General features: G+C 34.7%; 6 protein-coding genes across 9 annotated transcripts; 3 read left to right on the top strand and 3 right to left on the bottom strand.

Annotated features, from left to right (window-relative positions):
- Positions 1–20,217: 20,217 nt before the first annotated feature.
- Positions 20,218–44,097, top strand: LOC101246159 (NAD-dependent malic enzyme 62 kDa isoform, mitochondrial). Of its 2 annotated transcripts, XM_010326388.4 has the most exons (20): positions 20,218–20,459; positions 20,563–20,746; positions 23,432–23,528; positions 24,019–24,137; positions 27,433–27,600; positions 29,061–29,189; positions 29,844–29,904; positions 30,896–30,999; positions 31,084–31,167; positions 31,854–31,960; positions 34,079–34,190; positions 35,884–35,997; positions 36,809–36,874; positions 37,780–37,852; positions 37,927–38,013; positions 38,974–39,028; positions 39,136–39,207; positions 39,314–39,376; positions 40,318–40,432; positions 43,599–44,097. In XM_010326388.4, exons 2-20 carry the CDS (start codon positions 20,567–20,569, stop codon positions 43,671–43,673), a joined length of 1,881 nt encoding a protein of 626 aa, XP_010324690.1. In that variant the 5' UTR covers positions 20,218–20,459; positions 20,563–20,566; the 3' UTR covers positions 43,674–44,097. The 2 variants fall into 2 exon arrangements, with proteins under 2 accessions (XP_010324690.1, XP_010324689.1); XM_010326387.4 differs by having other exon boundaries at positions 20,320–20,746.
- A 6,522-nt stretch (positions 44,098–50,619) lies between these two features.
- LOC101245567 (pentatricopeptide repeat-containing protein) lies at positions 50,620–56,364 on the top strand. 3 transcript variants are annotated; one of them, XM_019215373.3, is made up of 4 exons: positions 50,655–50,981; positions 51,112–53,846; positions 53,985–54,174; positions 55,796–56,364. In XM_019215373.3, the coding sequence occupies exon 2, from the start codon at positions 51,167–51,169 to the stop codon at positions 53,210–53,212; it is 2,046 nt and encodes a 681-aa protein (XP_019070918.1). In that variant the 5' UTR covers positions 50,655–50,981; positions 51,112–51,166; the 3' UTR covers positions 53,213–53,846; positions 53,985–54,174; positions 55,796–56,364. The 3 variants fall into 3 exon arrangements, with proteins under 3 accessions (XP_010324688.1, XP_004244817.1, XP_019070918.1); XM_010326386.4 differs by having other exon boundaries at positions 50,620–53,846; XM_004244769.5 differs by having other exon boundaries at positions 50,620–53,846; positions 55,692–56,364.
- Positions 54,882–56,296, bottom strand: LOC101245272 (UDP-glucosyltransferase 29-like). Its single transcript, XM_004244768.5, has one exon. It carries the CDS (start codon positions 56,294–56,296, stop codon positions 54,974–54,976), a length of 1,323 nt encoding a protein of 440 aa, XP_004244816.1. The 3' UTR covers positions 54,882–54,973.
- A 2,605-nt stretch (positions 56,365–58,969) lies between the features above and the next one.
- Positions 58,970–62,188, bottom strand: LOC101245863 (haloacid dehalogenase-like hydrolase domain-containing protein Sgpp). Its single transcript, XM_004244692.5, has 5 exons — positions 61,747–62,188; positions 60,487–60,601; positions 60,235–60,389; positions 59,525–59,786; positions 58,970–59,416 (listed from the first exon to the last, which is right to left on the bottom strand). Exons 1-5 carry the CDS (start codon positions 61,884–61,886, stop codon positions 59,240–59,242), a joined length of 849 nt encoding a protein of 282 aa, XP_004244740.1. The 5' UTR covers positions 61,887–62,188; the 3' UTR covers positions 58,970–59,239.
- Positions 62,189–63,782: 1,594 nt separating this feature from the next.
- LOC101244975 (fatty alcohol:caffeoyl-CoA acyltransferase) lies at positions 63,783–65,327 on the bottom strand. The gene has a single exon (XM_004244767.5). The coding sequence runs from the start codon at positions 65,265–65,267 to the stop codon at positions 63,921–63,923; it is 1,347 nt and encodes a 448-aa protein (XP_004244815.2). The 5' UTR covers positions 65,268–65,327; the 3' UTR covers positions 63,783–63,920.
- Positions 65,328–67,867: 2,540 nt separating this feature from the next.
- On the top strand, positions 67,868–71,729 carry LOC101245566 (putative F-box/LRR-repeat protein). The gene is made up of 2 exons (NM_001346752.1): positions 67,868–68,222; positions 70,199–71,729. Exons 1-2 carry the CDS (start codon positions 67,876–67,878, stop codon positions 70,770–70,772), a joined length of 921 nt encoding a protein of 306 aa, NP_001333681.1. The 5' UTR covers positions 67,868–67,875; the 3' UTR covers positions 70,773–71,729.
- The last annotated feature ends 360 nt before the right edge of the window (positions 71,730–72,089 follow it).

Raw genomic sequence — 72,089 nt, 5'->3', positions numbered from 1 at the left:
TAGGTCCATTAAAAACAAAAAACAGCACACTTTATTATTCAAATTATGTACAAGTCCAATGTTAAATGAAACCCTTCCTAAGGTTCATTAGAAATAAAAAATAGCACACTTTATTACTAAAATTATGTACAAGTCCTTTCAAATGTTCAATAGTCAATGTGATCGATATTTCTTACCTTATCTATCTATACCTTGAAAAAACATATTATTACAAACATAAACTCACCATGAAAAACTTAAACTTTTGAATCCAACTGTGTAACCCAATCCCTTTATCTATCAACATTAGATCATACCTTGAAGATTTTTATGAATTCACGTACCTTAGCCTACATTGATCGCCCTTTCATTCATCTTATCATATCCTTCAATAAGAATTTAACCATACTCATCATCAAACTCAAAACCATAAAAAAAAATTATCATTAAACTCGAGTTGAATGTATGTACACTCCTTTCTTAAACTTTATCCAATAGTTTTTAACTAATATGATGAATATGTGACACTATTACCATAAGCAGAGCAAAATAGATGAAATCATGCTTCTCTAAACTTAGTTTTCTACTATCTGAAGGTACATTTTTTATCCTTGCACTCAAAGTAAATATTTTTGTTCTTGATCGCTTCTTTCTAAAGACCAAACTACATTACACTAATTCTTTCCATATATGACTCTAGCTCTTTTCAATTTTATTCAAGCGGTGTCTCAGCACCTCCAATAACTTTTCATGCAATCAAGCTACTCACCAAATAGTATCAAACCAAAATCTTAAATACTCGCAAGTCGTCATTACAATACAAAATTCGTTTAACTAACAATTCTTATTTATAATTGCATCTCAATCACAATCTATCACGAACTCTTATTACCATCATGCTCAGCTAGCTCTTGTCATCACCATGAAGTACACCTTTTCATAAATAAAAAGCCCCAAACCCAGCTATGTCAACCATCCTAAGGACATACTCAATTGTTTTTTGCACTTTCGTAATAAAAATTTTAGTTGGCTTCACGCAAGTATACTCGTTCAAAATTTTCTTTGCTCCATAAGTTTTTCATTCTGGATTCCATCAATTCCCTTGGACCTTAAGATGAAACTATCGGTCCTTATTTAGAACCCTCGTGATACACTTACCAAATTAACGTATTAATACCGTATCAACTATCCATCACTAAAATCTTCTTAATATACACATCTTTGCCCCAACATCGAATCTCATTATACAAGTATGTAATACAACTGATAACTCTCTAAGTAGTTAGTATTTATACTTGACGATTGACGTATCCATTTTCATATATTACTAGTATTACACCAAAAAAGAATTATTAGATGTACCACTAGAACATATCATACCTACCGAGAGGATCGTATCCAAATAGGTAACACATTTCTACCCATCAATAATTGTAAAATATTACCAAATCAGTTGCGTATCTAGCCCAAGCTATATGTATTCTTCCTTAGGTCAGGTCACATCAAAAGTAACACACTCTATAGCTCTAACCAAGTAAGTGTCGATACTATTGTAGTAGTCGTATCATGTCCTTCTTTGATTCATACATACATTCTATAAAATCATAGTAGAAATTCTAACCTTAATTGTTGCATCATTATTCTTATGATTTTCTAAGCAACCCATTCATTGTAGTTTTCAAAGTTACATGTCCATTATCTAGCCATCCCCTCAATCATTTCACTTCCGATTGTTAAACCACTCTAAATATCACATATACCACACAAGTAATATTAACTTTACTAGGTTAACTAACCTTACATAACCCCTTCAAATTATTAAACATTTTAAATCTAACCACACATCCTTTTCATAAGTATATTACTTTCACCTTAATACCAGATTTAACATTCAAATCATACACGACATCAACTACTCAGATGAGGAACCACACACGAGTCATCACTATAAGTGAGAGATAATGGAATGTAGGGATACAAATCAAGACGGACAAATGATGAACAATAGAGATTTAAGAAGTAAAGATTTTTCCTAACAGTCATTAGAGCCTCTCGAAGATAAGTACAGACGTCTCTGTACCGATCCTCGAGACTCTACTTAGACAGGGTTTGTATACACGTGAGACCTAAAAACCTGGGCTCTCATACCATTTGTCACGATCCAAAAATGGACATGATGACACTCGTCTTATCCACCAAGACAAGTCAGCCTAAAATTCAACCATTACAGTAAATGCAGACATTTTTATAATAAACTCAAAAATACCCCCAAAATCTGGTTGTCACATGTACAAGTCTCTAAAGTATTACAATTGAGTCAAAAGAAAAATATAAGTTTCAAAGGACATTGTTTCTAGAATAGAATAAAAACATAAATAAGAGTAAGAAGGTCCGTTGAAATGACAAGCAACTACCTCACAAAGTTCCACAAGAAGCCTCAAACAAGGATAAGAGAAAATATCACGAAGGTCCAAGCTACTAACCTACAAAAAATTGTAGAAGCAAGGATGAGTACCAAACCACATGATACTTAACAAGTAAACATCTAAACACAAGCTAATGAGATAAAGTACGGGTACTCCTTACCCCCCAACCGAACCTCCACAACTACAACCTGCGTTATTAGCTTAACCTACCAGTTCACAATTTTCGAGTACAAATCTCAACAACAACATTATTCTAACAATTAAGCATTCTTAACAACAAGCTCAAATTCATAAATTAAAACCTCCAAAATTACAACCTACCTAAAACCAGCCCAACCTAACAGTTCATAATTCACATAGCACACAACTAAACAACAACACTCTAACAATTACATATCCTCAACAACAAGCTCAATGTTCATCAATCAAAGTTCCACGGAAAGACACTCACAAGATAAACAAAATACAATATAAAGTTCACTAATGATAAATATATGCAATGCAGTGGAATGCAATGTCAAGTATAGTGATTCATGTTTGACCTAGTGATACACACTCGTTGTCTTTTAGTCCGGGACCCACGGGGACATATCTGTCCATGCATCAATCGTGGCGTGTGTTATGACTCTCGACATATAGTATCCATCGTGGCGCACGATACGTCCCTCGAAATATAGTATCCATCGCGGCGCGCGATATGTCCTCAAAATGGTAATTATCTTATCACATAACACTTATCACAACCATGCCTCAAAACCAATGCAATAACATGTTCACCCCAATATTGATGAGATGACCATTTTCATAACAAGGCAGAATTCAACGTCAATAAATAAGCAATAAGATTTCAAATCATTCTCAAACATCACACACCAACAATTTATCACGTTTCCTTTTTATCATCCTTTTCCATCATTATAATTATTCAACATGGATAAGTCAATCCATAACCAATTTTAATTACTCCCAAACACATATTACAAGAAAATATACGAATTTCATACACTTAACAATGGTTTAGAAAAAATCCACTTGCCCCAAATAGTCGAAAAATCATTTTGGGACTTGAGCCTTTCCTTTTCATTGGACTTCCAAATAATTACAATCTATTCAAATAAATAATCACAATAAGATTTCAATACTAATATCACCCATATTACTATGTGTTTAGTCTAGATCCAAAAAACTCACTCAAATTTATAATCAATTTCCTTATCTTGCTAACACGTCAACTCTCATTATTTTCAAAATCTCAAGTCTAAGGTTTTGTCTCAATATCTGTAAATAACATAATGTGATAATCATAAAAAAATTTCATATCCAAAATCAAGAGTATAACATGTAACTTACTATGAAATTACAAATAGAACTTAAACCCAATTACCAAACTCATTAACAATCATTGGACATTACCCAATGATGTCCATGTCATTAAGTAAAAAAAACAATAACAATATTTACCCCCTTTCTGCCGAATCACATCATGCAACAATTAGCATTTTTTTCCTCTTACGTTCATAATGTTAGGACCGTAAATAAGTAGGTGTAAACGCGGAAGCTAGCAAAGCAAACCTCGAAAGACCACGAGTAAGAAAACAACGAGAAATATACCAAAAAACACAAAGATTTAACGTGGTTCGGTCAATTGACTTACGTCCACAAAGGAGATGAGCAATCCACTATAAACATGAGAGTACAAAATACAGAGGGAAACAACCTCAACCAATTCACTCGGAATACATGAGAGGTTCACAAATTCTCCCTCTAACCAAAACCCTTAAAACTACATTGTGAATGCTAATTAAGTTAGAAGGAACATGCCTCTATTTATAGAGTCCTAAACTTTTTCCTACCAAAAAAAGAATAGTCAATTCAAAACATTTTCCTAAAAGGAAAACCTATTTATGGTAAGAAATCAGGGCAAATAAAACCCAACACATAATGCCAACATCCTAATATTACTAATAATATAACTCTAATTAATTAGAATATAGACAATCATTTGCAGCAAAACACAGTTAAGACTATTACCTGGAAAATTGTTCTCATCAGTGGTGCTTCCAGGTAATTTTTCCTTTCCTTTCTCTTCTTTTCTTAGTTAATTATGTACGAAAATTGATAAAACTTATTTAATATATTTTAATATGGGTTAAGTAGTGTAGGTATTAAACAAATAAGGGAAACTTACATAACTATACTAAAATAAAAAAATATTTATCATTTATAGCAATAATATCTTTTTTTCACTTGATCACTTTTAATTCATTTTTAATACAAGTTTAATACATATTACAAATAACAATTTATTATTCATATATAATACAAATTTTAATAATGGATAATACATTTATCGCACATTTTAATACACTTATAATACAATATGTCAAATTTTTACCAAACAAACATAATATATTTCAAAAAACAATTATAATTCATATATATTGCATACATAATTCACTTTTAATTCATATTGTAGATTTGACATAGCATTGTTATAAATGGTAATAAATAAAAAGTATTGCTAAAATCAGTAATTATTTATTAAAATGTACTAATTTATGTAATTTTTCCAACAAATAATGGCATTGCCCATTTACCTCCAACTAAATAAATAAATTACTTAATGTATACTTATCAATTAAATAACCATAGTTATAGAATAATTTAAAACTTTCAACTCAACTTCACCGACGAATCATAATTGACTCAGTACAACTATCAGGGAGATAAAACTATAATCTCTTTACGAAAATATCTAAAGATAAATTTTTGGGTCATTACATTGTGGCTCTTGACCACCATCGCGGAGGTTTCCGTTTATTGTGCATTGTGATCGCGTGGGTGGTGGTCGCAATCACGTAGCTGACAAGTTTTGATAGTCACGATCACGAGACTCTTTATCGCGATAGTCAATTATGAGTTGATCGGTTTATCCATCACAATCCCAAGGCTTAAGGTCGTGATCGAGATAAATAGTTGATGTGTTATCCACTAATATATTCATCCTTCGTAGTATGTATTTAGTCAACAATCTGCACTGCACAGCTAACCAAATTATGAATTGATGCCTTGGTTGAGAGATTTTGTTCCACATGAATTCTGCAATTCTCATACCCTTGACGATAAATTGTAGCTTGCTCCAGTTGAATATTTTCCATTTGCTGTTAGGACAAACAAGCCTTGTGCATACCACCACACCATGTCTTTTTTTATGGCATTCAACTTTGTTCCCTTTCATATGCACCTCATGTACCCATCGGACCCATAATGCATCTTTTTTACTATTAACTGCCACAACAATTTACCCACCGATGCAACGTTGCACAATTTGCTTCCGTTGATATTCATACCGTCAAACTTCTTAGGTACACATACTTTGTCCCAGGCTACTAGCGCAAACTTCTTATCCTCAGAGTTACCCCACAAGTACGCCCTACATTTTTTTTATCAACTTCTTTAATCACGCTTTAGGGAAGTATAAAGACAGATCCCCAAAAACTATGAATAGAGAACAAAACTGAGATAATCACTTGCAATCTCCCTGCATACGACAATTGCTTAGAGTATACAATTGTGATTATATTAGTAATCTTCTTAGTCAATTGGTGACAATCCATTTCTTTGAAGATAATGGTAGCCCTAGGTACCTTATGGGAAAAGAGCCCTGTGCAAACCACAACAATTGATTCCTAGTGTACTCATCCACCCCTGCCATGAATATATGTGACTTATTCATATTTGTAACTAAACTAGTAACAGTGCTGAAGTGTTGCAATGCCTCTATGATTCTATTAACTGGAGGAACATCTCTTTTACAAAATATCATCAAATCATCTGCCAATACCAAGCGTGTCAGCTTGAATTCCTTGCAGATTGGATAAAATTGGAAATCAGGCAGCTCACTCATACACTTCAACATCCTGTCCTTGTACGGCAGGGGGGTCTTAAGCCTCGTAAAAATCATTTTTGTGATACACTTGTACAACACATTACAACATGATATAGGTCTATATTAGCTAGCAAATTTTGGTATATGAACCTTAGGAATTAAGGCTATATTAGTCGCATTAACTTGTTTCAAAAGCTTACCATTACCAAAGAACTCTAGAATTGCTTCTGTAATATCCTGTCCAATTACGTCCCAAGTTGATCTGAAAAACCCACTCCCATAACCATCTGGTCCTGGGCTTTTATTGCAATCTATCTGGAACATAATTTCCCTCACATCCCTACTTGTGAAATCTTTTATTATTGCTAATTGTGTTCTATAGTGAGAAGAGGGTCATTGCTAAGGAATTCTGTGTAAACAGTCTTTTTCATAGCAAATTCCTTTCCAAGTAACTCCTTATAGAAACTCAAAAATATGGTTGCAATATCATGCTGATCATAATGTCATTCACCTTGATCATCCTTTCCTTGTGTTACTACTAGTTGGAGTCTTTTATGTTTTATCACAGCAAAGAAGTACATGGTACAATCATCTCTATATTTCAGCCACGTTACCTTGCTTTATTGTTGGAGAAACGACCCTGCCATATAAGAAGTACGTCTATACTTTTCATAGTTGACCTTTTACACCTCCCGTAATGTTGTATTCAATGGCTCAGTCTGAAGTTTCTCCAGAACAACTTTTAGTGTGTCTCTATCTTCACTTGCTTCATTAACTATGTTCCTGAAATACTGAGTGTTCAATTTCTTTAGACACGGTTTCAGTAACTTTATTTTTCTTACAACTTTCCACATCTTGCACCCCTCTACATGAGTTTTCCAAATACCTTGGACTATATCTTTGAACAGTGGGTGATGAGACCAAACATTACAATATTGAAAAACTCTCCTTGTTTTAATAATTTGATTCTGCAGATATATTTCACAGGACAATTGTCACTTATACCTTAAGGTAGATGCAGTGCTCTGAATTAATAAACATCCAGTCTATTTTTGAATATATTCAGCCTCCTTTACTTCTATCATTCCATGAATACTTCTGTCCTTGATGTGGTAGCTTCATCAACTCACTTACTTCAATGCAGTCTTGAAAATCAGCAACTTCAGGCCATGTCACAGGATTACCTCCCAATCGATCATCAAAATGTAGTACAACATTAAAATCACCAATCAATAACCATGGCTCGACACAAGTAGAGCTTTGGTTTATTATTTCTCCCCACAAGTCTCTTCTTTCATCTCTAGAATTATATGCATATACAACTGACACCCTAAATGTTAGTTGCATATGAATGTAGTGTTGGGAAAACGCGGACAAGCACAAAAGTACATAGGGTAAAAGTAATGGAAATAAAATGAGAAAATAATGACACCAAGAATTCCTTTTTAGCAATTGCTTGTAGCAATTGAATAGCTAAAGTTGACAAAAAAAATAGGATGGATTCAATCCACTTTGTAGTAATCTGGTCTCCGGACTAGCAATACTCTTCCATTATAATGTGATTCTAAATTACTTAGGTATTGCTAGCCTCCAAAAATTTTATTCACCACCTTATCAATGTTTCTGCTTTTCACCTTCGTTTCTACTAGATCTACCAGCCCTGCCTTTTCCTTATTGCAGAGGAGTAACACTTCCTTGTGCTTATTCGGGGAATTAAGCCCTCTCACATTCCAACATAACATATTAAAACATTACCTAGTGGGGACATAGTTTGGCCACCCAGTTTTTGGAGCTAATTCATTCGCCTAAATTGATTTGCTCAGAATGTAAAAACTCGAAACTTGTAATTGGTTCCTATCTTAAATGGTGTTACCCAATCAGCAAAAGATGATCCGCCTGTTGAAGTCCTTCATATAGCACTTACTTTTTCGATCAGCTTGTTTTCCCTCGTGTACTCTCTGCCTGTCATTTAGGATTTCTTGCTTCTCATTCTTCTTAGCTTCCCCTTTCTTGGCATGATTCTCCCTCCTACATTCAACATTGGAGTGTTCGTATTTATCACAGAAACTTGTTTTCCAGTCGACCTCCTCCAGAATTCTAGAAAAATTAAGGCCTTGTTTCTTCTCCGTATTCTGATCCGCCATCAAAGGTTCCCCCCACCAAACTCCCAATCTTGCTTAATCCTAATGGACTCTAGTACTTAAGTCCAATCTAGGTAGCTTAATCCAAATAGGAACTGAATTCAATTCCTCTTACCATCTCCGCAGACCAAGATTTGACGATAAATAACTTATTATCAAAATGGAAAATGCCTTCCTTCAACACCTTTTCATTTCTTTTAACAAAATCAAACCGAACAATTATGACTTCATTTTTTAGCATCGCTACCTTGTTCAAATCATACTTCGCCCAAATTCTCTGAATATACTAATTATTTACCATGAATGAAGGGTGTGAGCCCAATACATAACATACCACAACTAAGTTCCAGTGGTTGATTTCTGATTCAATCCCTATTATTAAAGTCTCACCATGTTTCTCTGGAGCAGCGTAGTCCAACTTAAACCCAACATTAGATAGCTTGGATTTAAACCTCATTTTTAAATGAACTTTTGGGGGGTCATTTTGGCCTCATTTTCTAAAATTTTTGGTATGAGTTTTGGAAGTTTTGAATTTTTATTGTGAATACGTTGTGTTGAATTAGAAATCCAATGGAGATAGAATAGTCAAGTAGCGGATGACTGAACCTTTGAGGCAAGTGAACTTTTTTATCTTTGTTAAGCATGTACGATCTCACATTTCCTTGTGTTTATGTTGATGAGAAATGAGATCGAAGATGTGTCTGACTTGTTCATATTTAATGATTCAAATGATGGAAACGTGTAATGAAAATGCAGCTTGATGATGCTTTGTTATGTGATGTATTGAGAATAAATTGAGTGATTGTGTTGATTCATTGTTGATGAGGTATTATGATCGTGTTGTATAGATTTTGTTATCGATATGAAAATTATCATCTTCTCATTATTTGTTATTTTTGTCTATTTGCACTGGTTCTAGAGGCACTATAATGAAATCTATTGTGATGATTATGCAAGGGAAAATAATTTTCATGATGTCGAGGAAAATAGTTATGGTGAATGATAACTATGTTAAAGGGAAATGATTCCGGCAATTGAGTTTATACTGAGGGGAATTGGTTCTGGTGGATACATGGACTATGTGCGTCTCTCATGAGTTTCAACTTGATATTCGATGGATGTTTATCGTTAGGATAAACATGCATCACTATATTTAACATTTTATTTTATTGCATTGCACATTCATTACCATATGTGATCTTGTGAGTTCCTGTTGTGGAACTTGTAATAGGTAAAGATGATACTTGTGTTGATGACTCGTAACCAGTGAAGTGTTATTATTGTGCTATGTGTTATATAAAAGGTGAACTATCAGATTGAGTTGATTTTATGTAGGTTGTAGTTGTGGAGGTTCGATTGGAGTGTTAAAAATACCGTATCCTATATTCTTTTAGTTTGAGTTTAGCAGTTTGCTTACTCAGTAGTGTGTTGTTTGATACTCTCTATTGCTTCTACACTTGTGTAAAAAATTAAGTCTATATGTTACTACTCCAAACTTTTCTAATATCTCAAATTGAGCCAATATAAATTTGGACTCAACTTTTCTTTCTCTTTGAAATGAGTCACACCCCTCATGAAAAAAACTTTTAAGAGAATTTAGTCGTGTTTAACTAACTCCGTGTCATAAACTCTATTATCTATAAAATATAGTTATCTACGTTGAATATTTTAAGCACGTCTTGCATCAACTTGATATTTTCCAAGGCATGTTAGACCTAACCCAGACCTAATAACATTGGGTTGCTTATTTTAAATTATCCATTTGGTAAATGCATCTACGATATAAAGCATCAGAAGATATCATTCGTAGATTGTTAACAATGTAGGAAAACTCTATCAAATATAATAACTCATTTCAATTATCTTTTGTTACGATTTGATTTCGAAAACTAAAGGTTTTGAAGCCGATCTCACAACTTTGACAATTTTGTTAAGTTTTTTGGAAAAATAATAATTTTGGGAGTTGCCACTTAACTTTTTAGGAAAAAATTAAGAAAAACATTAAAAAAAGGAAATATTTTAAAAGAAAACATTTAAATAAACCAGAGTCTGATAAGAGTTAAATTAATTCTCTAAGGAAGGGTTTAGACATCTTCGAGAATCCGCTAACACACGGTTGACCAATGGATTTTAAAAAATCGGCTAATTTTTAGAGAGAACTTAAATTACTTTTAAAAAACTTGTTGAAAACTTGAATGAAACTCACCAACATGGATCAAGGGATCTTGTTTAACAACTATAAAAGGATATAGAAAATCTTCAAGTCATTCATACAAAGTCTTAAGTTATTTTTAAAAGACAACTTATTTATTTTAAGAAACTTGACAATTTTATCCTATTTAAAAATTTGAACAAAATAGTTAGTTAAAACTTATAAATTGGATTCAAAGCTTTTCAATAACTATGAAAGAAATGAAAGGTTCTCAAGTTATTCTAATAAGCTTAAATTGTCTAAACTTAAAAATAAGTTGCGAACTTAAAGTAAACAAATGACAAAATAGAAGAACCATTCGAAAACCTCCAAAGGATTCATCTAAGTTAATTAAAAGAAAAATCAACAAGCACAAAAATAACAAGTAAATAAACATAAGTAATAAATAAGATAACTAAGAAACTTTCAGCCTATAAATAGTCACTTCAGGCCTGAACTTAATGTCTTTTGCCGCTTTGATTTTAGACCTTTTGACCCAAAATGTTTTATGTTCATGCTGTGCTATTCTCAGGCTTTGCAAGTCTAAGAAACACTACTCTTCTAGCCCTTTGAGGTTGCTGCAAATCTGCTGCACTTAGTGAACTTTTGATAGTCCAAAATCATCAATTTTCAACCTTTACAAGGCTACTGCAGCTGCTTTTAGTTACGAGTTTTAACCCAAATATTTGTTTCTCATTCCAGCTCTTTTGAGCCCCTGTTGCTGCTTCCTTCTTGGGATTTCAACCCAGTAATATGACTTCCCTTTCATGACTCCAAAAGAGGTTGACTCAAGAAGAGGGGAGTCCAATTGGACTCAAACGAGAGAGTTCATGTCAAGAAAAGAAAAGAAAAAAGATTAACAACAACATTAGGATGATATCAACTTAAGCTTAAGACTCTAAATGACATGCTTATCACTGCTGAAATTCTGTTAAACAATCAAATGTAATTATTTATTACTGTTTGGGGGAGCAAACTGGCATTAGTATGAATTAAATTCAAAACATTAGAGGCTGCCATATTTAAACATGTTGAAGAAACCTATCAACCATTAACTCGAGGAGAGAATGTAAACAAAATTAAAATTTGGAGGTGTCTGACTGAGAGTTCAATAAAAACAATCTAAAGAAGCTGTAAAGCAACGTTTAAAGGTTTAAGATCTCTTGAAACCAAACTAACGACGCCAGTTCACGATTCACTCATCAAAATTAAATACAACAACTACTTAAACAGAATAGTCAAACTCAGATACAAAGCAAGCTCAGCTTCATTGAAAGCGATTAAAAATTTATATCAGTCCTACTATGAATTAGTAAGAGGATTTGAATCATATAAAAGCCAATAAAGAGGCAAGAACAGGCTAACAACCTTCATGCTTATTAATCAAACTAATTTAAAGTTAAAAATATTGTCGCACCGTGATCTATACAAGTGAGAATCAACAGCTAATCCCAACACATAAACAGACTCAAGCTTATTTAACATTCATCATTTGGACAGAGGCATCTTAAGTTCATACCACCAACAAGATTTCACCTTGAAACAACAAATCATCAGCTACCTAAATTAGATGAGAAGAAAATCAAACTTAAATGCGTAATAAGAAACTGAAGCTTAAATGGATATTAAAAAAAAAAAAAGAACTTAAGCAGCCCACAAGTTCAAGAGATTCAAGCTTACAAATGCAATAATTCAAGAACAAGATTACTTTTAAGCTAAATAAATACACATTTTTTTAAAAACAAAAAACTAAAAAAAAAAAAAAGACTCATTGAGGAAAATGACAATTACTGGAACGTACTCAAAATCATACCAAAACATGTTATTAGCAAATCTAAGATTGACAAAATATCAACAACTATGAAGAAACATGAGCAGAACTACAGTATCATGCCAAAGAAGAAAATATTAGAAAACAAATGAATATGTTGGAAGCAGTTGTTATTAACAGAGAAATTAAAACTAATACACTTGATATCTTAGATGCATAAACACGAAATTGGATGCTTGTCACTAAAGGTGAACATTAACCTTCATGACCAATTTAGACGAGTAACACAAATAGAAACCAAAGAAGCTAGGAAGATTTATGACTATAACAATAAAACAGTAAGAACGTAAGAAACATTATTGGGTATTAAAATATCAAATCGAAGTCTAAACAAAGCACAGAACACATAAATGGAAAACAAGCTGGGAATTAAACACAAGCAAAGCTAAGAAAAAAATTACCTGATTCTGGGGAGCGAATGGAACAACGAATTTTAACAAAGACCATTTCACCTCTTCAACTCGAAAAGCCATTAAAACGTTTTAAAAAATTTAAACTATGAAACCAAGAATTCTTAAAAAACTTTATGGCTACTATGGGGTCATTTATTGCGTGTTGTATGCTCTTGTGATAAATGAACTTAGGTTGGGCTAATTGAAGTATTGGGCCGCAGGAAGAGTTGAAATGGATTGGAGGTTGAATTGGATTTGGTTCGAAAATTGTTGGAATGGGAGGAATTGAGTTGGAGATGCTGATAGCTGCCAAATAATGGCCAAATTTTTTTTTGTCCCATTGATTTGGCCAATGGGTTAAGGTTATAGAAGATTGAATATAAGAATATAATCAAAATTGAGCTTAATTAGTTAAATTCGGTCAAATCTTAACTAAGACGAATTTAAACAAAATAATTTAAATCTTTTTGAGAGGATTTTTGAAATATTTATAAAATATGCTAATTATATACAAAATTATATATATAATACATATATATTACTTCAAATTATAAATATGTTAAAAACTATTTAAAATATGTTTAAAATATTTTGAATTTTATGAAGTTAATTATTTCAAGTCGTTTGGAATTTAAGAAACTCGAAATATAATTTCAATCACGGGGGATCAAAATTGGGTGTCAACACCTTCAAAGTTACACTCTCTTAATAGGTCCTTAATGATAAAAAAAAAGAGTTAGTTTCAAATATATTCAAGAAAATAATTAGTTTAGAAAAATATTACTATATAAAAAATTCTCAAAAGTCATAAAAAGCATATTGTGATGTCCCGCCACAATTTCAGCCTGATTCCGCGTCCGGATAGGGGCAGAACGTTCTAGAGTTGTGCGAAAAACTCTAGAACCTTTTGGAAGACTCAAGAAGGCTAGGAAAGGTCTTAAAGTAGTGTAGAATTCTCTAGAAAGGGGACCAAAGTATAAATATTTTAGGAACTTGTAAAGTAAATATTAATTGCACTTTAGTCCCTAGAAAGTAGTATAAATAGAGGTGCCCCTCATTTGAAAAGGCATCAAGCAATTTGTACCAATCTTCCAAAGCAATACAAAAGCCTTCTTCAAAGCTCTCTTTCATGTTCTTTCTAAGTCTTTCAAAGAATTCTCTTAGCGTTCCGAGTCTTAAAGGCTTTCTTCAACTTACAAGATCTTGAAAGATTAGTGAGTAAGTCGTCGAGGGCCGCAGAGTAAGTCGTCGAGGGCCGCACAGAGTCTTAAAAAATACTTTAAGTCCGTGACAATGTGGTATCAGAGTGAGGTTTGATACTAAGGGAATGACTACCGAATGAGATGTAAACGACACTAGCACCACCAACGTCAGTATGGATAGTGGAAAGAAGAACCAAAAGGAGAAAAACATTAAAAGGGTAAAGAAAAGGTGTTGCCCGATCCCACACCAAGTGAGGCACTAACATCTCATCCACCATCGACTCCGCAACAAGTGACGAAGAAATAGGCGAAGATACCATAGATGTCACCGCTGGAGAAGAATCAGTCGCAAGGGTGGAAGTGGCAAGGCAGGCTGTAGAGATATTAGGCCAGCGCATGAACGTGGCACACGACAAGTTCAAGACCCTTGAGGACTTCACCCTTGATGAGACTGAGAACATCCATAAGGAGTTGGAGGGTCGCCAGCGGGCTGAGTTCAATATGAAGAAGGCCATCACTTCTTTGGAATATCGGCTTATGGATGCGTTTAGCACGATTGAGACGCTGAAGGGCGAAGTGAAAACACTCAAGGAAGGCGTGGAAGTTGGAGGTTCTGCATGAGGCTAGGGTCGAGGCTCCCAAGCCACGTATATTCAAGGGCGTCCGTGACGCTCAAGAGGTGGAAAACTTTCTATGGCACTTGGAGGATAACTTCAAGTGTAGTCGGGTGAGAAGCAACGAGAATAAGATCAACACTGCCGTGTTGTACTTGTCCGAGATGGCTATGCTATGGTGGAGGCGCAAAGAGGCCAAGATCGGGAAGGGGACGTGCACCATCAACACGTGGGAGCAATTTCACGAAGAATTCAAGAAAACCTTCTTCCCTAATAACGTTGTGTATGAGGTTAAGCGTAAGTTCCAAGAATTAAAGCAAACAGGATGCATTTGGGCATATGTGAAGGAGTTCACAACTCTAACGCTTCAAATTCCAAACCTTACCGATGAGGAAATGTTGTTCCACTTCATGGACGGACTGCAAAATTGGGCCAAGATGGAGTTGGAGCAGCGTCAGGTCAAGACCATAGATGAATCCATCACACAAGCCGAGTCCTTGACGGACTTCAAGCATGAACGACATGACAAGGTGAACGGCAAGTATTCAAGAAGTAGTCATGCCAAAGGTGGAGGAGCTCGTGGTCAAGGCAAGGAGCAGCAGGCACACCCCAAGCAACACGACCCCCACAAGCCGAACAACAAGCGATTCGGGCGCCAAAATTACACGGAGAAGCGAGTGCAGACCAACAAAGGAGATGGATGCTACATATGCGGTGGACCGCACGGCTATGCCAGGTGCCCCAAGATGAAAAACCTTGGTGCCATCCTACATGAACGGAAGGAGAAGGACGCACAAGATCAAGGGAAGGACACGGGCAGGACGCAGTTAGGCATGGTTAAATTATGCGGTGCGATAGCCAAGAAAACCGAGAAGCCAGGAGACTTCAGCACGCAGTATGTAGACATCTCCATAAATGGACGAGCAGCTCGTGTCACGATAGACTTTGGCGCTGAAGAAAACATCATGGGCTGAACTATGTGCCAAGAAATACCCCCTCAAGACTGCCAACGCCCCACCGATTCCCCTGTGCGGGGTCACCTAAGGAGTAAGCATCACGTTGGGGAAGTGGCAAGGAAAGATGAACTTTACCATTGCTCTTCTAGATATATTTGATATCATCATTGGGCAAGAGTTCTTCCAATGCTGCCACATGATGATCGACCCCTACCTCTAACGACTCATGGTCATAGAGCGGGAAGGGTCATGCATAGTACCTCTAGTCAAGTTGCCAAAGAAGGAAGGACATGCCCACTTATCGGCCATGCAGATTATGAAAGGCCTAAAGAAAGGAGAATTGACGTTCCTAGCCACCATTGCAAGTTCGAGAGAAGACAATGGTACTATGGAGTCCTTGCCACTGATCATAGAGAAAGTCCTTGAAGAAAACAAGGACGTGATACCGGATGAGCTACCGAAGATTGTACCTCTGAGGCGCGAGGTAGATTACAAGATAGAGTTGGAGGTCGGAGCCTAGCCACCTGCACATGCACCTTACCATATGGCTCCACCCGAGTTAGAGGAGCTAAGGAAGCAGCTAAAGGAGCTCCTGGAAGCCGATCACATCCGTCCATCCAAGGCACCTTATGGCGCGCCAATGCTATTCCAGAAGAAGAAAGACGGGTTGTTGCGCTTATGCATCGATTATCAAGCGCTAAATAAGGTCACGATTAAGAACAAATATCCTATCCCGCTAATTGCAGACTTGTTTGATCAACTTGGGTAGGCCAAGTACTTTATCAAGATGGATCTTTGAAAAGGCTACTACTAAGTGTGCATCCCGGAGGGGGATGAGCCAAAGACAGCGTGCATGAATAGATATGGAACATACGAATGATTGGTAATGCCTTTGGCTTAACCAATGCACCTGTCACCTTTTGCACGCTGATGAACAAGATATTTCATCCCTACTTGGATCAGTTCATGGTAGTGTATTTGGATGACATAGTCATCTATAGCAGCACATTGGAGAAGCACATGAAACATTTGAGAAAAGTCTTCCAAGTCTTACGGAAGAACCAACTCTATGTCAAGCGGGAGCAGTGTAAGTTCGCCCAGCACGAGGTGAACTTCTTAGGCCATGTTATCAATCAGGGCGAACTACGGATGGACCAGGCAAAGATTTGGGCGATCCAGGAGCGGGAGGCGTCCACGAAGGTGACTGAGCTGCGATCCTTCCTTGGACTTGCGAACTACTACCGCAGGTTCATCGGTGGCTACTCTGCTAAAGCCGCTCCGCTGACCGAGTTGTTAGAGAAGAATAAACGTGGGTTTGGAGCGAGGAGTGCCAAAGAGCTTTCGAAGGTCTCAAGGCCGCAGTGACGAAAGAGTCGGTCTTGACGTTGCCCGACTTGTACAAGACCTTCAAAATACATATGGATGCCTCAGACTTTGCCATTGGGGGAGTCTTAATGCAAGATAGACACCCAATAGCATTCGAGAGCCACAAACTAAACGAGGCAGAACAACGGGACACGGTGCAAGAGAAAGAGAAGACCGCCATTGTGCATTGTCTACGAACTTGGAGACACTTCTTACTAGGATCCAAATTCCTAGTCAAGACCGACAACGTGGCCACTAGCTACTTCCAATCACAAAAGAAGATTACCCCGAAGCAAGCTAGATGTCAAGATTTTCTGGCTGAGTTTGACTACGTATTGGAGTACAAGCCAAGAAGAGGCAATGTCGTGGCCGATGCACTAAGCAAGAAGGCTGAGCTTGCTACCATTACTACAACTCGCTGTGACATTTAAAAGGCAATCAAGGATTGTATACACCACGATCCAGAGGCCAAGAAGCTGATGGAATTAGCGTCCAAGGCAAAGCAAATGCTTTTGGGTAGAAGATGGCCTTTTACTTATCATCGGTCGAAGGGTCTATGTACTGGGTCTATCAGGCGGAGTATAATTAAGAAAAGCCACAATACACTGTGGACGGGGAATCTAGGGCAGCGACGTACGAGGGCACTGATCGAGGCTATTAATTTCTGGCCATGCCATGCAGGATGATACCGAATGTTATGTGCAGACTTATCTTGTGTGCCAACAGCACTACCTGTAGTAGAACGCCCATGGGTTAGCGTGACTATAGACTTCATCACTTCCTTGCGGAAGTCCGGCGGGTTTGGTACAATCATGGTCATGGTGGACAGGTTTTAAAAGTATGCTACCTTCATGCCCGCCACAGCCGGTTGCACCGCAAAGGAAGCTGCTCTATTATTCTTTAAGAACGTGGTGAAATACTAGGGGCTGCCGAGACATATCATCAACAACTGAGACCCTCGATTTATCGGGATATTTTGGAGAGAATTGTTCAAGATACTTGGCACGGAGCTTCACATCTCCACAAGTTTCCACCCGTAGATCGATGGCCAGACTGAACGCGTCAACCTTCTATTGGAGTGCTATCTAAGGCACTATGTAAGTGCGCATAAAAAGATGAAAAATTTTGCCAACCGAAAGCGTCATCCCCCGGATTACAAAGAAGGCGACATGGTCTTGATAAAATTCAATCCGAGACAATTCAAGGCACTAAGGGGCGTCCATCAAAACTTAGTGCGCAAATATGAGGGTCCGTTCAAGATCGTTGCCAAGGTGGGCAAGATTTAGTACAAGTTGGAGTTACCTCTAGAATTTAAGATCCATCCGGTGTTTCATGCGAGCATCCTCAAGTCATACCATGAGGACAAGGAGGATCCTAGCGAGAACCGATCGTCCATCAAAACTTGGTGCGCAAATATAAGGGTCCATTCAAGATCATCGCCAAAGTGGCCAAGATTTCATACTAGTTGGAGTTACCTCCACACTTTAAGATCCATCCGGTGTTTCATGCGAGCGTCCTTAAGCTGTACCATGAGGACAAGGAGGATCCTAGTCGGAACCAATCACAACGGGCACCTATTACTGTCACCGCCTCGCATGACCGAGAGATTGAGGCTTTCATAAATTATCAAGCCAAACGGAAGCGAGGACAACAAGCCAGCGCCATGTTCCTTGTGCATTGGAGAGGGACAAACTCCAGAAGAGGCCACATGGGAGAAATATGAAGACTTGTGGCAATTCAAAGACAAAGTCCAGAAGTTTCTGCAGCAATGCGCCGCGGTTGTTGCATCATCAGGTGGGGGATCATGTGACGTCCCGCCACAATTCCAGCCTGATTCCGCATTTGGATAGGGGCAGAACATTCTAGAGTTGTGCAGAGAACTCTAGAAACTTTTGGAAGACTCAAGAAGGCTAGGGAAAGTCCTAAAGTAGTGTAGAATTCTCTAGAAAGGGGACCAAAGTGTAAATATTTTAAGGATTTGTAAAGTAAATATTAATTGCACCCTAGTCCCTAGGAAGTAGTATAAATAGAGGTGCCCCTCATTTGCAAAGACATCGAGCAAGTTGTAAAGCAATCTTCCAAAGCAATACAAAAGCCTTCTTCAAAGCTCTCTTTCTTGTTCTTTCTAAGTTTTTCAAAGCATTCTCTTAGCGTTTCGAGTCTTAACCTTGAACTTACAAGATCTTGAAAGATTAGTGAGTAAGTCGTCAAGGGTCGCAAGGAGTCTTAGCAAATACTCTAAGTCCGTGACAATACACTTGCAATACAATCTAGTTTACTCAAAGTCATAGATGTAACTAGTAAGTATACACTGACTAAAAAATGTAGCTTACCTATACAAAAACTATAAACAGCGATACACTCAAAAAGCTAAAAATAACTTATATGAAGTATTCACTGATTATATTTGAAGTATGCACTGACTATACAATTACGATCAATTTAAAATCACCTCTAAATAGTCATGAATTTTAAATATGATTTCCTATCCTTGTTTAGAGTCTTTTGATATTAATTTGCTTAAAACAATTCACATTTGCAGTATATATATTTTTTTTTAAAAAAATAAAGAAGGAGAATAAAAAGAAGATAAGGAGGCAAAAACAGAATAAAAATTAAGAAAAAGAATGAGAAGGTGGAGCACAAAGCATAAGAACGACAACGACAACTATCTATATTTTTTGTAATTAAATTGAACGAAAGTCCTTCTTGTGTAATTATATTTTTATATAATAATTCATTTGGACGGTCCATCCATCTATGGATTAAGAGATGTGATAAGCTCAACTTGATATCTATAATCTATTGCACGAATTACCAAAATTATCTATGAATTGTGTTTTTCGATTTAACTAATAGAAATAGTCACCATGCCATGAATGGATATTTAACTAAATGCAAAATGATAACTCCGCTCCTTTTGTAGGTCAAAGCAAGCTCTATATTTGTCATAACTGTCTCGAGATAGAAAAGGTCATCTTAGACTTACAAATCAAAAAAGAAAATGTAGGAATTCAAATAAAAAAAAAGAAGATAATAGACTAGGAGAAGTTCAAATAGTATCAAAAATTTATTTGCCTTCAACATTTCGCTCAACTAAAATCCTTCCTAGTAAGAATGATATTTGAAAGGTTCAAAATTTTCTAAACTCCCCTCTCCAACTCGAGCGTTGAACAGAAAATCCCAAAAATAATTAATGTAAATAAATATATTAATACATAATAAAAAGGCATATACAATCTCTTTTGAAATTTATTATCATAATTTTATGTTTCGACAAGAATCATAACACGAGACATCTAATTAAGACTTTACGACGGTGAACATATAATTGTGTCATAAATGAGCCGGGTCTAAACACGCTCGATTTTTACATTCTTTTGTCAATGGAATTCAGCCGACAAAATTAGTCACAAAAATGCAAGGAATTAACCAATTACCACTCGTTTAAGCTTTTCCGGCCACTGAACACTGTGAAAACTCTACATCGAATATCGTGATTATTTATTTATTGGGTTTATTAACAAGTTTCACTTTCGCTTGATCTTCATTCTTCACTGTTTCTCTTCGATCCAGAAAAATGGCGAATTTTTCCAATCAAATGCGACTTTCCTCAACTATTCTGAGGCGTTTACATCAAAGAGTTGCTGCTGCTGTGAATTCATCTTCTTCAAGAAATTTTACTACAACGGAAGGTCATCGTCCTACTATTGTTCATAAGCGTAGTCTTGATATTCTTCACGATCCATGGTTTAACAAGGTAATTCAATTTTCATGTTTTTTTTTGAAGGTGAATTCACCAAATCGTTGTGTACTTAATTGATATTCTCAGTATTTGGTTGTGTAAAAATGAATTGTGGATAGATCAGTAAAATATGTTCTTTTGCTTTGTCAGTTTTTTTTTTTTTGTTACTGGGTAATTTTAGTAGCTCTCAGTTGGTTGGCTATGTGAGGTCCCATTTCACCTCCGAACCCCTCAATTTAGAAAAGAAAGATTTTTTTTGTTATTGGAAATTTGTGATCTCTTTTGTTAAGCAAATTTATTTGATATTGGAGTTCTATGATCCGCAGAATTGCTATTATTCATTCTCGTTTTATGAGGGAGCAGTTTATGTGCAGCTAAACTGATCTATGGGCAACTTGCTTTAACATAGAAACACATGTACTGAGCAATTTTGCTCAACAAGGTTGGATTAGATGAGCACACACGGAATGTTGTAGTTGGGACTCAAATTGGGACTTCCTGTGCTATGCCTCGATCACTCAGTTATTCCGTTGGACTCGTGCTAATTGTTAATTATAGTTGTGCACTACAGAGTGGAATTCCTCTATGCACTAGTGAATGAAAATTTAGGAACGTGAGGTCTACTTTGGGTTAATTATAAGAATAATTAAATCCTGAAATCAATATGAAAGTGATGAAACAGGAACCAATAGTAAGATAATTCGTGCTGCCCTGGTGTTTGTTTATGCAATCTATTCGAACCCTCAATAAATATATAATAGATTAAAGGAGGCCGGTGAATTCACGTCAGGGCAGGGGGCAGTTGTTGTAGCTTACTGACTTTCGACTATTGAACTAAAAGTACACTATTCCAGCAAGGTATAAACTTTAGCTATCTGTATTTGTTGAGAGTGATATCCAATCCTCAGGGAGTAGTCCATATTGTGAAATTTTCCGCCAACAAAATCCATTCCTGGTTTCGTAGTTTTTGATTAATGTATGTGAAAAAATGGACCTTGTGTTTAACTCAATCCCGAAAGCTAGCTCTTGAGGGTGGATTGTTTAAGATGCTTTAAGGAGACAACTGTCCATTGCCCTAACCATGTGAGACTTAATTTCCCATCCTCCCCCTTCCCCTGCACGCCCAAGGACCGGACAACTGAAGCGTGGATAACGTAAACACGGGAATCCAACATTGAATTGCACAACAGCATGAATCAATGAGTCTTGTCTCTAATACCATATGTATTGTTTGGGTAGCCATAATTAATGTCCTGAAGTTCTTTATAATGTTATTAAGTTTGCTCAACTCACTGGGCAGTTGCCATGCTCCTCGCCATGAGTAAGCTTGGTAGATGGCATGAGATCAATTAAACAAGTCTTAAAGACTGCATCGACCCAAAACTATTTAGGAACCTTTGTTTGGAGTGGAAGTGCCAGTTGTCTCATGCAAAGGCTATTTCAGGTTCAACATTTCCGATTTGAGAGGGTGTATCAACACGAGATGATTGGTGGAGTATCACGTGTTGTCTCATGTCGAACTTAAATGATTCTGACATATACTCTCACTCTTTAGTATGTGCACAATAGTATTAAATTGGGATTTAACTTCAACACAAAAAGCACAAAAATTGGGAATATACTTGAGATAATTTTTTCATAAAGTAACCCCAAGTCATTTGATAAAAAATCACCCACAAAGGTTAGAAAATACTTGAACCAATTTTGGAGTTTAGACACAACATGACATGGTCATATCAAAATGAGCTAAGCCAAAACACTCTCTTCGTTTATTAACTCTAGGACCTATCGAGCTATGGTGATATTTTGCACTGACACAACTCACATTCCAATGAAGAGATACTATGAAACAATAGGTCGAAGCTTCTTAAAAGTAGACAGATGGATGTTCCAACCGACCTTTATCAAAAAAGGATGTTCCAACCAACTATCTGCTTAAAATGGAGACATGACTTTAGAACATGCAACATATCGAGACCACCAATCTTCAAGGATGTAGAGACCATTAGATAATGTCTTGTACTAATAATTTGCTTCGTCATACCACTAAAACATACTCAGTATAATCCCACAAGTATAATTCCACAAGTGGGGTCTGGGGTATTTGTTTCGTCATAAGGTCCTAAAATAGACAATGATACGAAAAGAATGAGATATAAAAGTTTACATCTTAAGTTACAGTCTACTCACAAAGATTAAACTAAAGGCGAGTTTTGGTTCACTACCTCAAAAAGGTATGGAGTTTAGCTGTCTGTAATTGATGAGCTTGATATCCAATCCTCAACGAATAGTCCATATTATGAAAACATCTTGTTTTTGTCTTCAGTACCACCAAAATGCGTTCCTAGTTTCGTATTTTTTGATTGAATTATGTGAAGAAATAGGCCTTGTGCCTAACTATATCTGGAAAGCTAGCTCTTGAGAGGTTGATTGTTGAAGAAGATATAAGGAGACTGTAGCATTACGCCCTTCATCAGTATGTTTCATTTTAAACAATTCATCTTCTGTCTTTATGTGCTTGAATTGGAGTATTAACTGGCAAAATTGTGTATAGAAATGTGGATAATGCAACCTATCCTGATCACTCGTGCTGGTAAGCATTGTGCGATACGCATTTTCTTGCATTAAACTATTTCATATTGTGAACATGTGAACACTGGAAAATACTGAAGTCAAGATTCATATATGTATAAATTTTAGGGAACAGCATTCTCATTTACAGAACGTGATCGTCTTCACATTCGTGGCCTACTGCCTCCAAACGTGATGTCTTTTGAACAACAAATTGCACGGTTCAGTAAGTCCCTATCCACAATTTAATTGCTATCAAATTTGGGCTATCTTCAAAGTCAAAATCTATGACACTTTAGAATCTGAGTGTTGTAATGAATAGAAACTTTCTCGCAACCTTTTAGTATTCATTTTTTTGAGTTTGAGATGAAATTTGTAGTTTTCTTCACAATTGGAGATTTTTAGGATTATGTGGATTTTAACAGTGGATATTTCTGTCTTTTTGTTTCTTCTAATATGCCTCGATAGTTTCTCACTTTTATTAGCGGAATATACTTTCTCCCCTTCTCAATTCCAAGTAATGGATCCATTTACAGTTTTTTTTTTTTAATTTTCAAAAATTGAATTGTTAAAGCTCAACAATTCTTTCCTGAAATTTGAATCCTTATAGCAACAAACTCAGAGTAGGCAACCCCCCCCCCACCCCCCAATAAGTGCGTTTTTGTAAGTTCATTTACTTACATTGCCAATTTTAAACCTTTTTCTGCATGTAACAGTGGCTGACTTGAAGCGGCTTGAAGTACAAGCTAGAGATGGTCCATCTGACCCATATGTTTTGGCCAAGTGGCGCATACTTAATCGCTTGCACGATAGAAATGAGACTTTGTACTACAAGGTGAGTGATTGAACATGTCTTTCAACAGCACTACGTTGTCTTGTGGCGCTCTATGATAACATTTAGGGGTCTTTTGTTGGAGGGATTAGGAAAAATAATTCCAATATAAATTTCTGTATAAAATTTACAATGCTTGGTTGGAGAAATTTCGAAAGTAATCCACACATATTTAATGCAGTCTTTGGTTGGTCATAGTAAAAATCATTCCCTCATAACTAATGCGACACTTAATTGGCGGTATTTCATGATAAGAACATTGAATTACGCGGGAATCTATGTATTATTTTATGTGCCAATATGAAATAAAAGTACATTTATTAGCATTGTGGAGATAAAAGTATTTTAAGACAGAAGTACCCTTAAAATAAGTAATCCCTTTATCACTGTTCATGTATTATTATCATTATTATTATTATTATTATTATTTTTAATAACCGTGGTGTTTGGTCCACTCGCGTGCACCTCAACTAATTTCATGGGATACTTACTTTTCATCACATAACAACCTCTGTCTTATTATTCACCTTATAATAATTCCTTCATTATTATTTCCTGCATACACAATCCCTACGTAAGACCCGCATATCTAGTATGTGAACTAAACGACCCTTAAAGTGCCTAGGTTTGCAAATCTCAGTCGGACATGTCTCTTGCACTGTGACAATACCCACCTTCTTTTTAGTAACTACCATTCCAGTGCATAGCAAACCTCGCCCCCTAAAGAAAAAGAAAGCAACAAGCTACAAGCTACGTGTGGCATTCTTTCCCTCACCCTGGAATTGACAGTTGCCGAAGAAATACAAAATACTTGCTCTTAAGAATTTCTTGTCTTTCAGCTCCCATGTGTCCTTTTTAAGATCTGTTTATGATTTTTTAAAATCCCGAAGCATCGGATCCAAGCAGGACCATTTCCAATTACATAAGCCATCAAAGATCTTCGGTTTTGTTCAGATATGGCCTCTAATGGGTTATGTAGGATATGTCTCTGTCTCTTTTGTATAGAAGCCTTTATTTTTTTTCTCTATCTCTCTTTATATATATATATAGCAATGCACCCATTTTTCATTTACCTAAAATACCCTAACCATCTCATTTAAAATGGGACTTCTCTGTCCTTTCATTAGAAAAATTAAAATCAAACACACCTCCTCTCTCTCCTCCTTTTTTTGCCTCTTTCTCTTGCGTTGCGAGTTCCACTGCTACTCCAAGACTGGCGAGCTCTGGTGTTTGGATTTCAATAATTTTTTAATGCTCATATAAGAGCTCATAGAAAATAGAAACTAAAAGCAACATTAAAGTTCTTTGTATAGAAAAAAAGTTAAGAAAATAATAGGATGGGGAGGAAATGATGGGTAAATGAGTTTGATTTTGATCGGGAAAGAATTTCTTAGGAATTGGAAATAATGGAAGATGGTTAATTTTATTTCTCTCCCCCACTAAATCTAATTAGTCATGTTATCTCTAATTCTTTTTCAGGTTAGGCACATCATCAAACATTTTGTCACTATATCAATATCGATGAGGGAAAACAATTTTAGCAAACTATTAAAAATCATACATCAAGATGTCTATTTTCAACATGCATGAGTAAAAATCAAATAAAATCTCTGACATGTAACAGAAATGAAATAAACAATTTGCCAAAAAAAGGGAAAAGCTTATTAATCACCAAAAAGAACATCACATTTAACAAAATTGTGATCACCAACAAAAAAGGTGCATCGAATTAAAAAGGAACCCCCTACTGTGCTTTGGTGGCAATTTCTTAGAAAGGGTTAGCATAAAGATTGTTGTGCTCTCTAAGTCCTTGTGCCTCGCCAGGGCCATTTTAGAAGAAGAATAATAATTTAGTAAGAGAATATAAGTGATAGAGAGGGAAAATACCCATTTTCCAATATTCATCAGAAATAATTAGCATAAAGAACCTGTAACAAAATCAGACCAAAACCAATTTTTATTTCCCCAAAAGGAAGGAACTTGTGATATCAAGAAAAAGAAGAAAATAACATGAAATCGAAAAGAAGAGTACCTTAGGAATTACGATAAGGCACGTTGTAAACCCAAAGAATGAGAGAGAAGAAGGAGGGTGTCAAAGTGAGAGCAGGGTTAGTGATTTATAGGTAGGTTAAAGGCAATATTGGTGGGTTGCATACATGTGTAATGTACGCACATCACAAACAGACGAAAAATAACTTTCATCCTACCTCAACCTCATACTTATTTGGACACATGTGTTGCATGTTGTCCCATGCGGCAAGTAGTACATATGATATAAGTCATATGAGAATTGTTGTGAAAGAATATGGAAAACATAATTAAGTAAGAAGTAATCAAAGTACATATTTGGTGTTCTAAAAAAGTGTAATAGAAGTTGTCATAAAAAAAAAGTGTAATAGAACTTTTGGCATGACATTGAAGTTCCCAGAACCAACAACAACAACCTCCCAGTATAGTCCCAATTCCCAAAAAGGGGGTTTAGAGAGGGTAGAGTGGACTCAAACCTTACGACTAGGCTGTTCATGGAAGACGCTTTGTAAGAGTAACGAACACCAAAGCAGCTAATAGAAAAATATAGAAGTAATGTGGACATAAAAACTAACAAGGAAAACATAACTTAACATACCAAAGAGGGGCATAACAAAATCGAGGAGTAACAAAAGTTGTGAGATAGGCCAACTATGAGACAAATGCTTATTACTTCTGGTAAAAAAATAAATATCGGGAAAAAGATAGAGTGCACCTCTATATCCTGCTAGGAAATGACTTTCTACCCTAATCCGTGACCCCGTGACCTCCATTACTCCATAACTTCCAATCTAAGGTCATGTCCTCGGAAAGCCGGTGTTTGCGCCATGTCCTGTCTAATCACTTCTCGCCAATACGACATTGAAGCTTTCAGAACCAAAAAACTTATTTTGTTCACGGTGCAGACGTTTCTTTGCCGACAATTTTTAAAAATCGAAGTTGTGAACATGCTTTAATATGAAAGACAAAAAGGAGGAAGGCACAAGGGAAAACTTAACTTGTCATACCTAGTAAGTTTGCATATATTTATAAAAAAAGAAGTTTTGCAACTATGCTCCGTTGTGTTTTCAAAAGGTGCGGGTTAGGCATATTCTTAATGTCCATTATAAAAGATGATTAGTTAATGAGCAAAATTTGATATATCACGTTAGATAATTCATCGTTAATTCAATTTATTAGGTGAAGCAACATTAAGTTAACTTATATTGGTTTGTTATCAAAAAGTTGTGTATGAGGAACTATGGATGAGAGTTTTTCCTTACTGTGGCAGGTTCTAATGGAAAATATTGAGGAATATGCACCCATAGTGTATACTCCTACAGTTGGTCTTGTTTGCCAGAAGTACAGTGGATTGTTCAGACGTCCGAGGGGCATGTACTTCAGTGCCGAAGATCGTGGGGAAATGATGTCAATGGTTTACAACTGGCCAGCTGATCAGGTTTGTGTATATGTGAACCAATCTATATATCAAGCTTCACTTGTTATACTGGGAAGACATTTGAATATTGTGGTCTTTCCTACTAAATTGATGTGAACTTCTCTTAGTTACCTTGTACAGATCATTTGTACTTCAATATCTTCCTCGATACACACAGATGCATATTGTTTTGAAGTTCCGCTTATAAAAGGGCTGAAGAAAACAGTGAAGTAATCGTGCTGGTGCTCTGCAATTACTCAACAGTTGATTTTTAGATGAACAGAACATGTCAAATTGAGTAGATCATAACACTATGCAGCACATCGATTTGCTTTTGCATAATATTAGGTACACATTATATGTCAAATAGAAGTTTTTCATCGAAACAGCCTACCGCCAACACAAATGGAGAAAAATGAAGATCTTGTGGCTCTTATCAAGAAAAATGAACATATATACAGTTTCATTGCAATACTATCAATTGACTTATCCTTTACAGCCCCACCCATCCCTCAAAAAGGGAAAAAAGGATAAGGAGGATAAATTCACTTAGGGCCCATTTTGCCATAGATTTCCCAAATATTATTTGGAAAAAAATTTGGCAGATAGTGTTTGTCCATACAACTTGCTATTATTTGGCAAATATTTTTCGCAAATATCCCAAATTTTCGAATACTAGTTTTTTCTAATATTTGGGCCAAATCTCATTATTGGGAATCTTTTGGAAATTGAAATTTTACCCCAAAGTTTTATCTTTTATAAAAACACTCTCATAACATATTTTTTACGTGAACACTAAAATAGTGATGAAATATTCAGTGAATATTAAATGATGATGTGGTTGTCGATGAAGGTGATGAACAATCGGCTCAGGGCAACAAAGTCATGTGTTTTATCTACTTCACGATGTATGAAATAATGCTTGTTTCGCTCACTCCAAACTACCACATTGCTCTAGCATCATGGACACTATTTATTATTGTTGCAACGAAGATCTAATTGACTTGTAATACAAACTTATGATTAGTTTTGATAGTTTTTAAAACTTGTGGGTATAAATCATATTTTTCTAAAAAGGTGAAATATATTTCCCAAATACTATGGCCAAACACATGGTGAAATTTCATCCAAATAATATTTGCCAAGAATATTTGGAAATTTATGGCCAAACACTAGCTTAGAGTTGTAATTGGTCTTGTGAGATAGTTAACTCTTCCTTTTGACTTTCATCTTGTTCACTAGCATGGATGATTCTACTGCTTCTCCATTATGTTGGATCGTAACTGCTTTTATTTTTCTTCTGATAGTTATTTTATAGTAACTATCTTTTGACTTTGATCTTGTTCACTAGCATGGATAATTCTACTACTACTCCATTATGTTAGTACGTAACTGCCTTTCTTCTTTTTCTTCTGATAAGTTATTTTATATATCAACACTCAACAATGAAAGTGCATTTCATAGCTGGAGTTGCAATGTAGGTTGACATGATTGTTGTAACTGATGGAAGTAGAATATTGGGTCTTGGAGATCTCGGAGTTCAGGGAATTGGTATTGCAATTGGGAAGCTGGATTTGTATGTGGCTGCTGCTGGGATCAACCCTCAAAGAGTATAATCTTGCTTCATGTTGCCATTTCATATTGCTTGATGAATAAGCTTGCTTTCATGTAGTAAGCACTAAAACAAATCAATTTTGGTCCATGTTGCCTCTTCATATTGCTAGATGAATAAAGTTGCTTTCATGTAGTTAGCACTAAAACAAATAAAAGGACACGGGAAAAAGGGAAAAAAATTACTTATGGGAAGTGATGGAAAGAGGAAATAGATAAAGTATTGGTATGTCAAGAGATTTTATTTCTCTTTATTTGAGAAGTTTTGTTTGTTAAAAAGGGTTGATGCAATTGTCAGTGACTCTTGAAGCATTTATATCTTTGCTTGCTTTAGGAAATGAATGAAAATGAAGTTACTATGTCAAGCACTTTATAACTTTCTATTATGGTTCTTGTATTCTTTTAAAATTGAAGTATTGTGTTATATCTAGTGAATATTAGCAGTCTTTAATAGTTCTCTTATTGTAGAAGCTACTTTTTAGTGGATCCACTTATTTCTGAGATTGCTGATGTGAGGCATCAGATGTCTGTAATTCCTTCTGATATAGTTTCTCTTGCCATTTTTAGTTTCTCATACAAACATGTTTTTGTACTAAACTCTCGTCTTTAGCATTCTTTTTAAATTTAATGATTCCTTTTTCTGTTTTCAATAGGTATTGCCTGTAATGATTGATGTTGGAACTGACAACGAGAATCTCTTGAAAGACCCTTTATGTGAGTACTTATTCTTTGTCACGATTTACGGTTCATGTTAACTCACATATAGTTCTCCAATGATCAAATCAATACAAACTAACTACTACATTATGTTCTTTTTAGTTTCTGGAATATATCCCTGTTTATCCGTCTTTGTTTACCTGAATGAATTGGTGTATATTAACACAGTTGCTTTTAATATTTTAAAGGAAGGCTTGATCATACTACTCATTGAAGTGTGCGGTTAAATGGGATTTTATGTTGTGTACCTGGCATTTGGAGTTACACTAACTCATGTATTATGAAAGGAACTTCCAAAATACAAGCGCATATGAACTTTGCCTGGCAGATGCTTAGCATTTCTTCTGAAAGGAGCTAAAAATTTTGGTCATCGCGTATAGATGTACTTGCTTCTGATATATCCTCCTTAGTCCCGTTTCTCCTTCCTTACCAGTAGTAGTAGCATTATTCTTGTAGTTCCTTGTCCTTTGATTATCGCGTTATTTGGCTGTTGTTATTCCTTCTCTACGAATGCTATGCTTTCCTTATTATTTACTATGTCCTCTTTGATTCTGTATTTTTCTTTTCTATTGTCTTTGATATGTGTTATTTGAGCTGAGGGTTTTTTTGGAACTTGCTTCTCTACCTCCATGAGGTAGGGGTAAAGCCAGTGTATATTCTATCCTCCCCGAACCCTACCCGTGGGATTATACTGGTATGCTGTTGTTGTTGTTGAGTACTTATTCAAACATCCTGTTTTCATGCTCTTTAAGTTTATCTATATGGATACAGTAGATTGTGGAAATTTCTTATTGCAACTATTGTTATCCCTGATAATTATGATTGCTATTATTGCCTACTACCTTTCGAAATCTCGAAGGTGTTAGATCGTTTTTTGATATCTATTGTCACTCGGTCATATTTAGCTTGCTACCAGTAATGCCTATTCATTCAGGTTATCTCTCTCATTTTTACTGAAGTTGAGGATATTCCTTTTTCATGCTCATAGATTTGGGACTGCAAGAGCATCGGCTTGACGGAGAGAAGTATATTGAAGTAATTGATGAATTTATGGAGGCTGTTTTTACTCGTTGGCCCCATGTGATTGTGCAGGTACATCCCATGGTTCATTTGAGCTCTTTTCTTCATTCTCCTAACTAATTTCACGCTATGTCTGTATTGCCCTTAAATTAACAGTTTGAAGATTTTCAAAGCAAGTGGGCCTTTAAGCTGTTGCAGCGTTATAGAAACAACTACAGAATGTTTAATGATGATGTCCAGGTAAATAACTTTATCAGTCATTGCCAAAGTATTTTGGGTTTGGAAAAATGTGATTACAATTGTAAATGGGGGTGAACAATAAAAGTTGTTGACCTTACTTACTGACATTCTTAGGATTAGGGATATTGATTTACTCAAAAATCGAATGAAGCAAAAGATTAAGCTGCTACAAACATCTATAAAATATTCAAGGCATCTACTTGTTATGTATCTGCAAACCTTGTGTGAAGAAAAGAAAATATTATGTGCATTCACCCCACGTGTCTCATCTCGTGTTTCTTAGAGAGAGTGCAGAGTTTACTCAATAATTATGATATTCGTGTTTGCTTTACATGGCCATACTTCCAGAACATTTGCTTGTTCTTGGATGCCAGAAAACGGAGGAACTGTAGAACTTGAGATGACAAATTGTATCCATCCTTCGATACATTATTGGCCTTTTTGTTTGTGATGGGTGTTTCTTACTCTCAATGAGACATTTTTGCTTCCAGTATCCTGATTTTCTCAAGTCATTTTTCTTATTTCCTCTTGAAATTTAGAGCCGTAATATATCATTCTTATACACGTCTGCTCTTATCTTCAGATCAGATAGAATTCCTTACTGGAGTTCCTTAAAGTTTCTGTGCTCTTCATTGTTTAACCAAGTTTTGTGTTACAAGTATGATATAATTTTGTTTTTTACTCAGGGAACTGCAGGAGTTGCTATTGCTGGTCTTCTGGGAGCAGTAAGAGCACAGGGAAGGCCAATGATTGATTTTCCAAAAATGAAGATTGTGGTGGCGGGTGCTGGAAGGTTAGACTAGTAAACTGTTCTTTTCCTCTCACTGCACCATATAATTTCTTACTTGAGTTATTAGTATGCCATTATACAAGTACTGTTTCATTGTTCATATGCTTCATTCTCTCTGTATTGCATTAATGTACTATTCTTTCTATGTTCCAAGTCACTCCTATCCTGTTGTTCATATCTCATTGCCCTCAATCCTAGACATAGTGTTCGATTAAGTATAGTGGATTTGGTTATTCAGTCTTTGCATTACTGGTTGAATGGTTAGTTATGGTAGAAGATGTCGGTGTGATACTTAAAAGGAATATGGTCTCATGTTGAGTTGAATTATTGCTTCTCTCCATTTCGTATGAGTTATTTGAGGGGCGGGGGAACACACACTAACACATACATCGGGAAGTGGGGAGGATGGAGAGTTTGACTATGTTAAAGAAAATGGACCTTTGGTTGAATTCAGCCCTAAGGGCTCATTTAGTATGAGGGATAAGGGGTGACTAACCCCGGAATTAATTTTAGGATGGGTTTATCCCATGTTTGGTTGGGATAAAATCGCTGGATAACTTATCCTGGGATTGTAGTGTTATTTTTGTTCCACATTGAGGGTGAGATAACAATCGTGGATAACTTGTTCCCCAACCAAATGAGCCCTAAAGCTAGCTCTTGTTGTGAGGATTAACCAAGACCATATAAGGAGGCCACCACCATTCCCTCAACCAAGTGGAAAACTTAACACCTTCTTGTACACCTAGGGCAGATCATTTGGAATGTGGACAGCAGAACTTGCAGCTCAATATTGTGTCAACTAATAGGGATGAGTCTGCTCTGATACCATGTTATAGAAAGTGGACATTGGGCCTAACATAGCCACAATAACATGCTCTGAAATGATCTTCATAAAAATAAATAAAAAATAACCAGCTCATGAAATGAAAATTGTCTTAATCTGGAACACTCTAATAAACGAGTAGAATACTATCTGAGACATTTGGTGCACTGACTTTTCCTCCTTTTGTTATCTTAGAGCTTTCTTAAGGTGCCTTGTTCTCCAGGTGTAAATCTGTTTTGAGGAGCTCTTTATGCAGCCAAGATACTAGTTGGAATATTTGAAACATCTCATCCTTTCTTCCTTTTCTAGAGTTTATAAGTTGATCCAAATTATATACTGCTAGATGTACCCTTTAGGTGGAAATCCAGGTTGAGACCTATATCATCCTGCTATGTGATGTCAGAATCATTGGAAGTGCTAGCATTCGTGGCTTTGCTCTGCCTCCAGTTTTACTTGAGTCCATTTTACTTCTTAGGAATAAACAGAAAGACAGCCTGCCTTTTGGACATATCATTGTGGACTATATTCTAACCTAATGTTAGCTCTTATTTAATGAATCGGAAATATGAATGTTTTGACATTAGTAACTTTTGAAAGTGTATCTCTATGAGCTATGACTTAAAGAACTTGGCATACTAGGCCCGAATATCCAATTCGCGCCGATAGAAAAGCATGGTTCTGTAGTCAAAGCAAATTTCCCAAGACAGAGGGCAAGCCTATGATGTTTAGGTGCACATTACACCTTAGGCGAATCCTACATCAGAATGGTTGAAAAAGTTAGGAACTTTATAAGAATGAGTTCAAAATCAACTTTTGAGGCGTCTTTTGGGTTAAAGCCCATAGGATAAATCCATGTGGGCTTAGGCCCAAAGCGTACACTACCTTGACAGTTGGACCTGGACCGTTACTCGGATGACAGTGGTTTGGGGGTTCTTTAAGGACCGATTCACTTTATGTAGATTGACTTCGCACACTATATACTAAAAGTAATTAATTATGATATGAATTGACCATCTTTAATAAATTGTTTCTTTATCTTGATCTTTAATTTCGGTCCTCCTTACCATACTCATCCTTAAACTTTACCTAGTAGTAGGCTGCAAGAAATGCCATTTGATTGGGACATAATTTTTATCATGCAGAGTGAATAGAGAAGTTGGAAAACGAGACTTGAGTGGCTTGTTTTCCTTATTTTTAAATCTTAAATTTCTTGCTATCTGCATGAGAGACTTTTTGAGCCTTTTGCATTTACGCTAAATCTTTAAGGTTTCTATATTTTAAATCTTTTGGTTGTACAGTGCAGGAATAGGGGTTCTTAATGCTGCTAGGAAGACAATGGCAAGAATGTTAGGGAATACTGAAGTTGCTTTTGAAAGTGCAAGAAGTCAGTTCTGGGTGGTTGATGCCAAGGTAAGCATCCCCTCGTACACCCTTTTGACTCAGAACTTTCCTTGAAGCTTCAACCGAGCAGTATGACATTTTTTTGTTATTTTTTTTTCCTTGTTTCAATGACATTCTTGTTATCTTTTTCTTATTGCGGGGTTAGTACCTGTTCATAATTATCTTCGAGAATATTTACCTTTCCTTTTATCCTGTTATCATCATCCTTTTTTACGAATAGTAGAAATGATAGTTTTCATAAAATTTTTGTTCTTTGTAAGTGCATTTAACTTTTGAAAATGTTGTCTAACCATTGGTAGAAATGATAGTTTTCACTATTGCTAGTATTTTGTTATCAAACTCCTGTCCTGCAGTGTTAAGACTCTTGCCTAAGTCTTGAAGGCATGTGCAGCACATGGTGGATGTTTTGCTTAGTTTAGGTGGTGCAGGTGCATCAGTGTGGGCGTAAAGACACCAAGCTACTTTGAGGCGTCTTATCACCCATAAGCTCTATTTTGAAAGATGATTTTATCAGACAATGGATATTGTCAACAAAGGGACATATTTTGTTAGCGAATGTAATGAATGAATTTGTTACTGACTATATAAATCAAAGTTATAAATTTACTACTTCCTTTGACTAGGCACGAAATTTAGGAAAGTAAGCGAGACTTTAAAATCTTGTGGTCTTTAAACTAAAGATGTATATAATGTACCAAAATGCCCTTTGTATATGTGTTCTTAAACATGCCAGATGAGATGTTGGAATTAAATGGTTACTAAACATAGAATGTGGCATTCTTTTAAAACAGACTAAAACAGAAAGATTATTGAGACAAAGTGAGTATAAGAAAACTAGCATTTATCCTCTATTATGAATTTAAGATTTCAAATTTGTGTTTGAATCAGAAGTTTAAAATGATTTTGGGCTTGGCTACATTATTTTACTTCATATATTTCATTTAGTGGTATTTTTTTCAATACAAATATTCATTTAGTTGTTTCTTGTATTTACTGCTACTTTTTTTGCATCATTCACATAATTTTCATTTGTTTCTTCATTTACGTCATGCTTCACTAATGGTCAGGCTTGAATTATGCCTTGCACTTGAACCTTATCAATCCTTGGTGCTTTTCTATGCACACCTTTGCCAATGCTGATCCAGAGCCCAATGCATACAGATTTAAGTGAGAGCTAAGTCCTGTGAACAAGTAAAAAATCTGATGGTGGTTTGGGTATTGTGTAGAAAAATGGGGAAAAAAGTACAGATACAGCAACAGAGTGGAATATCACTTATCAATGTAGAAATTTGACGAATAGTGAGTAATTATAGGGTTATACATCATATTTAGTATCAGCCTCTTTTCGCAGTAATTATAAGGTCAACACAACAAGCAAGGTCCTGAAAAGTGCTGACATGCTTGTTGCCTGTGAGCAGTTTTCAATTTAGACTTTGGTAGTGCCTTAAATGCATTTAATGTGTTTCTTTGTCTTCTCTAGCTTAGATTGTCGAAGTAGTCTGATCCAATGGCTACAGTATAATGATATTGTAAATGTTCTTTTTTTGATAAAGTTAAAGTTAATGATATTGTAAATGTTAGTCTGGACTTCTTTTGCTTTTCTATATTCCTCTGTGGATATAAAATTATTTGGGGAAGTGAAATGTATTAGGTGGGTTTAACTATGACATAGTTATTGATGGGTGTTTAACAATGTACCTAGGGATTAATTACTGAGGCACGTGAAAATGTTGATCCTGATGCTCGCCCGTTTGCCAGAAAGATCAAAGAGATTGAACGTCAAGGTCTAAGTGAAGGCGCAACTCTTGCGGAAGTGGTAATTAACCTTTATCCTTTCATGAGTGAAAACTGACTTTCTCATTTTTATTGAAGAATCGGGGCTTTTATGATCTGTCACTCTGTCTCATCTTAGTTAGGACTCAAAGTTTTCATAATTTCTCGATTGCTTACTCTGAATATACGTTAAGTAAATTTAGATGAAAGGAAAATGTTCACTTAATGTCTGTTTCATCCATCAGATGAACATTTGAAATCTCAAGGAAATGTTGCCCGAGGCAAAAATAAGAAATTGCAGTTGTGTTCCTTATAAAAAAAAAAGAAAAAGAAATTGCAGTTGTGTTCAAATGCAACTAATTATGTTTGTGGGGCAATGGAAACTAATTGCTCAGATGAGCAGAAATAATATGATGATGGATTAACTCTGATAAGGCCAGCCAAGATATATTAGATCTTTAGATTTGACAGTTTGCCTGAATAATGATGCTGTGAACTTGTCCAACATGAAAAACAGAACATAGATCTTGATGCAAATCTTCCATAAACTAAAAGTGTGAAAGCATTCTACAAAATAGAGAGATCTACAAAATAGAGATAATGTAGGTAATTATGAGGTTGTAAATTAGCTTTGAATCACGTTGCCAATCAACTGTTTTCTGGAAGGCTTGTCTTTTCCATTGTGAGAAGCCATAACAGAGCTGAAGAGAAAGAAAGTTAGGTATGAGATGGAGAGTATAGAGATAGAAGCTTATATACCAAGAAATGCATTGATTCATGAGTGAAATATCCCATATGTTCTTTGCCATGTACTATTAGTATGACACAAATTACAATGTATTGATTCCAATCAGGTACGCGAAGTGAAGCCAGATGTACTTCTTGGTTTATCTGCTTGTGGAGGCTTGTTTTCAAAAGAGGTATTGCATATAGAAATTGATAATTTGAATCTCTTTTAGCTACATAGATATATACTGCATGAGAACATAAAATCTTGCGTGATAAATTTTAGCGAGATTTAGGATTCAGCATTCTACCACTGATGAGAAGCAACATGCTTCTCCAAATTTACTTTTTCTTGAAACTGGTAAATTTTTGTATTCCTCAGCATTAAGGGCCTATGCAGGCCACCTCCCAAAAAACTGTTACAAGAAAGGAAAAAACTTAAAAAGAAATACTTACAGAGAACCTATGAATTCCTTAATTGGAACTCCTCTTCTATATCCTGGTCTTTACACCAAAAACCTAGAGTAGTAATTACATTCCATTTGAATCTTCTGTATTGTACACTCCTTTCCTTCAAAAATTCTCTAATTCCTTCTTTCCATATAATACACCAGATACATGCTGGAACTGTTCTCCGCCATTTTTTCTGGATTTTGCTTCTCCAAATTTACTTAACATGATACTAGCATTTTTGTTACAATCTATATCATGATCTAACAATGTTTGCCAAATTTACTTAACAAAAAAGTACCTCGCTTAAAATTGTTTGCAAGTGTTCATGATTATCAAACATTCCATGTATCTCTAGCTGAAACCGATCTCTCTCTCTGTGTATTTGATGACCTTTGGAAACTAAAAAAGAGAAAATCAGGTCAGTTTAAGGATTATCATTTCATTTTTGATTAATAGCTTACTTCTTTAAAGTTTAACATAGAAAACATTGTGCTTTAGTTGGAGCACAATATTTCCCTCCCATATCTTTCTAAGCATTCATGGAGCTGCTTTAAACATTACTTACAAAGGGAAAGAAAAGGAGAATGGTATATACAAATCGAAAACATACAAGGTTTTGAGAAATTGTGAAATGTGAATATATCAGGTACTGGAAGCCCTTAAGCATTCAACTTCAACCCGGCCTGCAATTTTTCCAATGTCAAACCCAACGAGAAATGGTATATACTAATTGAGAACATACAAAGTTTTGAGGTTGATAGCATTCTCATTCACTGTTTTTCTTCATTAATAGCTGAATGCACCCCTGAGGAAGCATTTTCTGTTCTCGGGGAGAACATTATATTTGCAAGTGGAAGCCCATTCAAGGATGTGGATCTTGGTATGTAGAGTATCAAATTGGTTCTAAAATCTGCTATCAGTATTTTGAGTTCCTCTGTCTTGATAGAGTTTTCATACTTTTCTGCTTTTGGTTAGTAGTTTTGGAGTACTGGTTTGTATGCAAGTATTATACATATATAGCAATTACAAAATAGTAATTTTATGTAAATTGTAATACTCCCTCGTTCCATTTTATGTGATGATTGTTGACTGTTTATAATAAAAAAGGACAATATATGGAGTTTTTGGAGCTGTTAGGGAGATGTTGGAATTGACTGTATGGATATTCCCACCAGTCTTTTGTAACTTTTGGTTTTTGGTACCCGTCAAAATAAAAATAGGAATATAGAATCCTACTTAGAATAAGAATAGGAATAGTGTTAGGAATAGGACTAATATATAGTTTCCTATTTCGTAAAGGATTGTATTACATTGTCTTTAGATTGAGATTCCATCTAATAATTTAGACGCAAAACAATTCAATAATATTCCTCTCATATATTTCTCACATGGTATTAGAGCCTCTATGCTTGGTAGAGAATCAATGAGCGTCCGCTGCTGGCCCATATATGCTGGCCAATGGTTAACAGAAGTAGGGCCAATAATATATGTATGAACCCCATATTCAGTGGAACATTGAAGTGACTTTCTAGGATTGATTTTGTGTCGATCCCATATCCGTCAGTGTTTGTGTAGCACCGTGCCATATTGATAGTGACTACTTTTCATATCTAATTTGGTAGCGCCATGACATCCTTCCGATGACTACTTTCTCATATCTAATTTGTGTAGCATCGTGCCATCCTTTCGTTGACTACCTTCTCATATCTAATTTGTTTAGCACCTTGCCATCCTTTTAGTGAGTACTTTCTCATATCTTATTTGGTATAGATGAAGGCATACAAGATAACTCAATAATATTTGGGTTGACAATTGTTTTATCTGCATGTGAATTTTGCAGGAAATGGTCATGTTGGACACTGCAACCAAGCAAACAACATGTTCCTTTTTCCTGGGTTAGACTCCAAATGTCCAAGTTTAAGATAGCTAGTCTAAGCTCTTCTATACTCTCTTTACTATTGACTTTCTTTCCTCCTAACAATATCTTCCGTACATGCTTCAGAATAGGACTTGGTACTCTTCTGTCTGGATCTAGAATCGTTTCAGATGGCATGTTACAGGCTGCAGCTGAGTGGTACTTCCCTTTTTTGATGCTGTTGTGAAGTTTCCAAGTCTATTTTTATCCATAGCACATGAATAGCTTCTACTTCTATTTTCTAAGTACAGTGTGGATTTTACAGTTTGGCTGCATATATGACAGAGGAGGAGGTACTCAAGGGTATTATATACCCTTCGATATCCAGGTATATGCTTTAGGAGTATTAGGTAACTTTATTTTACAGGTTTACAAGGGGACAACTTGCATACCCCCCCCCCCCCCCCACAAAAAAAAAAAAGGTTTTTTGCGGGGCTGGGGGTGGCTTCTTTGATCTACAAATTGTAACTGTGAGACTAGTAAATCATATTGTTGAGTTTAACTCGGAAATAATAAAATAGGATTACCTTTTACTATAAAAAATATATCTAATGTCAGTAACTGTGCCTATTTCTTTATTCAACTAAAAACCAATACAAAACAAAATTCACAGGACTTATTATCACACCTTGGGGCTTATATCAGTGGGTCTTACATCTCGCCCGTGGTAGACAAACATCGTCTCATGCCCTCGCCTTTATATAACTGTTGGAACGTAGTTGTGGATTGTCATTTACATTTAAAAAAGACACACGGGAGCAAAATCTGCTCATATGTTTTGCCTCTGCTGTTATTCTTTCCATCTCAATCAGTTCCTAGCAGCAAAATCAAACATTTACTGCGGGGAACTCACAGATTAATTCATATGTCATACTTACTGCCGTCTAAAAATAGATGAGGAATAGAAATTTTCGCAGTTTGACTGAGAAGTTGCTTTCCACTAAAAGATAAACAAAAATAGAATTTCAGAAAAATAAGTAAATTCAATTTCAGAGACAATGCACCTGAATTTCTTTAGTCGGAGACCAATAAGAAACTTTTCTCAAGTTGGGACCAACTCGAGTATCTGCTAAATTCCCAGTGAAACCCTCTTAATATAAGTAAATATGTCATACAAAGCTCCAGACTTCCTCAGCCGTCTTAGATCTAGTTCTCTGTGTCTCAAAGAAATCATTTTACATTTTGAAATGCATCACTAAGATGTTATTGCTCTATATGCTTCAGATTTGCATTGTTGCTAACATAGTGAATGATCTATTTTCATCACAGGATACGCGATATAACAAAGGAGGTAGCTGCAGCTGTGGTGAAAGAAGCTATAGAAGAGGATCTTGCTGAAGGATACCGTGAAATGGACAGCCGAGAGTTACGGAAACTTGATGAGGTATTTTTACTTTATGGATCTTTCTATGTACCAGTTACTTTGGAGATAAAAGGAGTTTCCCTAGCTGTCTTTGCATGATTGACTTTTTTGGACTATGTAATTAGTTAACTCAGTTACGGATGAACTAACCATTCGCATATCGGATGAAGTATGTGCTATTTGCATGTGTTATAGTTGATGGAATTGGCGAGGGATTCAACTAAGTTTCAACCCTCTGGACACAAAGAATTTCGTAATAGGCTAGAATTAAGTCAGAATGCAAGTTAAGCTCCCATAAGAATGAAGGCATATATGAAGAATGATTGTCAAATGAGACTGGTGCGTAAATGCAGGCAATTTGGATATCTTAAGTTCATTTTGTTCTAGTATAATTGCAATGATAGATAGAGATTTAATATACAAAATTAAAATTGGATTGTCACAAGTCACGGACCGATTTACCTAAGTCGTGATGGTACCTAAACCTTACCTGTTAGGCTAACCCGATAATCATGCAACCAATGTTACCTAAAATGGCATAAGTAAGTTTGAAATCAGGAAATCAGCACAAGGACATAAGTTTAAAAACAATGCAGTGTGGAAAGGTCTAAAATAACCCCCAAAGACTGGTGTCACAAGTCATGAGTGTCTAATGGAATAATACTACATCGGTGTCAAATTACAAATACTGTCTGAAGGAAAACAGTAATGAAACAAGATAGGGGAGAACTCCAAGATGCTGTGTAATAGGCTTAACAGCTCTCCCCAACAGTGTCCAAGTATTCTTGGACCCGCTCCTGAGCTCCAATGGTACTAGGGTCAGAAACGGCTCAAAAGTGCAGCAGATGTAAGCACAAGTACACCAACTCTTACGCCGTAAATAGCATCGGCCGCCCCAACAAGGTAGTAAGGAGGTTGGTCTAAAAATACCCACTTAAATAACCTGTAATAATATTATAATCTTTTTTGACAAAATAATATTATAATCTGAACAAAAGTAAAGCACATAACATCATAATGAAGTATGCAAGTATAGCATATTAATATATGCACAGATGTAGCATATTAGGATATGCACAGATACGCAAGTTGGAAATCATGGATGTATGATAAAATATTTGACCTTGAGTCCTTCACTCAACACCGGTGCTTCCAGTGCAATAATCCCGAGTGTACACTGCATCGCTGCTTTAGTGATCCGAGTGATGCAGCACAATGATCCTGCCTGTACAAGCCGCACGGACAGCTCACATGCTAACTCGTACGGACGTGTCGTAGTGACATCTAAGTATGAAATCAAGTATGCAATTACAAAGTTTCATACAATGCATGACTAACAACTAAACATCAAACATGTACACAACTCATAATGTTAAATTAGCATGAAAAACACGATGCCTATTAGCATAATTCTATAATACTTAAATTTGTGATGATACAGAAAGAACATGTAAAGCATGTAGACAATAATATCTTATATCCCATATAACAATCATAACCCCGGTACCCTCTTATCTCTTGTCATCTTACATATTTGGTACTTGCATATACATTAGTATACATAAAACATTATTAATTTGGAGAAATTCCCTTATTGAGGTCAAAGCCTTATCTTACCTCGATCTGAAGTAACTCTTAACCTTCTCAAACCGCCTTTCCTCGCTCTGAATACTCAACTAAGCTTGATCTATTCAAAAGAATACTCTATAAGGTTAGATGAATCCTTGTTGTCGATTCCATATTTGAAAGCTCCGTCGAAGCAAAGTCAACCCAAAAAGGTCAACCCCGTGTGTCGTGGTCAAATTCCAAAATAAATTTATGTATTCGAGTTACTCATAACCCTACAAGTCCGAATCTACAATTAGATTTCTAGTCCAACTCAGGAGTAAGTGCGTGAGAACCTATTTTCCTCATAAGGAAGATAGTTTTAATATTGGAATGGTGTTTAATATAACAAGATATAGAGAATTCATACATCCGATCCCAAAAGCTAGTTCACAAGGCGCGAGAATTGCCTATACCATATAAGGATACCAATTATCTATTACACAACCAATGTGGGACTTCTGGCTCCACTTATCCCCATCCTCTGCACGCCCAAGACTTTGAGATGTGGAGCATGGACAATATAACATGGGAGACAACATGGGTAAACCAAGGACTGGGATGGATCTGTACTCCTATACTATGTTAAGAAATGGGTCTTCGGACAAACCCAACTCCAAAAGAGCTTGCTCATGAGGTGAGAACTGCTAATGACCATTTAAGGATACAAATTATCCATCCCACAACTGATGAGGGACTTCTAACAAGGTCCAATAAATTGATTGATTTCTACTATTTAGCTTGACTTTGAATTTTTGGTTTTGTGATAGTATTTAGAGAAGAAGCAAGAAGATGTAGTATGAAATGAAATAGAGAAACATAACAGTCGATTAAGGTTAAAGGGAACTGTATAAGCAGTGTGTGAGTCCTGTTGTACTATTGTGCATAAAAAGCATGAAGCACAAAAGAACCAAAATCTGAAGTAGAGCATTTTCAGTTACCAGATGATGTGACTCACGGGGACATTAAAAGGATCTGCAAAAAAGGGACTCAAGCATGAAGCTAGAACTCATTAGTACGCTCCACTTCGATGAGCTATTGCACATATTACCTGCTTCATAAAAGGTCATTCTATATATTTACAGAAATGCCTTTGGCAGATGATCACCTCAATATTTAGAAGCTGGCTAAAGTGTTATACCATATGGGATCTTAACAACTCTCTTATAATTTACGTCTTTTATAATTCTAGAAATGAACAAAAAACTGTTCAGCTAGCATAATCATCATAAAAGATATCCTCTTCCATCCGTATGCTCATTATTGTAGGTGCTACTTTGTTTCTTACTTCCTGAGAGAAATTGAAATAACTAGGTAGCCCTCCTAATGCACTCTCTCTCCTTCATCCACAGATTGATAGACCTTGAAACTGGTTTGGCTCTCCTTTTTTAGGATCACCATGTTCCATCATTTCTCAAGGTTTCCCGCTGATGTAGCTTCTCAGAGTGTTATTGCACTACCACTTAGGAAAACCTAAACCTTTTTTGATCGTTCGAGTAGTTTGTTCTGTTGGTTGTAGTAATTGCCTACAGTAATATTATTTCAAAACTTGGTTACTTTAATTGGTGGAACTCTATTGCAGGCACAAATATCTGAGTTCGTGGAGAACAATATGTGGAGTCCGGATTATCCAACACTGGTTTACAAGAAAGATTGATCATCTATGGATGCTTGCAAAGCTTCATTTTTTCATGTTTCTCGCAACATCAGGAAGGGCGTGATGGATCAAATACGATAATGGACATTTTGTGACATGATGCATGGGATCATGTTAAATTTAACATCCAGTAATATCCCATTCATCAACATTTGATTGACTGATGACTTCTTGATATTATAGCTTTTATTGAGTAGTCCATAAGTTGGTTGTCTGTAAAAGTGAATAAACTTCCAGTTCTGACTTCGAGCTTCGTCAACGCAGACGATGTAGTCTTATGGGCTGTTGCTGCACAAATGTACTATAAATTGCCCTGTGATGTAGTTGTTGTGTAGAAGTGTTTGTGAAGTTCTGATAGTTCTCTGTACTCTATTTGACTTGTACAATAAAGGGATCACTAGTATTCACACTGTTTCCTCAAAAATATTACTACTAAACAAAATGGGATAAACTTTAGTACATAAATGGAGGTAGAATTTTTCGATTCAAATTTGAGCTCCAGTGCTCTCTTTAGTTATAGTAACCGAATTGGTAGTACAAGAGCCATTTCATTGTAAATTTATGGAGCTTAAGGGGTCGGATCTACGTGAATGTAAATTCACTCGATAAAATATTACACGATATATGTAAGATGTGTGTAAATTCACTCTGCAAAATATTATAAGGTATATGTAAGATATGAGTGTAAATTTGCTCGGCAAAATATTACACAGTATATATAAGATAGTTTTTCAAACTTTTTTCCATATATACTAATTTCGAACAAAAAAGAAGAAAGATAGCCAAATGGTAGTAGATTGTGTATCTTTAGTTTATGGGTTTGATTCTTGTATGGATGCACATGCTGCCTAGTTTTTTTAAAATTTAATTCTTTTGAGTTTGTACTTTCAACTCTAGTTCACATATTAATATTTATTTTTTGAAGCGCCTGACATGAGATTTTGTTACTAGTGATATGAAAAGAAATTTGAAATGACTTTTTTTTAAAGAAAATAAGATATATATATATATATATATATATATATATATATATATGTTTGAGAGTACTCGTTAAGGAATTCGAGTTTAGGTAATGGCTGAAAACATGGGGAAGAAAAAAAAGAGAAAACTAAACAAAAAATTAGCTAAATAAATTTTCACATGCTTATTTTGAGTGTGTGTTACGGGAAAATAAGCTTAAATTGCCGGTTAATTTTTCAATTAAAGAAAAAGGACAAGTGGGTCCTCATTCTTTTCTCTGTTTTCTGATTTTTAATATTGATAAAGAAGGATGAAATTATTATTTTAAAAAATTTAAGGATTTAAAATAGCATTTTTAAAATTGTGATAAAAACTTAAAGCTTGAATTGTATATCCCATTAATTTTTGAAGAGTTTCTTTTTAGATAGAACATGACCGGACGGGGAGGACGAAGGGACGGAAATTAGGGAAAAGTTTTCTAACTTTTTGCTTCTTCTTCAACTTTAAAATCATTCAACTTTTTCTATTGTGTCTTCTTTTTGATCATTCAATGTAAACTTTCTTCTCTTTTCTATTTCAAAATATTAAAATTAGGGTTTCATAAAGAAGAAAATCATTATCATCTATCTATGATTTATTTTTTTTTTGTTATTTTTGCATTGCTTTTGTTCCGTTTGAAGTTGACATTAATTCAAAAGAGTTTTTTAGTCCGTATAAAATTATTTTGCGATAATGAATTTAATGAATCAAATTTAGTAAATTCAGGCAACAACTCTCGTAATTGTATGGACAATTATCGCAGTTGTTTCAGCCAACAACTTTCGTAGGTGTCTGGACAACTACTGAAGTTGTTTATAGGAATATTTAGAAGTATCTCTCAGATAAAAATGGTCCAACAACTGCATGTAGTTGTTGGACGACTAGAATCATTCAGATGAAAAATGGTCCAACAACTGCATGTAGTTGTTGGACGACTAGAATCTTTCAGATGAAAAATGGTCCAACAACTGCATGTAGTTGTCGGAGGAGACTCGATAAGTTGTTTCCACAACTACAATAGTTGTTGGACAACTGTGTTCAGTTGTTGATCAGTTAATTAGTTGTCAGACAAATAATATAATTATTGATGTGTATTACAATAAAACATTTTTTATTGATCCTATTAATTTAATTTTATACTATTTATCAAATTTTAAAACTATTTTAGTGTAGATATAATGCGTCAATATAAGAGGAAGAGAATTGGAACATCTTCTTCCAATCCAAATGCTGGAGAAAAAGTTGTGAGCTTAATTGCTGCTAAAAAAAGAGGTACTCCAACACTTCAAAGTAGTAAGAGTAGCATCGACTTATTAGGAGAAGAAAAAAGTGATGTAAATAGCGACAAATAATCTAGTGAGATGGAAAAAAGTAGTGAGAGCAATAGTGTCCTATTAGGTGAAGAAAAAAGTGACGAGAATCGCAACAAAAATTCAAGCTAAAAAGAAAAAGAAGATGAGAGCGATGGAGATAAATTATGTAGAGAGTCCAGTCATAACAACGAATTTCACTTTCTTTTCTAATTTCACTGATTGCTGGCTTAGAGAAGGAAGAGAATGACATCGAAGTCCAGTAATAATAATGAATTCTGTAATGTCAAAACAAATTGGCGAACCATTATAATCAATTTAAACCTCTTTTTTCTTTTCATCAAAAAATATAGGATGAAGATTAAGACCATGTACTAACTTCATTGGAGGTTGCCTTGCTGCATCTTTATCCAACTTCAAAAAGTGATCAAAGCGAGACTTTTAACAATCATTTTCAATATTTCGTGCGATTAGAATCTTTCTGAACTCAACTGCAAAATCGACTCTCGCATTAATTTTAGAATCGTAAGACCTAGTCACATTCAAGTGAGTCTTAAATTTATATGTACCATTGAAAATGATGTTGACATAATCTAGAGAGGATTCAATACCTTCTTCTTTTTCATCTGATGGCTCACTTTCATTTTCATCCCTTTTTCACTAGATTAATCTCCATCACTTTCATTACTTTTTTTTTTCTCTACTTAATTTATATCCGTCGCTCTGCTATTCTCATTACTTGTTTCTTGACCTAATAGATCACTGCTACTCTTGTTATTTTCTTCCATCTCAAAGAATTGGTCGCCACTTTTTTCCTCACCTAATAGGTCACTGCTGCTCTTTCTGCTTTGAAGTATTGTAGTACTTCTTTTTTTAGCAGCAACTAAGCTCTTAGCATTTTCTCGAGCATCTGAATTGAATGAAGATGTTCCAATTCTCTTCCTCTTATATTGACACATTATATCTACACTAAAATAGTTTTAAAAAACTAATAAACAATATAGAATTAACTTGTTATAATCAGTAAAAAATGTGTAATTATAGTACATTAAACATTTATAATTATATTATTTATCCTACAACTAATCAATTGATCAACAACTGAACACAATTGTCCAACAACTGACATGCAATTGTTGGGTGATTTTGTATCGATAGGTATGCCCAATTATTACTATAAACAGTTTTAGTAGTTCTCCACATATCGATCTACGAAAGTTGTTGGTTGAAACAACTAAATTGGATTCACTAAATTCATTGACACAAAATAATTTTATACGGATTAAAAATCTTTTTGAGTTAATTTCAACTTCAGACGAAACAAATGCGCTGCAAAATAACAAAAGAATATCATAGATAGATGATAATGATTTTCTTCTTTGTAAAATTCTAATTTAAATATTTTGAAATTGAAAAGAGAAAAAAAATTACCTTGTACGACTAAGAAGAAAACACAAATGCAATGCATTCGAGTTTACGTATTAAATATTTTTTTTGAGTTAATTTCAACTTCAAACAAGACAAATACAATGCAACATAACAAAAAAAATATCATAGATAGATAATAATGATGTTTTAATATTTTGAAATAGAAAAGAGGAAGAAAATTTACCTTGTATGACTAGAAAGATAACAAAATTGAAAAAGTTGAACGATTTTGAAGTTAAAAAAAAAAACGCAAAAAGTTTTAAAAATTTCCTAAATTTTCGTCCCTTCGTCCTCCTCTTCTGACTGTGTTCTAACTGAAAAGAGATTGTTCAAAAACTAATGGGGATATAAAATTTAGTCTTTAAGTTTTTAACACAATTTTTAAAATGTTATTTTAAGTTTAAAAGTAATAGTTTAATCCTTTTTTTACCAATAAGGATAAGACATAAGTATTCCTAAACTATAACCGAAATTTCAGACCTTAATTAAACTAAGAATCTATTACCTTCTGAATTCATTTTTTATATAATTTTGTACACTTTTTGATTTATGTGGCACAATCCTTGACTCCACACAGTTCAAGTGCGTTAGAGATATTTGAATGTCATATAAGTCAAATACAAAATTTAAAAAAAAATGGATCGTAGATAATATGACCTTAGTTTAGTTAAGATATGTCATTTGTTATTAATCTACTAACCTGTATTTATAAGGTTAACCAATGAACAGAAACAGAAATAAGATGAAGTAGAAAATACATAAAATACAAGAATTAATCCGAGTCCACAGAAACTACTGTGTGTCCTTGAGAAATTTAATCCCCTCACTGTACCCAAGGTTATGGATTAATTTCTCCCAAGATAAAATAGATTAAACTTGTTAAAGAAATAGCGGTACCTCAAACTTCTTTAACTTTAACGAACTTAAGAACAACAACAAGTCACACAGACTCAGTCGATCGACACTTTGATTTTTATTTGAGAGGAAAAATAAATGCAGAGAAGGAAAAATTTTCAGTATTTAAAAAAATCAAAAATTGACTTCCTTTTATAGTCATTTTCAGCAAGAAATATGTCTGTTCAGTGAAATCTGTTCAGACCCATTTTATCCAGAAAGTTGTGTCTTTTGGAAAAATAACAACTTTTCTGAAAATTGTGTCTTTTAGAAAAATAACGACTTTTTGGAAAGTAACCGTTAATATTCACATCACATCCGAAGCCGAGCGACGATGGCGCGAGGGGGCATCTTCTTCTTAGCTCTTTAGGAAGTAATGAAAGTGTTTCCTTCTATAAGAACAACAATTTCCCTTTCTTTTGCCGATATCGTGAATCTTCTTCTTCACAATTTCACCATTAAAGTATCATAGATGAATTTCATCAAATTTAAACGATCATCACCTTATTCCATCTATATCTCCAACAAATCTACAAGAATATGTAAACTCACTTCATCCTTATGCTTCTCTTTCTCCCCTCCTCCTCCTCTTTCTCATTCTTTCTTTCTCTTTCTAAATATGAATTCATAATCAAATACATTATATTGTTTGAATCAGTGTTTTAAAAGGCGAAGACATGATACAAAACGTTTTACTTAGTATAAGACGAAATGTAAGCCTCGAGACGTGGGACGTAAGCCTTATGGATCTATAAATTTATAATTTATAGTATAGTATAACACCGTAATAACACAAAATTATAAAAATAAATCAACACTTTGAAATAACATATATGATTGAATAAACTAATTGAAAATAAAGTTCTAACATGATTATACAAGTACAAATAATATATCATAATTTTCTAATAATAAAAGAATCAATATTTCTCATTTTTTTTATCATACTATACGATTTACCCCCAAAACAAAATAATTAATATATTACTATTGTTAATAAAAAAATATATATATATATATATTACTATTATAATAAAAACATCACTTTGTGAATAAAAATCAAATTACTTTCAAATACCTACATAAAATATAATAATTTTGAGAAATATGACAAAACCATGAAGACCAATGATAAGTGAAGAAGTAAAATTTCGTGACGCATTTATAAAAAAAATCTTACGTATTATATAATTACTTTCACAATGTTACCAAATATAAAAGATTCGATACTAAAACTTGTTATTTGAGTTATTTTCAAATCTTCTTTATCTATATAGATTAAAAATTATTACGTATCAATCAATATTAAAGAATTTTGAGGGTCAACAATGTTAACTAAAGATTTTAACGCATAATTTGTGTAAGATCTTTTAGGCGAGCCTCGAGCGTTGGACGTGCTTAGGGTGTACAGTCGGACACTTAGGGCGTATTACCAAACTAAATCCACACTTGAGTCTCAAAGCAATTTGCTAGAGTTCTGCCTTAGAGCGAGTCCGAACAGAGTTTTTAAAACACTGATTTGAATAAATTAGTAGATATTTAATATCAAATTATTTGTCGAATGAATTAGTATATATTTGATATCAATAAGAATTACGTAGGATATCTGTGATTTTAGGCTAACCAAAACACAAATATACATGAATTCTGTATAAATAAAAAATTTGGTTTTATTGCCTTGTTAACCTCGTGAGACAATCGTTTTAATAACCTTGACAATTAATATGACAAGAAAATAATAAATTTTCTAAGCTAAACATACAAATAGAAATGATCTCAGCGGATAAAAGTGAGGGGAAAACAAATTTTAATAACTCAATTGAATGATCATCTGAATTTTCACTTTCTTGTTGAATATACAATATTCCGCTCAATAATTTTCTCCTCGTACATCCATTTCTAGAAGGAAAAAGGGACAAATATACTCTCAAACTAGCGCAAATGGTATACAGATAGCCTCCGTTATACTTTTGAGACATTGATGTCCCTGCCGTTCAAAAACTAAAATATTATATACTTTTTATACTAACGGACATACATGTGTCATAATCTATCCAAACTCGATATTTATTAAACATCAAATCGACGGATAAAATAAAATCACGTGTCCCTATTTAATCTCCCGTTAAAGTAAATGACATATATGATCTACTTTTTGAATGACAAAAACATACATATCTCAAAAATATAACAAAGAGTATATGCATATTGTTTACGATAGTCCAGAATATATTTTTCCTTTTCGAAAGTGTGGAAAAAACAAAAGAAATTTGTACTCTTTTTGTAAATGGTAAAATGAACCAAACACCCCTAGCTTGTTTGTAAGGCCACAATGATCACACACATATCCATATTACACTATTCTTCTTCAAAACTATAGAATTAAGCATGGCTTCACTGCCCATCAACCCAACCTTCAATCCTTACACCCCTGGCCCTGGCACCTCTAAACCCAGTTCATTTCAGAAATCCCCACAGACCCATTTAGATGGCACAAACGAGAAATTTCTCAATAAATCTCACTACTTCAAGCTCCTTGGGTCTCTGTGCAAAGAGAGTAAACTTCAAGAAGCTGTGGACTTTCTTAAGGAAATGGAGTATGGGAATTTATATGTTGGACCTGAGTTCTATGGTGAACTCCTCCAAGGCTGTGTCTATGAGAGAAACCAGAAATTGGGTAAGCAAATTCATGCCAAGATTCTAAAAAGGGGTGATTTTTTTGCCAAGAATGAGTACATTGAGACAAAGCTTGTGATTTTTTATGCAAAATGTGATGTTTTTGATGTTTCCAATCATTTGTTTTGCAGACTGAGAAAACAGAATGTGTTTTCTTGGGCTGCAATTATTGGACTGCATTGTAGGATGAATTTGTCTAAAGAGGCGTTGTTGAAATACATTGAGATGCTTGAAAATGGGATTCTTGGTGACAATTTTGTCCTCCCAAATGTATTGAAAGCTTGTGGTGCTTTGAATGTTGTTGAATTTGGGAAATGTGTACATGGGCATGTCCTGAAATTGAGTTATGAAGATTGTGTATTTGTGGCTAGTAGTCTTATTGATATGTATGGGAAATGTGGGGTTTTGGATGATGCACGGAAGGTGTTTGATTGTATGTGTGAAAGAAATGTAGTTGCATGGAATTCGCTTATCGTGAGTTATATGCAAAATGGATTCAATGAGGAAGCTATTGGAGTCTTCTATGATATGAGAACTGAAGAAATTGAACCAACTCATGTAACTCTGTCGAGTTTTCTTTCAGCTTCAGCCAATTTATGTGCTCTACAAGAAGGTAAGCAAGGCCATGCTATATCTATAGTAAGTGGTTTAGATTTGAATAACATATTGGGAAGCTCACTTATAAACTTTTATGCTAAAGTTGGTTTGGTTAATGATGCTGAACTAATATTTGATAGGCTGTTTGAGAAAGATGTAGTAACGTGGAACTTGCTAATGTCTTGTTATGTACAATCTGGTAAAATTGACAAAGCTCTCAACTTGTCCCGTTGGATGAGACTAAAGGGTTTTAGATTTGACTCCGTGACACTATCAACAATATTATCTGCCTCAGCAGAATTAAGAGATTTGAAACTTGGCAGAGAAGGGCATTGTTTTTGTATCAGAAACAATTTTGAGAATGACATAGTTGTAGCAAGTGGTATTATAAATATGTACTCCAAATGTGATAAAATCCCAGATGCAAGACGGGTTTTTGACTACACATTGGAGAAAGATCTAGTCTTGTGGAATACATTATTGGCTGCTTATGCAGAAGTGGGTTTAAGTGGTGAGTCATTAAGATTATTTTACCAAATGCAGCTTTATGGTTTACAACAAAATACCATATCTTGGAATTCTGTAATTCTTGGATTCTTAAGAAATGGACAGATAAATGAGGCCATAGACATGTTTACACAAATGAAAACTGTTGGTTTAGACCCTAACACGGTTACTTATACTACTCTTGTCAGTGGTCTATCACAAAATGGTCACAACAGTGAGGCACTTGCATATTTTAAACAACTGCTTCAAGCAGGGTATCGACCAAATAATGCAAGTATTGTTGCTGCCCTCTCAGCTTCTACAAATATGGCGTCACTGCACGACGGAAGAGCCATTCATGGATACATTTTAAGGCAAAAGATTCCATTATCTCTTCCAGTAGCAACTTCATTAGTTGATATGTATACTAAATGTGGAAGTGTAAATTGTGCAAAATGCATTTTCGATTTGATTCCAGAAAAGGAGTTGGCCTTGTATAATGCTATGATATCTGGTTATGCTTTACATGGCCGTGCTATTGAAGCACTTGCATTGTTCAAACGTCTCTGCAAGGAAGGCGTGGAACCAGACAACATAACCTTCACCAGTGTGCTATCCTCTTGTTGTCATGCTGGACTGGTAAAAGAAGGCTTAGACGTTTTTTATGACATGCTCTCTCTGTATCATATGGAGCCGAGAGTGGAACATTATGGTTGTATGATCTCTCTTCTCTCTAGGTGTGGTGATCTCGATGAAGCTATGCAGCTCATTCAAAGTATGCCTTTCAAACCTGATGCAAATGTTTTTGAATCACTGCTCGTTGCTTGTAGAGAACTCAGAGAGACAGAACTCGAGGAGCATATCGCTAATTGTTTAATTAAGATGGAACCGGACAATTCAGGACACTATGTGTCACTTTCAAATGCATATGCAACAACTGGAAGATGGGATGAAGTCTCAAAACTGAGGGATTTGATGAAGAAAAAGGGTCTTAGGAAGAGACCTGGATGTAGTTGGATTCAGGTTGGAACAGAATTTCATATGTTTGTTTCAGGAGACAAGTGGCATCCACACACAGAGGAAATAAGTACAATATTGGCTTTGCTGGATATGGAAATGCAGCTTCCTAGATTCTTTTTCAACAATTGAGAATATCAAGTAATGATTCCTTGGGCACATTTGTACTCGTGTTAATCAGATACTATCAAGATCGCAATTTTGAGAGGCTAAAAATGACTTGAAGACCAGAAAAGCCCCAATACAAGAGATTGCCAATCATGCAATCACTTGTGAAAAGATATATCTGTATTCTTCTTCAGGAGACAACATTGAAGTTTTGATGCTGGACCAGTTCATATAAATTTCCTGATGGATCAGAGGCTTAGTTGAGACAACAGTATGCTTTGTGGGCAAAAGGATTTCTTGTGTGTTAACCACAACCTGGGTATGGCCAAGTGAAGTCTATAATCTTGGCAGTGGGCATTTCTAACAAGCCAATGTAGTACTTGCCTTAGTTGCGCAGACTCTTCACTTTTGATGCCGCACCCGTCTCGGTTTCTCCAAACATACACTACTTCTGGCAAATCCGACACACACCCGTTGGCACATTTGAAGAGTCCGAGCAACATAGATACTTGCATCATTTATTCACAACAAAGACTAATGTATGGATTGGATAGATGACAGATGATTCCTACATGAGTTTTCTAATGGAAGTACTTCTGTTCTTCTAGGTTGGGGTACTAAAGACTAAATTGAAAACTTTAAAGCTAATGGAGCTGCTGTAAGTGAATACATTTGGCATCCTTTTCTAGTAATTTCTCTAAATTGATTACAATTCATCACATTTTTTTATGACTAGCAATTTACCTTGAAAATTTAGTGCTCAATGTGTTGATCCTCGAATGCCTTCTGTGTACAGATCATTCTCTTCCATTTCCATTTTTCACATTGATGCACAAACTTCCATGGAAGGAGGGCATTAGCATCTATCCATTGTTTGCTAGAAAATGGAGAAACACACTAAGATAAACTTTTCTAGGATGCAAGAAGAAGTGAGGTGTTATCATAGATCAAGTTGGTGAAAGCTCCTTTATGTATCGATCCATAAGGTAATTGATCCTTCCATGTGTTAATTTGCAAGTTTTGCTATTTTGTAATTTCGAGAGATACTAAATGCAACAGTGGCATTTCGGTCTTTATTCTTACTGGTCTGGAACAAGTCATTTATCCATCTAGGAAGTAAAAGGATTTATATAAACCTGGTTGTTGAATGTGCAAACAAATCCTACATTGGTAGTTGAAAAGATGGGGAAGCTACATATAAGGTGTAGATATACTCTTACTAGCGTGAAACTTCTCAGAGAAAACCATGTGGGATTGGCCTGAAGCAGACAATATCATGGGATTGGTCTGAAGCAGACAATATCACACCATGTTAAGAATATCTTTCAGCTAGTTTAGTCCAATAACTAATATCAGAACCAATGATTTGACAATATGATTATGGAGATGGTGGAGTGATGCTGTGGGGCTCGATATGTTAACTTTACCATACCAAAGGTAGCTTTGAGACAAACACGCACAAGTAGAAGCTCTTTCCGGGCTTTGTTGACCATAAATGGTCAGTCATGTGGGTAGCAGATTGTTAATCTTAAAATTTGACCCATCAATCATTGGTAATGGGCATGTGAACTTAGTTCAAGGAGAACTGTGGATTATTGTAATGGGCCACATGGAACTTCATTTAATGGGAGATTGTTGGGTGTGTTAACAAAATCCTACACTGGTAGTTGAAAAGATCGGGAAGGTACCATGATAAAACATAAAAGAGGATAAATGATCTGTAAATACAACCAGTTAAATTACATTTGAGGAGTAATGGTCATAACTCTTAAATTTTATTGCTGATCATTTGTTTTTACAAAGTGCCAACAGCTCTTCCACCACACCATCTATCTCTTCATCCCCTATTACATTCATATATTCACTCAGTTCCTTAGCTTTCTTCCTCATCACTTCCCCACCTTTCTCCACTACCACCTTCCTTATCGCCTTTGCAATCTCTTCACTTTGTAGTTTCCCTCTTTCTTCCCTCACTACCTCCATTCCCATCCCAATATACTCTACAAGCTTAGCGTTCATTGGTTGGTCAGCCTGCATAGGCATGGCAATTATGGGCACACCACATTTCATGCTTTCCATGAAAGAACTCCATCCACAGTGGCTCACGAACCCTCCAATGCTTGTGTGTTGAAGAATTGTTGCTTGAGGAGCCCATCCTTCAAAAATTATTCCTCTTTCTCCTACCCGCTCAAGAAACCCTTCTGGTAATGCATCTCGAATTTTAGTTCTTTCACCTTGTGGAAACCTGATGACCCAAATGAAGTTCACTTTGCTAAGCTCGAGTCCTTGAGCTACTTCATGAATTTCTTCCTTTGATAGAAAATACTCACTCCCAAATGAAACAAAGACAGCTGAACCTCTATGTTTCTTGTCAAGCCATTGCATGATATCCTCACTGTCATCTTTGTTGGTGGATTCTTGAACTAGTGTACCAACTGGGACTATTTTCTTGAAGACTAAACTTGAAAGATAATCAATATATTTCCCTTCGAAACCTCTGCAGGTTTTTATCAGAACAATGTCCTGTGATCGCCTAAGACCCTCATCGAATGGGAACTTCCAACCAGGGACAGTATTCTTCAATGAAAGTATTTCTTGTTCATGCAGGTAAAATTCAGTAAAGGGGAACATTTCCTCTGGCCTATCACACACGTGGATGCCCAAAGCAATCACGGCTGCACCAAAAGTGAGGAACAGCACAGCAGGAATGTTCACAGAGGAGGCGCAGTCAGCAGCCCACGGCAGATTGAAGTCATAAATGACCAAGTCTGGCTGTAGAGTTTGTAATATCTTAGAAAAGTTTGGAGTGCTCATTTCAAAAGTACTTTTGAGAGTTGTCATGAGATGGGGTGGAAGGCCATTGGTAGTATGGTAATGAGGAGGAAGATTTGGCAATGAAGGAAGATGAAAATCAACTAAATCTATTGACTGAGAATACTCCTGTGTAACTCTTTTCTTGATTGAGCTTAGACATACAGGAGTGGAACAAATGTAAATGTGCAAGTTTCTATTTGCAAGCTTCTTGGCTAGCTCTAGGTATGGATTAATGTGACCATGGGCTAGCCATGGTAACATAAGTACACTAATGGTGTTTTTCTTGGCCTCCATTAACAACTCTGTGTGCTACAATTGTAACAAATATATGTATATATGATGATGATAAACTTTTGCTAGTATTTGCTGATCTTTGTTATGGGTTGCTAAATGGCATGGTGAATATATAGTAGTGGTATATACAGGGTCAAAAATGTCCTTAAAACTATTACGCACCACAATCGATTACGTAGGAAATATAGCATTACTATTTATATTCATTTGAATGGTAGATGACATGACTTAACGATCCAGCATACTATAATGGAACAAACACTAATTTATGGTTATTTATAGGGTTGAGCAATCAACCTAAATAATAAGAGATGAATTTATGATTTTTAGAATACTAAGTGTAGCACTTAAATAAAAGGAGAAAATTATATAAAGTGGGAATTAATCTTTTCATATTTTTAGATAAATAACTCAACACTCAATTAAATGCACCCGTTCAACCATTAGTGCGAGTAGATAATATTAATATACCAATAAAAAAAATATATACATAAAATATTTAACTCTACAAAGAGATCTCGTAAATTCACGTGCATCAAAATTAGCCCAACAAATCTGCCCTGTAAATAACCACAACTTTTTTTTAGGTAATAGTGAATTAAGTTACCCAGCTTGTTACTTCACCTCTTTCACTTACCGTTTCTATTACTCCCTCTGTTTTAAAGTACTTGTTAAGTTTCACTTTTAAAGAGTTAAATTATGTAAATTTTGATCATTATTTTAAAAAATGTTACAATATTAAGATAAAAAGAATCACGATTTATAACAATATTTCTAATTTGATGTTTTTTGTTTAGGACTTCTTTTAAGTAAATGAGCTAAATATTAGTAGTATTATCTGTTTATTCAAATTTATATATATATATATATATATTTATATATATGATATTATTTTCTTTTTTAATTAGTTAAAAAACTAATGATATACTTTTTAAAATAATCAATCTTTAAATTTTTTTGTTTTATCCTTAATAATATAATTTATAATCATATAAATAGTTATAATTCATTTATACCATAATTTTAAAATCTTTTTTTATATTCATAAATTTCATATCTAATCAAAATACCATAAAAGAAAAGTAATATTATTTTTAGTTAATATACAATCACATCAGGGATTTGCAAATCAGAATATCCATGGAGTAAAAGCAGACATTAAGCTAGCATTTGGTCATAAATTTCTGAATATTTTTGTAAAATTGGATTTGAATGAAGTTTAACATGTATTTGGTCATAGTTTTGAAATATATTTACTTTTTAAAAACAGTAAAAAAAAAAAACCACACACAACATAAAACATGATTTATACCTACTAGTTTTAATACTGTATAAAAAGAAACCCATTAATTTGACATAAAACTATCATTTTAATGATTATAAATTATTTGAAAATCATAACACTATTTTTTAAAAAAGAAATACTAATAACACAATTACTAGCTACTACAAGTCATCAAATTCCACATAATTATGAAGTCCATCTGTGCAAAAAAATAATTAACATTAGTAATAGTTATTGTTTAATATAATCTTCTCGTATTTTACGAATAATGTCTTCATGACGAGTACACATTTCTAGATTAGGAGGGCAACACTATTGAGTGTTTTGATGAACAGGATAAAAATATTTTGCTTTTAATTAAAAATTTTAGGTTCGTATCTAAATTATTTTTTTAATAGAAAATATTTCTTTCTTTTAAATTCCCTTAAGCAGTGCAAATTAGACTCAATATAATTGACATCCCAACACAAATATCAAACACAGAATAAAAAAATAAGATTTATTTCAAAATTTTATATCATTTTTGTTTTTCTATAATAATAATAATAATAATATTTTTAACAAGTTAGTTGAGCAACTCTCCAAATCAAATGAAATGATAAGTGAATTTAAGTATGTTGCAACCGAAATATACGACAGAGGAATACGATTTTTATTTTTATTTTGATTTTTTTGGCTCAGATTTATGTCTCCATCTCGTTCCCACTGTGTCTCTTGAATATCTAATACGGTCCATAAATTTTGGAGATGTTTAAATAATCTATTTTATCAGAGTGTTAAATTTCACAGTAGAGACGAATTGAGATGTTTTGATGTGTATATTCAAAGTTGGAGAGTTTACTTGTCAGCTGAGGCCAAGTTTAAGCGTCTGTTTATATATTATGCCTAATATTTTGCTATAAAAATGCTCAACTAGAATAAGAAAAAATACTATTCTTTTCATTATATACAATAACATTTCATTTTGTATGGTGTTTAAGATAGTGGTGGATCTAGGATTTTATATATTATGCCTAATAATTTTGCTATAAAAATGCTCAACTAGAATAAGAAAAAAATACTCTAATCTTTTCATTATATACAATAACATTTCATTTTGTATGGTGTTTAAGATAGTGGTGGAACCTTGGTACAACAAGGTTAAAAGAGTCTTAAGTATCCACCCTAGAACCATTGGGCCAACTATATGATTTATTAATTGGATGTTCTATGTTAATTTTATACAAATACCTATCAATTTCTACATAGATATATATATTTAGTAACGAAATTAATGGGTGCTCGAGCACCCGGCGGCGGACACCATGTGGGTCCGCCCCTGGTTTAAGAAATAAAGACTTTTGACACATACAAAAAGTACCAATATGCTAGAGTATAGAAATATGTCGTTTGTTTGGAACAAACTTAAAAAAGAAAGAGCATCACATAAAAATGGGTAGATCATAGTGGACATACAACAAACCACTTTGAAGTTTGTTTAGATGTTCAATCAAATTAGTTTTAAGGAAAAGAATAACCTTTACGCTGATCATATAACAAACCTACTTCTTTCAAGATTGTATTGGTGTTCCGATAGGCGAGAGGTGTGAAGCCAGATCATACTAAAGATGATGATAGATTTGTACATCACCAGTTTCCGACTCATGTTTTGATCTTTTTCATGCATGAATTTCTGGTTCCAACTCTTCTAGAGCTGTCCATAACTTCGAATCGTTGAAATCCTTGATAACAAATGTTGCCCCAGCCTCTGAAAGTAATTTTTCGGGGTTCCTTAGACCTAAACCTACAACCGGCATTCCAGCTGCAACTCCAGCTTTTATTCCAGAAATAGAATCCTGTTCAAGAGGAAAAAGGGACAACGAAAATGTTAAAAACATATTGTTGTTCTCCAACAGTTTTCGTTTATGCACGTTTACCATAAGATTTCTATGTGTATTCCAAACCTCAAAAACAAACGCGTGCTTAGGAGATACTCCTAGTTCTTGAAGAGCCTTCAAGTAAGGGTCTGGAAAAGGTTTTGCTCGTTCACATTCACTTCCGATGATAAGAAGTTCAAAGAAATCTGAAAGGCCTAGCATTGAGATAATCAGCTCAGCGTTCGGTCTTGGAGCATTAGTAACAGCTGCTCGTTTCAGACCGCGGTCCTCAATCCATTTGCATACCTCCTCAAGCCCATTCAATGGTTTTAGCTGTTCCGATGCAATTCTGTGGATTATCACAGAAATGTTGTTATGATCGGCTTCAAAACATTATAGCAAGCAAATCTACCTTATTTAATGTAAAAGAAAATAGAACTCGTAGATATTGGCCTACGCGCCAAGTTATGCAATTGAAACAGATTCTGATCTGAATCATGCTATTTATCAGTCATATACTGGGAAATCTGATGCTATTTGTTATGACATATATATACTTCAGTTTGAAGGGAAGCCTTGTAGCAATTGTAAAGTTGTCTCCATGTGATCTATCGGTCACACGTTCGAGCCGTGGAAGCAGCCACTAATGCTTGCATTATGATAGGCTGTCTACATTCCACCCTTTGGGTGCACGCTTCCGCGGACCCTGCTAACATGAGATGCTTTATGCACTGGGCTACCCTTTATATATATACTTCAGTTTGATTGAACTAGTTGATGATGATGCAGTAGCTTACCTTCTAAACATGTCTTCCTTATCATCCATAAATTTGACAGCTCTTTCGAACTCCCAATCCAGGAAGAGTACATGACAGAGTTCATCATTGTGCATACCGCTAATATTCTTTACGAAGAATTCCTCACTTATAGGTGCTCCACCATTGAAACCTATCTGTTTGAAATGAAAATTTTTAGTTAAATAAACTATCTACTTGATTTCATTGTACAGAGTTGGAACTGATTGTAGCAGAAGGTGAAGGCAATACTACCTCTTGAAGCATTTCTCGAAAGGCATAGTAGTGTATAGGATCCGAATCACATAACGTTCCATCAATATCAAATAATATCGCTTTCAATGGAGCATCAACTGGCAATAAACATTTACTGCTTCAAGGAAAATGGACAATTAGTAAGTGAAGCAATGCCATACAGAAATCCACTTTTTTTCTCTCTATCTCTCTCTCTATATATATATGCTATATGAAGAAGTTCTAATTCTTCATATAGATGCTAGATTATGTACTACAAACTCAATTTGGTAAGACACAGCATATTGCAGTAATAGCTAGACACAAGTTGCAGAAATTGTCAAAAGATATGCAGTATGATACTGCAAATTGGTTCCGAAAGGTCTGTTCTTCACTATCTGCTTTGCTTTTTCCCAAACAAGGAGGCATGTGGCAGATTCATTCGTGTAGGAAGGCCAACGGCTACATAAACTACAACATTATGACTACAAGACAGGCAGGAAGCGACTTGTTTCTATTCTCGTTAGGATTGGATATATATGGAAAATCTATAAATCGTAATAGCTCACCAACCTCTCAAACTAACATACGATACAATTTTACTTCACGACACAACCAAAAAAAAAAAGAAAGAAGAGCTTCACTCGGTTGGCCTTCCTCCCCTGACGAATGCCTCTTTTCTCTCCTGTAAAGTCTACAACAAAGATTTCTTGGTTCAAATTTCAAAATATATGTAATATCTCGAACAGTCTAGCCTCTTAGATAAAGTGGTAACACAATTCAATGTAATATCAGAACAGGTTTAAGTTTCATCAATACCTTGTTCACTAATTACGACGTTCACCAAGGCCTCTTTCCCTTCCCTTTTCTACTCACTCGTATGGGTCGTGACCCCACAAAAAGGGGAGGGAGTCAACTGAACATCTTAGACATTGGCAGGAATTTAAACCTACATCCTGACCCCAAATCTTTTTCACCCCAAATGATCGTTTTGGGTGAATTGTGACCTCACACAGAGATGTGCCAGCTACAGATTCGGCCGAATCCACTAGCTTTGATTCAAATTCTCTATTTGTCTTAAAAATTCATTAAACATGTACAAATTATCAATTTAGAACTTACTAACTTAACATGATTAAAATTCAGAACCCATAAACTATAAATCATGGCTCCGCCTCTGACCTCACTACCCATTACAATATGCATTTCTAACAAATTAAACTTTTACACAGAGTAATTATACAATTCAATACTAACAAGAAAAATACAAAAAGGAGTTACCTTTCGTGTTGGTTAAAAATTGATGAAGACAATGACATCTGAGGAACTACTGTAGCAATCTTGGAAAAATTGATAGTTGAGTAAAATTGTTTGTTCTGTACATACAAAGGAACACTGCAAAGAGAAACTAGAGCGCTCATATAGTTACTTTTTTTTTTCTTTTACAGATTACAATCAAATTGAAATTCCAAATGAAAATCTGAAATTTTCCTCTTTCTACCAAAATCCAAAATATTTTTTTTGTGATTTTGAATGTGCTGGTGAGGTGTGTGTGGTTCTGTTGTTTCCGCCTGGGATCCAACTCAATTTGGCTAACAATTGTTCGAATATCCTCCTTCAATTATTTCAATATTTATTGACTCGATTAATTTAGAATAATACGAATCATGCATTTACTTAGAAAAAGTACTTTTTATAGAAAATAGTCCTAATACATGAACATACATTTTAAACACATTAATTTCTAATAAATATGATATTTTTCTTCCTTCTAAACATGTTTTATTCTTAAGAAAAATATTAATCTTAAAGAATTTTATTCTTATTTTTTTCTTTTAAAAATCGCTTGACTAATAAATAAGTAGGATATAATTTTTTTTATTTTTAATCTCATTTCATCAATTTTATGCGCTTTTAAGCGAAATATAATATGTCAATTGATTTATTTGATTTGTCACCTTGCTTTAAAGTAAATTTCAGTGATTCTTTTGTGTGTGTGAAATATGAATGATTAAATCGAAACGATCAATATTGATTAGCCTATAAAAAAAATATTTTAATGGTTTAACATATTTACAAAACCAATGGCTAGTAAGTCAAAATGATAAAACTTCAAAACATTGGTAGTGCTAGGATTTCTAATAAGGAATTCAAAATTTAAAAAAATAAACAAACGAACTAATCAAAAAAGGTTTGACATCTACTGTACATACATAAAAAATAATTTAACTATGTATAAATAGTAGATTTTCTGGCAAAAGTGGGTTCGGGTGAACCACTGACACACTACTAGCTACGCCCCTGCTTCAAAATCAAACGGACCGATACGCATCTCTACCCAACGATGGATGGCTAATCCTATTGAGTTTTTTTTTTTTCAAGGAACTGGGGGATTTTAAAGGAATTCTTTCACTCTTGGAAGCTGCTTTAAGGCATTCAGTGGTAATGTTATAACCCTACAACCATCCAGACAAAGTGTACTGTCTATGTATAGACCTATAGCATCAGGGTGTCTCGACAATGTTAAAAAAAAAAAATGTACCTTAGGCCTCCAAATTTAAGGGGCCTTATTTTTAATAATAATAGGTTATAAGTTATTATTTTTTAACAAATATTGAATACTATTTGTAGAAAAAGTAAATATTTCATGAAAATAAAAAAATTATTAGAAGAAATTTGACATATTTGAAGTACTATATCTCATAAAAAATAATTTAAAATAAAAATGGTTATATTATCAACTGAAAACTAGAAGAAATCAATTATACATACGTTATTAAGAATTCAAGTTTATTAAGGACTCATTTAATTTTTGTTTTAGACCACTAATATCCTTGAGCCGCTCTTGATGATGGGGAGACATGTTTGGTTCGACAATCTGCAACTTGATTTGCGTTAACGGAGGTCAGTTTATCAAATTCTTATTAATAACATTCTTTAGTTTATAATTGCTAGTGAACATGTCTTGGATCATTTCAGTGACAAATCTGTGAGAACAAGTACTCCACCTCCAGATCTGTGAAGCCTAACATGTTGCATAAGGCTTGTAGTTATATTGTTACTGTTGCATTTGACAGAAAATAACAAAGGCACTGATGCAATATCCTATTCACCATCCCTCATGAAGTCAAAGATGGCTTATGCCGGTCCACCACGAGATTTCCATGTATTCGTGATGAAGGTATTTTCCGTATGATTTCCAATGTAGGTTAGATAGAAAAATCACATATTTGATAGTTCAAATACGAAAAAATCGAGATACTTTAATTGTGTTATTTTATCATTTACTTTAAATAATTTAGATATGCAAATTTGACTTGAGAAAAAGGTAAAAAGAGATGTTCTTTATTGTAATTTCAGGAAAGCTACATGATGAATATTGGATTTAAAAAAAATAAAAAATAAAGCAACAATAGTTGGAAATGAAGCCAAGTTGTTAGCCAAAATAAATACAGTTAGTTTAATAGGCAGAAAATGTCAGTAAATCTATGTGAAACATCCTCTGGCAAACAAATGCAAACAAGCATAGCTCCATCAGAATTATCTTGTGGCAAAAAAACACAAACTTGTGGTGTTGGTGTGAGATCAATTGGGCCAGCATAAATGGGCTTTCCCCAACCAAAATCAGCAGATTCATACATTGAAAATCTAGTCCATTGAGTTATAGTAAGTTTACCACCAAATTCTAGCTTTGTAGGCCTATTAACTTGGATATAATCAATAGTTGACCTCAAATATGCCTCGGAGACAGAAAGCCTTGCATTTCGTACCAGACATATGGTATCAGAGATAGATCCATTAACAATTCCCGAGACAGTGCTAGTAGCACATGCCACAGATACTGCATTCCCATAGAAACCTGATTTGAGTGGTGGATTTGTAAGTCTAGATCTACAATTTACTGAAAATGTTAGCCTTAACTCGTAATCGAGAGGGCTAACATTGATGAGTGCCTTGACCCATGACCTCCACACATGAGCCGCCATTGCATCAAAGGTGGTACATGAGATGTTAGGACCAACTAAGGTCTTCAAATGAGCTTGGAAGTCTCGAGTAACACGATAACATTTTTGAACAAAAAGTCTCCTCGTGAAACTAAATGCATCATCTATTCTTTTGAATTCAATGTGTGGGTATTGAATGAATGGCGGATCATTAGGGATAAGTGTCTCTCGATCCCAACATGGTTTGGGATCGAGTGTCAATTTGTTCAACCTCGCGGTTGAAGCCCAAGCACTTAGGAATTGCATTGCTCCAACCCCATCACAAAGACAATGACAAACCCTCAAACCAAGGCTAAATCCACCACAGCTAAAACGCGTTACTTGTGCTATTAGCAATGGCATATCAATCACTTTATATTGTTCTTCATTTGGAAATGTGTAAACCAAGTTTTTCCATGCAGGATTTGGGACTGTTAAATCACCAAGATTTAGTATCTTCATCTCTGAACAAGCCTCAACTAGAAGCACACCTTGTTTAGGCCCAAAAAATACTTCTAACTTTCCCTCTTTTGTTTCGCGTAGCCTACCTGAGAAAGGATAGTATGGTACCAATACACTTGCAAGAGCTTCTTTCAACACATTGATGATCGTCATCACATCCATTTTTCCATTGGATCGATAGAAATACATGGTTGGAGTGAAAACGCGAGATCCAATCATATCATCAAGATTTGATAGGTAAAGGGTGTCACCATAGGATGGAGGGATAGGACTTGATGGTAAGATTGGAGAAATTGAATTGATGGTTAGAGGTATTTGAAGTTGAGGAAAATTAAGTTCTTGTACCATGGGAGTCATGATGAGATTAATTACCTTTTACTACTTCAATTTTATCACATCTTTGGTTGGATTGGAGACACTAAAATATCACAAAATTATTGCCAAGAAAACTTGAAAGTTAAAAGACTATGAAGAATTAAGTAGGTAAGGAGCAAGTAGAAAGCTAAACTATTCAAACTTTAATTTGGACTCTCAATTTTAAGACACCATCTTTGGTTTCTTTTAACTTATTATCATGATTCAATATAGCAACTTCACATTATTTATTGTAATGTCATTTCATACACACAAGAGAACCAACTTTGTTGGGATAGTTGTTAGCTATTATTGTAAGGTATATTTTATTTAGGTATAGATTCAGTCAAACTCAATATTTTTTGTTCAAATAATATATTTATATTAAAAAGTATATTAAATATGCATCAATATTAAATTTAGAACCCAACTAATAAAATTTAAAATCATAAAATTAAAATTATTATTTCGTCTTTGATTATATGTTTGTTCTAATCGTTATTTAAATATTATCATTCTCTATCACTAAATTCATCATTATGTAGTCATAAAAAATTCCTTTTATGCCATGACTGATTTTCTGTGGTCCATCATTACATTTTTTTTTTTAGAAAAGAGAAGTTATTTTTGAAGTATTTAATAATCATTTAATACAAAGCAAGAAAAATAGAACTTGAAAAATTCTTAAAGTTCGTTGGTTTCTATTATTTTATTTTAATTTAAAACGTATTCCCTTGACCTTTTGGACCGTCTCTCTCCGTCGATTTATCCTCCTTTGATTTTTGTATTATTTTTTGTAGCGATTCATTTGACGTTCAATTAATTAAAAATGTAATTTCAGGTTTTATAATCTTATAGAAAATATATTATATTTGACTATTTATATAATTGTAATATCGTCAAATTTGAAGTAACTAGTTTATGTGTGTATTGTATCAGAATATTGAATCATACGAAAAGAATTTTGATTCAGTTTTGATTTTTCAAATTGGTAAAATTGAATTAAAATTTTCAAAATCGAACGGATCTAATGTCCACCAAATAATAAACTACAAAGATTATGTCTCAAGGTGTCTAAATTCCCCTTTTAAATTGATTTTTTTTTTACATATAATCACTCAAAAATAGTCTAATTACTTTCTATAACAGTAGTTTGATAATTACAATTTGTAGATACACGTTATAAAGAAGAGAGAGACGAGCGAGAGAGGCCAAAGAGTGGGAGAGAGGTGAATTGTATATGTATATTGGTTAGATAATTGTATATTATACATATGTATTTGCATATATAGTAAGCGAGATTGGGAGAGGGAGAAAATAAACAAGCGAGAGAGGGCAGAGAGTGAGAGAGATGTGAATTGTACATGTATACCGGTTATATAATTGTACATTATACATATGTATTTGTATATTCTGGCAAAATATACATATACAAACATGACTAATTATACAAACTGAAAATCGATCCATATAATTAATGTAATAATGTTAGTTGCGAATGACAATTATAACAAATTATAATTATAATGAGTAATTAATCAGTATGAATTTGATAGGTGATAGCATGTTTTATTAAATTGTTTAACTAGTAAAAGCCTCTTTGTCTTTGGGTTTGAGAATTGGGAGGAGCGAGTATATCCTACATTTCTTATGCTTTCATTTTTTATTTTAGAAAAATGATAGAAATTTTACCTTTAAGTTCTCTTATTATTATTATTATTATCCCATATTAGATTTATAAATTTCTAAAATCCCTCATTTTCATGCATCAAATTAATGTATTTCGCGCATCAGATTAGTATCATGTATAAAATGTACATTAGATTACTGTATCATGTATAAAATGTTATGTATCTTATTTAAAGATTAATGTATCTCATGTATCAGATTAATATATCAACACTTTATTTTTGTATCGATTTGAAGGATTTTTTAAAGAAAAAGTTACTTGGATAGATATCTTTTATTAAATAATTATTGATTTAGCAATATTTTTAATTTATTATCATTTATAGCAATACTATATTAAATTTGCAATATGTATTAAAAGTGAATTAAATATGCAATAATATGTATTATAACTATTTTATAAAATATATTATGCATGTTTGGTAAGAAGATACATTAAATTACAAGTGTATTAAAATATGAGATAAATGTTTATCCATCAATAAAACTTATATTACATGTGAATAATAAATTATTTTTTGTAATATGAATTCAAAGTGTATTATAAATGTATTAAATGTTATAGAATGGAAAAAATATATTATTATTGCTATAATAGCAATAACATATTTTTTATTTGTAGTATATTTTTGTAAGTTTTTATTTTTTAAATTAAAAACTTATAATGGACAATGATAATTTTACCATAAATGAGATTTACCCTTTTTTATTTTTATTTTCATGTTAACATATTGATAATTTAATTGAACTTAACATAATTATTATGTGATTAAAGTGAGTTTTATCAAATTTGAATCGAGCTAAATTTCGACCAAAAATCAGTTCGAGCGGTGAGGAGTTGCACGCGCAACTCTCTTTCGTTTCGTTTTATCAGTTTTCTGTTCAAAAGATTAAAATCAGAACCCTAAAAAATAGCAAAAAAATGTCGAATGCAGAGGAAAAAGTGGAGGCATCTTCTACTGCACCACCACCGCCATCGCCGCCGTGGGTTGAGCTTCCGGCGGAAATCACGATAGACATTCTCCAACGGCTAGGGACGATAGAGATATTGGAGAGTGCGCAGAGGGTTTGTAGTACGTGGTGGAAAGTGTGCCATGACCCCGCTATGTGGCGTGTTATTGACTTGAAACGTGTCGTTTGTAGATCCAAATTGGCCTATGTGTTGGAGAAGATATGCCGTCTTGCTGTGCGTCGTAGCCAAGGCCAGACTTTCAAAATTAGCATAGACAATTTTGGTAATGAACGCTTGCTCAGCTACATTGCTTCGAGGTACTGATCACTCTTTCTCAGATTTGATCCAATTGCTTGTCCTCTAACATAAAGTCAAAACCTTTTGTTGAGAGGAATTGCTTCATATTGAGCTCGCTATTGGGATGCATTTGAGTTGTTGAACTAGTCCAGATAGTGTTATATATAAACAACTCCTGAATTTGATGTAAAAAAGAATCTACATATTTGAAGCTAGGCTAAGCTACTGTAGGGAGAAATTTAGAGAACCATCGGCGGGATTAGGAGTGCCAGGGTTAAGGAATTTGATTTATGCAGGGGATTGCAATTTCACATAGTTTTGAGAGTTGGATGAGAAATGAAAGAGAAGCTCTAGCATTAAAGAACCCCAGGTTATTGAATACTGATATTGTTCAATTGCAGCAAAATGAAATGCTTAGAAATAGATAAAGTATTATGATGCATAAACTTACATAATAAAATGCAATTGCTACGTTTATACTCACAAACAGTGTAAGTGCCAAACAAATTGTAAGAGAGTGAGTGAACTATGTTTATCTTTATCTTTGCATAATTTCGTTCCGGTAAAATGGTTAGCATTTGGTAGAAATCTGATTATCCTTTTAATACTATTGGCGATACATAGTCTGCTCGATTGTGCACACTTTGAAGTCCAGGATGACCATTTAGCCATATAAAGACACCAGACATATTATGCGTTATGCTATTTTCTGTTTATCCTCCTACATATTATGCGCTATACTATTATCTGTTTATCCTCCTATTATAATATCTTTATACTGCTATAACTTATTGGGAAGGGCATTGGTTTCTTTGCTCATTAATGTGCTAACTAATCAGAATTTTCACATTATGTATTGTGTTTATTCTTTTGGGTGATGCTATGCCACAGATCTTGTTATATCCAATGGGATAGTAATGGGGAGTCTTCTTTTTTGTTTTGCTACTGTGAAGGAGAATCAAGAAATAATGATTTAGCATTTTCATTTTAGGAAGTAAAGTAGGAATGGGATAATGCTGTATGAAGTGGAAGCCTGTAACTATGTTAGGAGTTCAGATGAAGTCATAACTTTTGCTTTTAAATACCAATAACTAGAGGAGGATCTACCTTATAGGGTGGGGATGCCACGCGTTGGCTAAAATTCTGAATTTGTAAGTTGATAATATCTGGTATAAGTTTACATACGTGAAGTGGCACCAGCAATACATAAATGATATGTGGGTGGAATGGTTAAGGGTTTAAGATATTTTAGTTTCTATCGTATACGAGTTCAATTTCCCATGGGAACATTTTTTTCATGAGTGTTGTGAGTCTCTGTGTTTTCTTCTTCTTACTTGTGTTCTTTTATTTCTGCATTGAGTGCTTAAAGCCCTCAACTCTCCTTTTCTCCTTTTGTTCCTTTTTTTCCTTTTATTAGCTAAATATATCTCTCCCCCCCCCCCCCCCCATCCATTCAAAATTCGCTTACGTCAATGTTCATTTTGTTTCTGCCATTATACCTTGCTTCATTAACACTTTTTCCGGTGAGTATAATTCTAGCAGTATCTTTTGTTGGCTTTACAAGACAATTTTGAGTTGATCACAGTTGGTATTTTGTATGTTAAGTTGTTGAGTTGATTTTCTTAGATTCAAAATTTTAAACTTTTCCTTGCAAAGAATTACCAAAATATTTGACAATTAAGATGGAAAATTAAACTGGAGAACGTTGAAGGAAGTTAATCAAGTCAAAGAAAAGAATTATTAGTAACTATCTTACTTTTTAAGCAATTTTTTAATTGAAGATGCTTTTTCGTGATTTTTTCTTGTGGAATTTTTTTCTAGAATAAAATTTAAATTAAACGTGAAATTCTCAAATTTGGGCCCATGTTCTACTCCGTTGAGGTGTTATTGCTGTCCTTTTCCTTATAGTCTTTCTTGTAATTGCTCATTTCTTTTTGTTGCCACCTCTGAGATAGGAGTTCTCTTAAATTAATCAATTTGCTTTTCTTTTTAACAGATCAAGCCAGCTCAGGCATCTCCGACTTGTTAAGTGTTATAATCGGTTATCTGGGGGTTTGGCTTCAGCTGCGAAGAACTTCCCATTTTTGGAGGAGTTGCATATTTACTTCACCTCTATTACTAAAGATGATATAGAAATTGTTGGCCGCTCTTGCCCTTTGCTCAAGTCTTTTGTATTGCATGCCAGTCCATTTGATAAAGTTAGAACACCACCATCACAAGACAATGATAAAGCTGTAGCCATTGCCAGATGTATGCGTGGATTGCGGCATCTTGCCCTTATTGAAAATAACTTGACAAATGAAGGACTTCAGGCCATTCTTGATGGCTGTCCACACCTTGAATCACTTGACTTGCGCTGCTGCTGTTGTATCGATCTTGAAGGGGATTTAGGAAGAAGGTGTAGCCAACAGATTGTAGATCTAAAGAAGCCTCGTGACTCTACTTGCGATTATGAATTTGATTGTAAAATTAGGCATTATCGGTCTTTTGAGGATTACTGCCGATCTAGGTTCTCCAACTACAATTCTTTCATCGTCGGGGACATTCATGAGTATGATTATTATTTTTGACTCCATGTAGCAGCAAGTACGTCGATGAAGCTGGGATCTTTTATTGTTTTCATGTTCAAAATGAAACTTCGCTGAGGGCAAGAACCCAAATTATCAGTGGCATCACTTAGACCATGAAACTGTCATATTAAGCACTGCCCCAGCATCAACTGGTACAAGGAGGAGGCACGATAGCGAAGTGTAAGGTCCTCTCAAGCAGTGAGAGGAGCCAGGGTTGAAGAATGCGTATTTATCGGCAGAGTGGGGTTCGTTTAGCAAGCAATCTTGTTGCTTGAAAGCACACACAACACTCAATAGGAATTTGAGTGTGAAAGCAGTCTGCTCATGCCCAGCGGACCAATTTACGATGTCTTTGTCGCTGATGTTCGTTAAGCAGGCCACATGGATTGGTTAGGGTTTCTTTTCGGCTAATAAATCCTTGATCCTAAAGCCTTTGAAGTATCTTTTTGATAGGTGCCTCTATTTGTATGGGAAATTTGTTGCTGAAACATCTCCCCTAGCTTCCCCTCCTTCCCCTGCTGCCTTTCGATCCGCAGGAGAATACATTTACGATGTCCCTGTCACTGATGTTTTTCAAGCAGGCCACATGGATGGACCCCCAGGATCGTCTTTGGCCAATGTGAACTCTCTGAAGGAAGGGTATGGAGTTGATCCTCGCACTGATCTCTAAGCGCTAACTGACCCTTCTCCGGTTTCTTGAAACGGGGAGGAACTTCCTGATGAAACTATTTCCGAGTTTTGGATGCTTGCTAAATTTGCTTCTGATCTCGATAAAGCTTACTCAGAATCATCTCAACCCCGAAGCATTTGAAGTATCTTTTGGTAGGTCCCTTTATTTGTATGTGTAATTTGCTTCTGATAAATCTTGCTTAGTGGGAGAGAAAAAGAAGTAATAACTGCTGTCAGTATAATTTACTATTGTCAGTTGAAGGTATATACTACTATGGTTTGTTTTTGTCAGCTGAAGTGTTTGCTTCAAGAACACATTTCTGTGCTTAAAGAAATAACATTTTGTTAAGTTATTCCATGTCTGTTTGTGAAAACTAAGATTGAAATCCTAGCCTAGTGGAAATATTAAAAGAAATTGAATGAAGAAATAAAAACAAAAATCAATTGTACCAGAAAGTGAACGTCAAGAACACAGATGTTTATATCATTATATATTAGTTAGATTTGGTGTTTCTTTAATGCAGAAGAGAAGAGGAACTAAGTAAGCACTGATAAGTTGCAACAAAGACAGAATGCTTATATAAATCCTTATATATAGTATAAGATGCACTAATTAGTTGAAAGTAGAAACATACAAGGAAATCATCC

The sequence above is a fragment of the Solanum lycopersicum genome, chromosome 8 (genome assembly GCF_036512215.1).
Source record: "Solanum lycopersicum chromosome 8, SLM_r2.1".
Taxonomy (NCBI): Eukaryota; Viridiplantae; Streptophyta; class Magnoliopsida; order Solanales; family Solanaceae; genus Solanum; species Solanum lycopersicum.
Note: the sequence above shows the minus strand (reverse complement) of the source record. Positions and strands in the feature narration are given on the sequence as shown.

Excerpts from the sequence above, each read along its gene's own strand:
- LOC101246159 (XM_010326388.4), top strand. The coding sequence starts at position 20,567 with ATGGCGAATTTTTCCAATCAAATGCGACTTTCCTCAACTATTCTGAGG. Across the intron at positions 38,014-38,973 it reads ATTCAAGGATGTGGATCTTG|GAAATGGTCATGTTGGACAC; the intron begins GTATGTAGAGTA and ends TGAATTTTGCAG. Across the intron at positions 40,433-43,598 it reads AGTTACGGAAACTTGATGAG|GCACAAATATCTGAGTTCGT; the intron begins GTATTTTTACTT and ends ACTCTATTGCAG.
- LOC101245567 (XM_010326386.4), top strand. The coding sequence starts at position 50,693 with ATGGCTTCACTGCCCATCAACCCAACCTTCAATCCTTACACCCCTGGC.
- LOC101245272 (XM_004244768.5), bottom strand. The coding sequence starts at position 56,296 with ATGGAGGCCAAGAAAAACACCATTAGTGTACTTATGTTACCATGGCTA.
- LOC101245863 (XM_004244692.5), bottom strand. The coding sequence starts at position 61,886 with ATGAGCGCTCTAGTTTCTCTTTGCAGTGTTCCTTTGTATGTACAGAAC. Across the intron at positions 60,390-60,486 it reads TTCGAGAAATGCTTCAAGAG|ATAGGTTTCAATGGTGGAGC; the intron begins GTAGTATTGCCT and ends CATTTCAAACAG. Across the intron at positions 59,417-59,524 it reads AGCACGCGTTTGTTTTTGAG|GATTCTATTTCTGGAATAAA; the intron begins GTTTGGAATACA and ends CCTCTTGAACAG.
- LOC101244975 (XM_004244767.5), bottom strand. The coding sequence starts at position 65,267 with ATGACTCCCATGGTACAAGAACTTAATTTTCCTCAACTTCAAATACCT.
- LOC101245566 (NM_001346752.1), top strand. The coding sequence starts at position 67,876 with ATGTCGAATGCAGAGGAAAAAGTGGAGGCATCTTCTACTGCACCACCA. Across the intron at positions 68,223-70,198 it reads CTCAGCTACATTGCTTCGAG|ATCAAGCCAGCTCAGGCATC; the intron begins GTACTGATCACT and ends TCTTTTTAACAG.